At 46.8% G+C, this 72,089-nt stretch overlaps 1 protein-coding gene across 1 annotated transcript; it reads left to right on the top strand.

The window, feature by feature from the left end:
* The first annotated feature begins 16,046 nt into the window (after positions 1 to 16,046).
* On the top strand, positions 16,047 to 57,711 carry TOP1 (DNA topoisomerase I). Its single transcript, XM_063960254.1, has 21 exons — positions 16,047 to 16,308; positions 16,948 to 16,972; positions 31,559 to 31,646; positions 37,629 to 38,058; positions 42,538 to 42,587; positions 43,434 to 43,529; positions 43,782 to 43,857; positions 43,942 to 44,033; positions 50,668 to 50,783; positions 50,921 to 51,042; positions 51,124 to 51,246; positions 51,733 to 51,920; positions 52,260 to 52,404; positions 52,716 to 52,859; positions 53,676 to 53,861; positions 53,997 to 54,065; positions 54,731 to 54,845; positions 54,969 to 55,096; positions 55,279 to 55,373; positions 55,717 to 55,866; positions 56,227 to 57,711. The coding sequence occupies exons 1-21, from the start codon at positions 16,276 to 16,278 to the stop codon at positions 56,327 to 56,329; spliced, it is 2,574 nt and encodes an 857-aa protein (XP_063816324.1). The 5' UTR covers positions 16,047 to 16,275; the 3' UTR covers positions 56,330 to 57,711.
* The last annotated feature ends 14,378 nt before the right edge of the window (positions 57,712 to 72,089 follow it).

Genomic DNA, 72,089 nt, shown 5'->3' with positions numbered 1-72,089 from the left:
GCTTTTGTATGACAAAGCTGCCAACTCCGAAACTCTCCTGGCTGAAGCCAGGGCCAACAGCATGGTTACCTTCCATGTAAGGTATTTTAAATCTACCGATTTTAAAGGCTCAAACCAATGAGATTTGAGAAAATTTAGAACCACGTTCAAATCCCACGGTGCCACTGGAGGCACTATTGGGGGTTGTATATGTAGTACACCTTTGACAAAAGTTTGTACTTCAGGCACTGACGCCAATTCCTTCTGGAAGAAAATTGATAAGGCCGAAATTTGAACTTTAATGGACCCCAATTTGAGGCCCATAGACAATCCTGCTTGCAGGAAATGTAAGAATCGACCCAATTGAAATTCTTCCGTTGGAGCCTTCTTGGCCTCACACCACGCAACATATTTTCTCCAAATGCGGTGATAATGTTGTGCGGTCACTTCTTTCCTGGCTTTAATTAAAGTAGGAATAACTTCCTCAGGAATGCCCTTCTCTTTTAGAATCCGGCGTTCAACCGCCATGCCGTCAAACGCAGCCGCGGTAAGTCTTGGAACATACAAGGTCCCTGCTGAAGCAGATCCCTTCTTAGAGGTAGAGGCCACGGATCCTCCGTGAGCATCTCTTGAAGTTCCGGATACCAAGTTCTTCTTGGCCAGTCCGGAGCTACCAGTATTGTTCTTACTCCTCTTTTCCGTATAATTCTCAGTACCTTTGGTATGAGAGGCAGAGGAGGGAACACATACACTGACTGGTACACCCACGGTGTTACCAGAGCGTCCACAGCTATTGCCTGAGGGTCTCTTGACCTGGCGCAATACCTGTCCAATTTTTTGTTGAGGCGAGACGCCATCATGTCCACCTTTGGTTTTTCCCAACGGTTCACAATCATGTGGAAAACTTCTGGATGAAGTCCCCACTCTCCCGGGTGAAGGTCGTGTCTGCTGAGGAAATCTGCTTCCCAGTTGTCCACTCCCGGGATGAACACTGCTGACAGTGCTACGACATGATTCTCCGCCCAGCGCAGAATCCTTGCAGCTTCTGCCATTGCACTCCTGCTTCTCGTGCCGCCTTGTCGGTTTACGTGGGCGACTGTCGTGATGTTGTCGGACTGGATCAACACCGGCTGACCCTGAAGCAGCGATTTTGCCAGGCTTAGAGCATTGTAGATCGCTCTTAGCTCCAGTATATTTATGTGAAGAGACGTCTCCAGGTTTGACCACACGCCCTGGAAGTTTCTTCCCTTTGTGACTGCTCCCCAACCTCGTAGGCTGGCATCCGTAGTCACCAGGACCCAGTCCTGTATGCCGAATCTGCGGCCCACTAACAGATGGGCAGTCTGCAACCACCACAGGAGAGACAACCTTGTTCTCGGTGACAGTGTTATCCGCTGATGCATGTGCAGATGCGATCCGGACCATTTGTCCAGCAGATCCCACTGAAATGTTCGTGCATGGAATCTGCCGAATGGAATCGCTTCGTACGAAGCCACCATCTTTCCCAGGACTCTTGTGCATTGATGTACTGACACAGTTCCTGGTTTTAGGAGGTTCTTGACAAGTTCGGATAACTCCCTTGCTTTCTCTTCCGGGAGAAATACCTTTTTCTGAACCGTGTCCGGAATCATGCCCAGGAACAGCAGATGTGTTGTCGGGGTCAATTGAGATTTTGGAAGATTTAGAATCCACCCGTGTTGCTGAAGCACTACCTGTGTTAGCGCTACACCGACTTCCAGCTGTTCTCTGGACTTTGCCCTTATCAGGAGATCGTCCAAGTAAGGGATAATTAATACGCCTTTTCTTCGTAGAAGAACCATCATTTCGGTCATTACCTTGGTAAAGACCCGAGGGGCCGTGGACAACCCAAACGGCAGCGTTTGAAACTGATAATGACAGTCTTGTATCACGAACCTGAGATACCCTTGGTGTGAGGGGTAAATCGGGACATGTAGATAAGCATCTTTTATGTCCAAGGACACCATGAAGTCTCCTTCTTCCAGATTCGCTATCACTGCTCTGAGTGACTCCATCTTGAACTTGAATTTCTTTATGTACAGGTTCAAGGATTTCAGATTTAGAATAGGCCTTACCGAACCGTCCGGTTTCGGTACCACAAATAGTGTGGAATAATACCCCTTTCCCTGTTGCAGGAGGGGTACCTTGACTATCACCTGCTGAGAATACAGCTTGTGAATGGCTTCCAAAACCGACGTCCTTTCTGAGGGAGACGTTGGTAAAGCAGACTTTAGGAACCGGCGAGGGGGAGACCTTTCGAACTCCAGCATGTAACCCTGAGATACTATCTGCAGGACCCACGGGTCCACTTGTGAGTGAACCCATTGATTGCTGAAAATCTTGAGTCGACCCCCCACCGTTCCTGAGTCCGCTTGTAAAGCCCCAGCGTCATGCTGATGGCTTTGTAGAAGCCGGGGCGGGCTTCTGTTCCTGGGCAGGGGCTGCTTGCTGCCCTTTCTTACCCTTTCCTCTGCCTCGCGGCAGATAAGACTGTCCTTTTGGTCGCTTTTTATAGGAGCGAAAGGACTGCGGCTGAAAAGACGGAGTCTTTTTCTGTTGGGAGGGGGTCTGAGGTAAAAAAGTGGATTTGCCGGCAGTTGCCGTGGCCACCAGGTCCGAAAGACCGACCCCAAACAATTCCTCTCCTTTATATGGCAATACTTCCATATGCCTCTTGGAATCCGCATCACCTGACCACTGTCGCGTCCATAAACTTCTTCTGGCAGATATGGACATCGCGCTTACTCTTGATGCTAGAGTACAAACATCCCTCTGAGCATCTCGCATATAAAGGAAAGCATCCTTTAATTGCTCTAGAGTCAATAAAATACTGTCCCTATCCAGGGTATCAATATTTTCAGTCAGAGAATCCAACCACACTACCCCAGCACTGCACATCCAGGCTGAGGCTATTGCCGGTCGCAGTATAACACCAGTATGTGTGTATATACTCTTCAGTGTAGTTTCCAGCCTCCTATCCGCTGGATCCTTGAGGGCGGCCGTATCAGGAGACGGCAACGCCACTTGCTTTGATAAACGTGTGAGCGCCTTATCCACCCTAGGGGGTGTTTCCCAGCGCGCCCTAACCTCTGGTGGGAAAGGGTATAATGCCAATAACTTCTTGGAAATTAGCAGTTTTCTATCGGGGTTAACCCACGCTTCATCACACACGTCATTCAATTCCTCTGATTCTGGAAAAAATACAGGTAGTTTTTTCACCCCCCACATAATACCCCTTTTTGAGGTACCAGCAGTATCAGAGATCTGCAAAGCCTCCTTCATTGCCGTGATCATATAACGTGTGGCCCTATTGGAAAATACGTTTGTTTCTTCACCGTCGACACTAGATTCATCTGTGTCGGTACCCGTGTCGACTGACTGAGGTAAAGGACGTTTTACAGCCCCTGACGGTGTCTGAGACGCCTGAACCGGTACTAACTGGTTTGCCGGGCGTCTTATTTCGTCAACTGACTTTTGTAATGTGCTGACATTATCACGTAATTCCATAACTAAAGCCATCCATTCCGGTGTCGACTCCCTAGGGGGTGACATTACCATCATCGGCAATTGCTCTGCCTCCACACCAACATCGTCCTCATACATGTCGACACACACGTACCGACACACAGCAGCCACACAGGGAATGCTCTAATCGAAGACAGGACCCCCTAGCCCTTTGGGGAGACAGAGGGAGAGTTTGCCAGCACACACCAAAAGCGCTATAAATGTATATAAACAACCCTAGAAGGTGTTGTTTACTATATATGCGCTCTTAATATATAAATATCGCCAATTTATGCCCCCCTTCTCTTTGTTACCCTGTTTCTGTAGTGCAGTGCAGGGGAGAGACCTGGGAGCCTTCCTCACCAGCGGAGCTGAGCAGGAAAATGGCGCTGAGTGCTGAGGAGAATAAGCTCCGCCCCTTTTTCGGCGGGCTTTTCCCCGGTTTTTAAGGAACTGGCCTGGGTTAAAATACATACATATAGCCTTAATGGCTATATGTGATGTATTTATTTTGCCACTAAAGGTAATTATATTGCTGCCCAGGGCGCCCCCAGCAGCGCCCTGCACCCTCCGTGACTGAGTCAGTGAGCCGTGTGACAACAATGGCGCACAGCTGCCGTGCTGTGCGCTACCTTCAAGAAGACTGAGGAGTCTTCTGCCGCCTGCTTTCCGGACCTCCGTTCTGCCGTCTCTTCAGCGTCTGTAAGGGGGATCGGCGGCGCGGCTCCGGGACGAACCCCAGGCTGACCTGTGTTCCGACTCCCTCTGGAGCTAAGTGTCCAGTAGCCTAAGACTCCAATCCATCCTGCACGCAGGTGAGTTGGAAATCTCTCCCCTAAGTCCCTCGATGCAGTGATCCTGTTGCCAGCAGGAATCACTGAGATTGAAACCTAAAAAAAACTTTTCTAAACAGCTCTTTAGGAGAGCCACCTAGATTGCACCCTCTCGGACGGGCACAAAAACCTAACTGAGGCTTGGAGGAGGGTCATAGGGGGAGGAGCCAGTACGCACCATGTGACCTAAAAGCTTTTTTAGATGTGCCCTGTCTCCTGCGGAGCCCGCTATTCCCCATGGTCCTGACGGAGTCCCAGCATCCACTAGGACGTTAGAGAAATGCAATGTTCTAATAACACGCTACACGCTCACAAACTCCGCCGTAAATACCCATATCCTGCGCATGATCGCCGGAGCGATCCTACGCAAATTGCGGATATGTGCATGCACGGCGGACTGAGTGCACGAGCAGCGGGCATGTGCATGGGGTTAGTACAAGGCATATGCATTATGATATTTTTCGACTTTGACAGAGCGTACTCCACTATTTCGAAAGCCGACACCATAAGAACTAGCACTTGCATTGCCGAATGTATCGACACTTGCGGACGAGATAGGAAGCATCGAATCCAGTCCTGAAGCTTCAGGGGCTTCTCCTGAGACAAGAACAACCGCTGGTTGTGAGTGTCCAACAACGCCCCCAGGTGCACCATACTCTGAGCAGGGACCAGGGAAGATTTCTTCCAGTTGATGAGACATCCGTCGGCTCGCAGAAACTGGATAGTCAGAGAATTTCTGGGGAATTTGCCAGGATCAACAAGTCGCCCAGGTACGGCAGGATCCTGACCCCTTGACGGCGAAGTACAGCCGTCATTACCGCCATGACCTTGGTGAAGACTCGTGGAGCCGTGGTCAAACCAAAAGGTAACGCCGAAATTGGTAATGGAGGTTGCCAACCGCAAACCTCAGGTACTGCTGATGCGACACCGCAATGGGAATATGCAGGTAAGCATCCTGTATGTCCAGGGACACCATATAATCCCCAGGTTCCAATGCCAGAACAAAAGAGCGAAACGTTTCCATATGAAACTTGGAGACCCTCACAAATTTGTTCAAGGACTTGAGGTTGAGAATGGGCCGGGAGGACCCATTCGGTTTCGGGACTAGGAACAGCGGTGAATAGTACCCATTGCCTCTCTGAGCCAGAGGCACCTGTACTACCACTCCTGTGTCCAGGAGGGACTGTACCACCAAATGGACGTCTGTCAGGCAAAATCGATGAGGGGGACGATTCTTGAAGGATACGGCGTAACCTCGAGTGACGACTTCCCGTACCCAGGCATCGGAAGTGGTCTTCAACCATTCCTGGGTAAACCCTAGAAGTCGTCCCCCCACCCTGGAATTCCCCTGAGGGAGGCCCGCCCCGTCATGCGGCAGTCTTGTCAGTTTTGGGTTTGGGCTTATTGGGTTTGGAAGTGCGAACCTGTTTCGGGTACACCTGACCTTTTGCTTTCCCTGAAGGACGAAAGGAGTGAAAGGGAGTACTCTTAGCCTTCGGCACCGAAGGAGCAGTACTAAGTAGACATGCTGTTTTAGCAGAAGCTAAGTCAGCTACTATCTTGTTGAGGTCTTGTTGAGGGTTTTCTTAGAGTACAGATCCACAGACCAGGACCGTAACCAGAGAATCCGGCGAGCCAAAATGGACGTGGTAGAAACCTTGGCCACCAGAATACCGGCATCAGAAGCCACCTCCTTAATATAATGAGACGATGTGACAATATATGACAGACATTGTCTACCATGATCAGAAGCTTTGGAAGGCAACTCCGCCTCCAGCTCCTGAGCCCACGCTTCAACAGCCTCTGCAGCCCATGTCGCTGCAATGGTGGGCCTATGCGCAGCACCAGTTAGGGTATAAATTGCCTTTAAACAACCCTCCACACGCTTATCCATCGGTTCTTTCAGAGACGTGACGGTAGTTACAGGCAGAGCTGAGGATACCACCAGCCGCACCACCTGCGAATCCACTGGCAGGGGTGTTTCACAATTTTTACTTAGCTGCGCTGCGAGGGAATAGTGAGCCAGCATCTTCTTGTGAGGCGTGAATTTCTTTCCTGGATTTTCCCAGGACTCCTGACGTATGTCAACTAAATGGTCAGAATGAGGTAAAACTTGTTTAACCACTTTCTGACTTTAAACCTGTCCGGTTTCTTAGGGGCAGCATCAGGTTCCGGGTCATCAGTAATTTGAAGAATAAGCCTGATAGCTTCCAACAAGTCAGGAACATCCACCTGTGAAACAGCTTCCCCATCAGAAGCGTCAGGATCAGAATCTGTGGGGTCAGTATAAACGCCATCCTCATCAGACGAGGTGTCTGGGAAGTTAGACTTCTGAGTAGTCAGTGATTGGTTCAATTGCTGTAACTGAGCAGACAGTTGATCTGCCCATGGCGGATTAACCGAGGGGACTATAAGCGGTTGTACTGGCACAGGAGGTCCCATAGGGGACGTTAGTCTAATTACCAGCATATTCAAAAGCGTGGGGAAGGTAGCCCAAGGTGGGTCATTTTGAACCCCCGTTGCTACAGTCCCATTTGGGGGTAAGGATCCCCCAGAACCTGAACCCTCAGCTGCTATGTTTTCCTCAAATGTGTCTGCAGCGACACCACCACGCAATGTGGGATCAGCCCCAGCACCATTGCCCTTTGTAGCTGACATATCCAAAAGCTCAATGCAAGGCAACACAGTACAATATCAGCAGCACAATACCTGACAAGAACCCCCTGTGCAGTGTATCAGCACAAACAGGGAATTCAAGATGTATATGGTGACTAAAAATCACAGAGAAAAATACACACTGAGTATATCCTGTGAACTACCTACATTAAATAATAAACCTGACGCACTTAGGTGGTCATTCCGAGTTGTTTGCTCGCTAGCAGTTTTTAGCAACCGTGCAAACGCTATGCCGCCTCCCACTGGGAGTGTATTTTAGCTTAGCAGAAGTGCGAATGAAAGGATCGCAGAGCGGCAACAGTTTTTTTGTGCAGTTTTAGAGTAGCTCAAAACCTACTCAGCGCTTACGATCACTTCAGACTGTTTAGTTTCTGTTTTGACGTCACAAACACACCCTGCGTTCGCCCAGCCACACCTGCGTTTTTCCTGGCACGCCTGCGTTTTTTTCGAACACTCCCTGAAAACAGTCAGTTGACACCCACAAACGTCCACTTCATGTCAATCACTCTGCGGCCAGCAGTGCGACTGAAAAGCTTTGCTAGACCCTATGTGAAACTACATAATTCGTTGTAATAGTACGTTGCGCGTGCGCATTGTACCGCATACGCATGCGCGGAAGTGCCGTTTTTTAGGCTCAGCGCTGCACAGCGAACGAATGCAGCTAGCGAACAACTCGGAATGACCACCTTAGCCCCCTCAGGTTATAGAATATAGGGATAGCAATCTGAGTGAGATACACGAAATGGAAGTCACACAGCAGCTATATGCACACACACATAGTCACAATGTACAATGCAGAAATTATGACATGCAATAAAACTGCACTGGACTAGCAATACAGAGTAGTACTATGTATAGCTATACACTCAATCGATATAACAATGCATTGTAAAGACTGGATGAATATCACAGGGTACTTGTACTACATAACCCTGACTAAATGCACTCTTTCTTAACTAACACTGTCAGCAGACATGTAGAATACTTAAGTGTCCTGTAAAATGCACAGCGCTGACATGCAGGCGGCTTTACAGAGGAGGATTTGCCCAAACAGTCCCAGGATCAGCTCTGCTTGCTATAATGGCGCCCAAACGCTGACAGGGAGTGAAGGAGAGAGAGAGATGCAGCTCCAGGGTGGAACATTTACTCTAAATGGCGCCCTGGGGCTGGGGGAGGGGCTACAGGTCAAAGCCTTACCCCCCTGCTGGACTTCACCACTGGGTACTGTGGGCTTAAATAAACTTTATCATAGAAAACCAACCTGTGCCCTTACCCTGGTGGTCTAGTGGGGTTATTTTTACACTTCAAATTAGACTGCAGATTGAACACACCCCACCCAAATCTAACTCTCTCTGCACATGTTATATCTGCCTCCCCTGCAGTGCACATGGTTTTGCCCAATTGCTAACAAAAATCCTGCTGCGATCAACTTGGAATTACCCCCCAAGATCCTACTCTACACCCCAATGTCATTCCCTGTGGAGCCCAGTGTACCCCGCAGCAGAAATCCTATTTTCTCTTACATCCTAGAGCAGATTTTCAACCTTTTTTTTTTTACACGTGGCACACCGATCAATATTTTAAAATTACCAAGGCACACCACCAGTTCCCCACAGAAAACAAAACAAAACACACATTGGACGTTACATTAAAAAAAATCCACACATACATTGGCCTACACAGAAAAAACAATCACATTGCTCCCCACATAAATCATGTTGCTCCCCACATGAATTATTCACATTATTCCCCCCATAAATCCATAAATCCTTATTCTCCCCACATAAATCCTATTGTTCCCCACAGGAGAAATAAAATAACAAATATTAGCCCCTACCGGTCAGCTGTCCTCCTCCCTGTTCCTCAGTAGCGGGGGTTGTTCATAGTGGAGTGCTACGAATACTGAGCAGCGGGCGGTCGGGTAGCTGTGGTTGTGGGTGGGCAAGGAAAGCTGTGTATGCATACGGGAATTGGAAGATGTGTATGCAGGCGGGTGGGCTGGCTAGGTGATGAGATACGGCGGCCGTGACCTATGATATCACACCACCGTGTCTTCAAGGCATAGGTCACGGCCAGAGCACGACTGATCCTCTAAGAAGAGCCCGGGCCAACAGTTCACTCTGAAGGTGCAGGAAGCTGATCTGGCTCCGCGGCACACCTTGCAACTGGTCGCGGCACACTGGTTGAAAAAGCCTGTCCTAGAGGATGCTGGGGTCCATATTAGTACCATGGGGATGTACCAAAGCTCCCAGAACAGGAGGGAGAGCACGCAGACTCCTGCAGAACTGCTTGACTAAACTTGAGGTCATCAGAGGCCAAAGTATCGAACTTGTAAAACTTAGCAAAACGTGTTCGAACCAGACCAAGTAGCTGCTCGGGAAAGCTGTAAGGCCGAGATACCCGGGGCAGCCGCCCAGGAAGAACCCACTTTACGAGTAGAGTGGGCCTTAACCGATTTTGGATACGGCAATCCTGCCATAGAATAGGCATGCTGGAAGGTGAATCTGATCCAGGGAGAAATCGACTACTTAGAAGCAGGACACCCAATTTTCTTGGGATCATAGAGGACAAACAGAGAGTCAGATTTCCTGAGACGAGCAGTCCTCTTCACATAATTCTTCAAAGTCCTCACAACATCCAAGGCCTTTGAAGCAATTGAGGAGTCAGTAGCTACTGGCACCACAATAGGTTGGTTGATATGAAAAGCCGACACAACCTTAGGAAGGAACTGTGGACGAGTCCTGAGTTCCACCCTATCTTCATGGAAGACCAGATAGGGACTTTTACAGGACAAAGCCCCCAATTCCGACACACGTCGAGCAGAAGCAAAGGCCAACAAAGTTACCGCCTTCCATGTGAGAAACTTGATTTCAGCCTCCTGTAGAGACTCAAACCAATCCGATTGCAGGAACTGCAACACCACATCCAGATCCCATGGAAGGGGGCTGGATGTGCAGAACTCCCTTTAAAAAGGTCTGAACCTCAGGGAGGACAGCCAATTGTTTCTGGAAGAAAATGGATAAGGCCGAAAACTGGACCTTGATGGAGTCCAATCTCAGGCCCAAATCCACCCCTGATGGCAGGGAAAGGAGAAACCGTCCAAGTTGAAACTCCACCGCAGGAAACTTCTTGGATTCACACCAAGACACATACTTTTTTCAAATTCGATGGTAATTTTTAGACATTACTCCCTTCCTAGCTGTATCAGGGTAGGAATAACCTCGCTCTAAATACCCTTCCTAGCTAAGATCTGGTGCTCAACCGCCATGCCGTCAAACGTAGCCGTGGTAAGTCTTGATAAGCGAATGGCCCCTGTAGTAGAAGATCCTCCCGAAGAGGCAGAGGCCTTGGATCTTCCAGCAGGAGATCCAGTATATCCGCGTACCAAGCCCTCCTTGGCCAGTCCGGAGCAATGAGGATTGCCAGAACCTTTGTTCTTTTTACAAGCTGTAGAACTCTTGGAATGAGAGGAAGTGGAGCTGTAGAACTCTTGGAATGAGAGGAAGTGGAGAGGGAACACCCACGGTGTTATCAGTGTGTCCATTGCCACTGCTTGTGGGTCTCTCGACCTGGAACAGTACCTCCGCAGCTTCTTGTTGAGGCGGGAGGCCATCATGTCTATGTGAGGAACCCCCCACCAACCGGGTACCTCCTTGAACACCTCCGTGTGGAGGCCCCACTCTCCTGGATGGAAATCGTTTCTGCTGAGGAAGTCCGCTTCCCAGTTGTCTACTCCCGGAATGAAGATTGCTGACATCGCTACAGCGTGCCTTTCTGCCCAGAGGAGGATTCTTGTCACCTCTGACATTGCAGTCCTGCTCTTTGTTCTGCCTTGTCGGTTTATGTAGACCACTGTGGTCACGTTGTCCGACTGCACCTGAACAGCCCGATCCTGTAGAAGGTGTACCGCTTGAAGAAGGCCGTTGTATACGGCTCTTAGCTCCAGGATGTTTATCGGAAGAAGGGATTCCTGACTTGACCACCTTCCTTGGAAGGTTACCCCTTGAGCGACTGCTCCCCAACCTCTTAGACTTGCATCCGCGGTTAGAAGGATCCAGTCCTGAACTCTGAACCTTCGGCCCTCCAGAAGGTGAGGTAGTTGCAGCCACCAGAGAAGTAAAATCCTTGCTTTCGGCGACAGACGTATCCTCTGGTGCATATGTAGGTGAGATACCGGCCACTGGTCCAAGAGATCCAGTTGAAAGGACCGCGTATGAAACCTTCCGTACTGCAGAGCCTCGTAAGAGGCAACCATCTTCCCCAGCAGGCGGATGCACTGATGAACCGATACCCGGGTCGGCTTCAAGACATCCCGGACCATTGTTTGAATCACCAACGCTTTCTCCACCATTAGAAACACCCTTTGCACCTCCGTGTCGAGGATCATCCCCAGGAATAACAGCCTCCTTGTCGGCTCCAGATAAGACTTTGGAAGGTTCAGGATCCAACCGTGCTCCTTGAGCAGATGCGTTGTGAGAACAATGGATCTTAACAACTTCTCCCTGGATGATGCCTTGATCAGCAGGTCGTCCAGATACGGAATTATGTTCACCCCCTGCTTGCGGAGAACCATCAACTCTGCCATCACCTTGGTGAAAATCCTCGGTGCTGTGGAGAGACCGAATGGCAGTGCCTGAAACTGATAGTGATCTACTAACAGTGCAAACCTGAGGTAAGCCTGATGCGGCGACCAAATGAGAATATGGAGGTACGCATCCTTGATGTCCAGGGACACCAGGAACTCCCCCTCCGTCAGTCCTGAGATAACTGCTCACAGTTATTTGAATTTGAAGTCCCTGAGATAAGGGTTCAATGATTTCAAGTTCAGAATTGGCCTGACCGAACCATCTGGCTTCGGTACCACAAAAAGGTTCGAATAGTAACCTTTGTTCAACTGATGAGGTGGAACTGGAACAATGACCTCTGACAATACCAATTTTCGGATAGCGTCCAGTAAAATAGCTCTGTCTGCCGGCAAGCCTGATTTGAAGAATCGCTGAGGCGGGAGAGTTTGAAACTCCGGCCTGTACCCCCGGGACACGATATCCTGTATCCAGGGATCCAGGCCGGACGACACCCAGACGTGGCTGAAATGCCGGAGTCTCGCTCCCACCCGACCTACTTCCAGGCTGTGCGGTCCACCGTCATGCTGAGGACTTTGAGGCACCAGAAGCAGGCTTTTTGTCCTGGGAACCTGCGGGAGCAGGCTTTTTGGATTTAGCACAACCACCTCTAAAGAAGGTGTGAGAGGCCTTGTTCTTTCTAGTCCTAGTGGGCCGAAAGGACTCTGACATGTTGGGAGAAAAAGGCTTCTTCGTAGCCGGTGCAGCTGAGGGGAGAAAAGGAGACTTACGCGCTGTAGCTGTGGCAATCCACGCATCCAGCGCCTCCCCAAACAGAGCCTGACCTGTATAGGGCAGGCTCTCCACACTCTTCCTGGATTCCGCGTCCACAGACCATTGGCGCAGCCAGAGACCCCTGCGAGCCAAGACGGACATGGAGGAGATCCCCGCAGCCATGGGACCCAGATCCTTCATGGATTCCACCAGAAACCCTGCAGAATCCTGTATGTTACGTAAAAACAAATCAACGTCACCTTTATCCATCGTAGTCAAGTCCTCCTGCAGAGTGATTGACCACTTTGCTATTGCTTTTGAATTCCATACACAGGCAATTGTAGGCTGCAGTATCGCCCCTGAAGCCATGTATATGGATTTGAGCGTAGCATCCACCTTGCGATCCGCCGGGTCTTGCAACGCGGTAGATCCCGGGACAGGCAAAACCACCTGTTTTGACAGCCTGGAAACAGAGGCGTCAACTATAGGCAGGGACTCCCATTTTTTTCTATCGTCCTCCGGGAAGGGAAAAGCAACCATAACCCTTTTAGGGATCTGGATTTTTTTCTCTGGGTTTTCCCAGGCCTTTTCAAAAATGGCATTTAATTCCTTAGAAGCAGGGAAGGTGAGAGGGGCTTTCTTACTGTCTGTGAAAAAAGCCTCCTCAACCTGCTCAGGAGGTGTGTCAGAAATATTTAACACATCCCGCATGGCCTCAATCATCAACTGCACCCCCCTAGCAAGTGATGCCGTCCCCCTTGACACATCCCCATCACCGTCTGCTGTGTCAGAATCGGTATCTGTGTCATCCTGTGTAATTTGGGCAAAAGCACGTTTGTGAGAATGTACCGCAGGGAGCCCCGGGGGAGCAGTATCGGACCATACTGCCATAGAGGACTGCAATACCTGAGTTGCATGCTCAGTCCTTGCAACCCTTTCAGAAATCTGAGAAATAGCCCCCCTAAGAGAGGCTAACCACTCCGGTTCCCTAGCCGGGATCTACGCTACAACAGTGCAATCCTGATGACATGGGACGGGATCTTCCTGAGAAGATATATCCTCTGCAGCATATGAGACAGAGGGGGTCATTCCGAGTTGATCGTAGCTGTGTTAAATTTAGCAAAGCTACGATCATCTTCCCTGACATGCAGGGGGACGCCCTGCACAGGGCTAGTCCGCCCCGCATGTCAGTGTCGGCCCCCCGTAGAAGTGCAAAGGCATCACACAGAAGCGATGGCTTTTCACTTCAAGAGTAGCTCCCGACCAGCGCAGCTTTAGTGTGCTGGCCGGGAGCTACTCCTCGCTCCCCGGGCCGCAGCGGCTGTGTGTGACGTCACGCAGCCGCTGCAGCCCGCCCCCCGTTTGGTCTGGCCACGCCTGCGCTGGCCGGACCGCGCCTACGAAACGTAGGCCAAACGCCGCCGTTTCGCCCCCTCCTGCCCAGCGACCACCTCTGCCTGTCAATCAGGCAGAGGCGATCGCTGCCCTGCTACGGCCTTCTGGCATGCACCTGCGCACTACTGCGCGACGGCGCAGTAGAGACCCGTTCGCTCGGCTGCGATAAACAGCAGCGACCGAACAGGTCAGAATGACCACTTAAGTCTCTAGACATGGTTGCATGCACACCCCACATACACACAGGGTACAGGGCAGAGTTTCCTCTCAAGAATGGCAGAGAGACACAGAGATTGGAGCCAACCCACACACAGCGCTATACAGGTATAGGGAGACCCTTAACCAGCGCTGACTGTGTCCCTTAATAGGTGACAAAGTCTATACACAGCCTCCCCTCCCTTCTACAACCCCCTGGTACCATACAGATAGCTGGAGTTGCTCTGGACGGACTGCTCTTCACAGGCAGCGTCTGCATGCAGAAAAATGGCGCTGAACGCTGCTGGGTCCGCTCTGAGAAGCTCCGCCCCCTTAATAGTGCTGTCTTCCCGCTCTTCCAAGATTATACTGGCCTGAGGATTTTGTGCTGGCTGAGATCCGAGGACTCCGACAGGCTTTCTGGTCAGTGTAGGGTTAAGGCGCCGGCTCAGGGCGCCCCTCACCATGTACCGCTGAGCCCCCGTAGCGCAGTCAGTACTGCGCTCCCTACCCTGTTGCCGCCATCTTCACATCGGCTCCCCGCTTGCCACACTTCAGCTCTGTAAGGGGGTGGCGGCGGCATGCTGCCGGGGTGAGCGTTCCCCTGCGGCGGGGAGCGATCTATCCCCTCTGGAGCTCAGTGTCCAGTCAGCGGACACAGTGGCTCAGATCCCGCAGGGCAGACACTGCTCCACCCCCTCAGTCCCTCAATGCAGGGAGGCTGTTGCCAGCAGCCTCCCTGTAAAAAAACAAACTCTAAAAAAAACCTTTTACTAAAGAAGCTCTGTAGAGCTCCCCTAGCTGTGACCGGCTCCTCCGGGCACATTTTCTAAACTGAGTCTGGTAGGAGATGCATAGAGGGAAGAGCCAGCCCACACTGTTAAATTCTTAAAGTGCCAATGGCTCCTGGTGGACCCGTCTATACCCCATGGTACTAATATGGACCCCAGCATCCTCTAGGACGTAAGAGACATAAGGAAAACAATAATTTTCATTTTCAAAACCTAACATGTTCACGTTTGTGTCTGAATCCTACAACTTTGTCAGACATAATATAGAATCTCTGGAAAAGTTGCCAATTCTATTTTGATACAGATATTGGCCCTCATTCCGAGTTGTTCGCTCGCAAGCTGCTTTTAGCAGCATTGCACACGCTAAGCCGCCGCCTACTGGAAGTGAATCTTAGCTTAGCAAAATTGCGAACGAAAGATTCTCAAAATTGCGAATAGAAATTTCTTAGCAGTTTCTGAGTAGCTCGAGACTTACTCTGCCATTGCGATCAGTTCAGTCAGTTTCGTTCCTGGTTTGACGTCACAAACACACCCAGCGTTCGCCCAGACACTCCCCCGTTTCTCCAGCCACTCCCGCGTTTTTCCCAGAAACGGCAGCGTTTTTTCACACACACCCATAAAACGGCCAGTTTCCGCCCAGAAACACCCACTTCCTGTCAATCACATTACGATCACCAGAACGAAGAAAAAACCTTGTAATGCCGTGAGTAAATTACCAAACTTCTTAGCAAATTTACTTGGAGCAGTCGCAGTGCGAACATTGCGCATGCGCAGTTTGCGGAAAATCGCTGCGATGCGATGAAAAAGAACGAGCGAACAACTCGGAATGACCCCCATTATACGCTGCACAGAGTATTAAAGTGATCATCAGTAAAATCCCGGCAAAAGAATACTTCCACCTTTGTGGATTTTTTATTTATTTATTTATATTCCCATATTATAATTACACCGATAAAAGAAACTAAAATTCGATACGCTTTTTTTGAAAGTGTGTTACATGTATAAATTAGCCGAGTTCTCCGTCAGCTGCCGCCCCTGTAACAGGGCTGGGTGGTCGGCCCGTATAACGCTCTTTATAAAACATACGGGTTCGCTTTTCATTAGTTTTATTAGAAAGGCGCCACGCGCGGATAATGATGACGGCTGGTGACACGATGACTACAGCACACTGGCACAGCACGGGACCAGGACAAATCGTGACATCAGCAGCCGGTGCTTCCTCCATGCCGGGAGAGCAGCAGCTGAGACAAGGCGGAAGAGGCGCGGCGTGCGGCGCACACGCTCCTCCTCGTCCTTTTAAATCAGCTGCGCCTGCGCAGTGAGCCGAAATCGGGACTTAGTTGTTACACAATCCGCTGAGTGGCTCTGCCCACTCTCATTTTGCTGTTGGCTGTGCCCGGCTCCCCTTCCCAGCCTCACACTGTAGGAGATTCCCATACACCGCTCAGGAGTCCTCCTGCCGTATAGCAGCCTCAGTGCTCCCTGCCTAGCACAAGACCCTCACTCTCCCCGCCCGCCAGCCACTGACCCCTCCGGTACCGCGTGAGGATGAGTGGGGATCACGGTCAAAACGATTCACAGGTAAGCCGGTCACATCATTGCCCTCAACCGCATGGCTGAGCGGCCCTGCGCCGGCTGCTGGGGAGCCTTAGCTCGTAGTCCGGGGTCCCAGGAGCCTGCTTTCCCCTGTGCCGGGAGACCTACAGCTGGCCGGCGTGTAATGTCCCCACTGCCCCCCTTCCAGCCACACAATGGTGTGCAGTGCAGCCTGTGAGCTGTGCCATTGTGTAACACATTGGGCTGGATCAGCACCTAGAACGGGGCATTTTATTTCTAGCTGACCCCAAGTGTCTCTGTGTAGCCGCCGTACCCCTGCTCCCCTGGCCAGGGTGCCACATGCAGGGCTGCCGTCACACATTGTGGGGCCCGGCCCGGGACTGGCAGACCCCCCCCCCCCCCTCCCCAGTATACTTGGGGTACACTAGCAGCTGGCGGTCACCCGGCAGTGTCTACCCCGGGCTCCCTGCCTCCCACTGCCCGGCACCTCTGCTCGCCCAGGGGTTGCAGGCGACACCCCACTCCTGCCCACCCATCCAGCGTCCCTCATGTGGGTAGCTGTCCCCCCCCATGTATGTGGGGTACAGGTAGCCCCCCGGGCAGGTAGCAGCCCCCCTTCTGTGAGCTCTCTGCCTGACTTCTCTCTCTCCCCTTTTTCCGTAGATTGACGCGAATTTCCGGGCGAACGGTGAGTATTCCGGGCTGCTGTCGCTAATATCGGGGTGCAGGGCTGAATGTGGGGTGTTGAGTGTGTCCCGTGGGGTGTGGGCCCCCTGTTTTCCTGATCTAGCCTCTCCCTCCCCCTCCTCTCACTCTCCTTCCTCCTCTAGAAAGGGCAGACATGGCGTCCAGAGACTAAGTCCCGTCTGCTCGCTCACTGGCTCCTTTGTTCACCTACAGCCCCGTGCATCTGCCCCCCCTGGGCCCGGCCCCGCCACCAAACGTGAGATTCTGCTTCAGCCCGAGCCGATCTCCCCGGCCCCCGCCTCCCCGGCCCCGCCAGACCTCGTTTTCCCCTTGCTTTTCCCGTCTGAAAGTCGGCTTTCACTCGGTGGGGACTTAGTCTCTGCGCCATTTTCTTTTTCTCTCTCTCTCGCTGCTGCTGCTGCCTGTGTGTGTGTCTGAGGCCTGGGCTGCGGGGCTGACATGGCTGCTGCTCATCTGCAGCCTCACACACTGCTGCTGCTGACATGGACACCTTTATATTCTCATTACACACTTTTACTTCGTTCTTTCTGTATGTCATGTGTGCTGTCACATGTTTTCTACAATGTTCTGTGGTGAATGAGATATAAATGTTCTGTGGTAAATGAGATAAAGACTGGCATCACTAGCAATAGGTAAAACATGCATATCCTTCATAGTGATTGATTATTATATAAACAGCAGGATGCAGTGTCAAATGGGTCAGTTGGTAAAATTCATGAGTATGTTACAAACACATTTCATTATCTTACTGGAAATAAGTTTACTGTACTAAAATAAACCATTTTCAATTTTAAGTGACAATTTATACTGTTCTTTTACTAGGTATATTCCCTTTACATGTGTGGTTTATTTGGGGTTTGTTTTTTTTACATTAAAAATATAAATAAATTAGTGTTAATGTGGTTGCTGCAATAAGAGCTTTTTCACAAACTTCAACAGTTTGAAAAAGAAGAAAATTTGCCTTTTGCACGGTGTTGGGATTGGGGTTTAACTAGTTATTAAATATTCTGAACTTCTTTTTCCTGCCTCTCACCCCATGAGAAACTGCTGGATATAAAGTATTGCATTGAGAAGATTGTAAGTTCATGTTAATGGTGGTTTAAAAAGGAGCTTCAGAAAATTTTTAGTGTGAAGGAGCCCTTAGGGCTATTTTAGGATTTTTCTTTATTTTTCTTTCTCTGGTTAACAAAAGATATTTGTAGCTTTAGGAACTATATTGTCTGTTAAGTGAGGATCTGAGAAATACAAGTTAAAGGCTGCTTGTCTACAGACTTGAAAGTAAGTGTAAACTGGTTAGAAAAGAACTTCCAGTGCGAATATGAATCAAGCAGCTAAATAGTGCAAGTTAAGGTGGGTACACACTAGGCGATGTGCTCCATGAGCGTCCTCGCCTAGTGTGTCCCCATCCTGGGCCGTCCAATGTGTGGGCATACACTGTGTGATATCACACAGTGACATCATGCCACGGCCAGGCCCTGAATTCAGCTTTGGACGATGAGTCCAATTTGAACTGCCTGCCCAGGTGACAGCAAGGTTTGTTAGTGAGGCCGCACATTGTTTACTGCGTACCCACTGGGCAATTTAGTAAACAATATCGCTCAGGAAGGGTCAAAATGGACAATGTTGTTTACTATAGCGACTAGTGTGTACAGGCCTTTATTAAAGTCTTCATGGCAGAGCTCTGTCTAATGCATTAAGGCTTATATTTATAAATGTCTTCTCTGCATAACACATTCTCTATCACAACAATACAGAATGTTTGCGCCCCTGTTTATTACTGACACCCACCGGAAAGGTGCAAATTACCGTCAAGGCAATATAGTTCTGACTGCAAAATGTACAGACCATGGGGCCCATTTTTCTACAAGTTCTAGCAATTTAAACTTGTTGCGTGTGATAAATGGTGTTCCAGCTCCCAACTGTCGTGTGTCTGAAAAATGATAGTTGGGAGCTGAATGAATGGAGCGCCATTTATCATCCGCAGCTAAAACTTGTTGCTAAATAGGGCCCCCATGTTTTTATAATTTTTCATTTGTGCTACACATGCAATAGCTGAATCGGTCACATGAAATGGCAGATTCTCAGAGAAATCCACCGATGATCTTTTCCTACATACGCACATGTGCAAGCTGGTGCAGTAGAATTCCCAGTCCACACATCGGTGGGCTGGAAGTACTCTTTAACGTCATCCTTAGATGATATTTTGATTTTAACACAAGCTTTGAACATCAAAGCTTTTCATCGCTTGATTAATTGACTTCCTTTAACATCTCCATAGTGGCCTATAGGAATGGTGCTAAAATGGGATAAAGGAGGTACCAGCAGAGTAGCCGTGATAACCGCTTTTTCTGGCCTTTTGGATGCAAAAGGATTTGAGCGCTTGACAAATGCTGTATAAGTGTGATCTATGTAAAAACAGCTTGCCAGACTAAAAGAATAAACATGGACTGTAACAGGAACTGACAAAAAAAAGAAACCCCTCAAATGGCGCTGAAATGTTGAACCCACAGCTGTTAGGTGTGTAAAGACTCCAATGAGACCTAATGGTAACACAGCACTGGGAATATGACATACAATATAAATGGTGAACAGGCGGTTTAAATATTAGTTTTATTAATCCTTAATATAACCTGAATTTTGCTTTTAAAATAGTAAAACATTTACCATAGGTAGTAAAGAGCAGGGTATATCGCAAGTGGCATATCAGACTATAAGTCCAACAATAGTCAGGACATATGTGCTCACTTGAAACACCCCAGTAGTAAAAAGATGTTACTGGAGGGTTTCACGTCTAGCGAGTGGGAGTCCGAGTGGCGATGCAGTAATGATGGTCTCCTATAAAACTTGCAACTGGTGTTTGTATCCTGTGAGAGTAAGGGTCAACAAGTAGTGAGCTGTCAGTACCTGATGTTTCTCTGTGACACCACTGACCAAGCTGTGGGTGGAGCCACAGGGAAATGCGTCAGATGCTTCAGCAGGAGAGTTGCATCACTGAGCTTAATCTCTTCCACCGGCGACCACTCAGAGCCAAGCATCCCCACTGCTGACAGCTCACCACTTGCTCACTATTGCTGGGACACAGACACTATTTGCAAGTTGTGTAGGAGACCGTCGCATCCCTTGCGACTCTGGCTCCCACTTGCTATGGACTGAGGACATGCTGGTAATAGCTATTTACTAGTATGGTGTTTCAGTGAGCTTATAACTGCTTACTATTGTCATTTATATGTGGTGGACTAGTGCTGTTAAGCCACTTGTGATATACCTTTTTTTTTTTTTTTTACTACCTAAATGTTAAACTCTTTTAGATGCGATAATTTGATATTTTTAGGATTAATGAATATTTAACCTGCCTGTTAACCACTTATATTAAATGTTATATTCCCAGTGCTGTTATCATAGTTTTTACTATGAACATGTAATGTGTGGTTTCCCTTTTTCCTTATTTTTTTTTTTTTTTTTTTTTTCTTTATTGAAAAACATGAATCTGTGTCGTGTTTTGGAACTTTTTGTCATGTTAGTCTTAAACTGGGTACACACTAGACGACATGAAACACGAACGATATAGGCTGTCTATTTTCCTTGAACTTCCGGACAAACGATAGTGCGTACACACTGAGCGATTTACGACCAATGATCTACAAGAGTTGTCTGATATTACCAAATTGTTGGTTTTCAGCCTAATTTAACATGTTGTTCGTAGTGTACACACTGGAGCATATGCACATTGTCAACGACCTAGCCAAATTTGACCTGCAAGTACAAACGGCCTTGTTAACAACCCGCGGGAGCACGCATCGCTGACGATATAGTGTGTACACACTGGACGATTTGACAGAAATGTCATTATCTGCAGTATTGTTGAAAAAGTCGTGCAGTGTGTATCCTGCTTTATGCTCTTGTGTTCACGTAATCTTGTTTTTGGAGTATGGAGGCTTGGTTTTGTAAGTATCATTTTCTTTAGTTTATAAAAAACTTCTATATAGTATAAATTTATGGTTTCAAAGCGTCACTTGGGCCAAGTTGCAAAAGTTTTTTGCTCCTCCATTCATATTGTATACTTCTTATAGAAGTGCTGATCCACTGATTAGGTTTATTAAACGTAAAACTAAATTTTAGGTTTTATTGACATATTCAGAATTTTGGATAAGCCATGAAAATAAAGTCTTGTTTGTTAATTAAGTTTCAGGTTTACACATATACAAATGCTTCAGCTACTCAACTCTTGTGTTTTTAAGAAACATTTCATATTTAGCCTTTGTTCCCAGGACACAATTTCCAGGGAAACAATTGTGAGGGGTTTTCTTATCTTCTGTGGGTGCACATGTACACCAAGCTAATTCATGTTAGGTGGGTCGCTACTGAAAACTTCCATCCAGACTGTAAAGCTGGGTACACACTAGACAATCCGTCCTCCGATCTGACAGATCGGACCGACATATAGTTCACATCGGTCAGTGTGTGCGCACTCCCGTGCGTCAACCTTTGCGTCTTGTGATCAGCCTGTAATGCAGGCTGATCTGAAGATATCATCAGGGACACATTGTTCCTGTATGTGGCCACTGAACAATATAGTGCTCAATGGTGTGCTATATCGATCAGTGTGTACGTCCGACAATCATTATTCCATCGTGCATGATCTGGAATCGTCTAGTGCAGGGATGGGGAACCTTCGGCCCTCCAGCTGCTGTTGAACTCCACACCTCAGCATGCCCTACAACAGTTTTAACATGACCAAATTGCAAAACTGTTGCAGGGCATGCTGGTATGTGTAGTTCAGCAACAGCTGGAGGGCCGAAGGTTCCCCATCCCTGGTCTAGTGTGTACCCAGCTTAAATGTCCTGAACTTATGCAGACATCCATCACTAAAGAGGCTTTAGGGAAGAGTGGTTTGTTTGGTCTCTAGGAACGCAGGTGATTTGTGCATATACAGTAGGTTTCACACTACTGGAAACTAGTAGAAGATCAAGCAATCTTAACCTTCATACTGAAATAGGGGCCCCAATTTATAAAAGTATAATATATAAGTTCCGTAAAATAAATTTAATGTTGCGCTGTCCTGGTTCTTATTGTGCGCTCTAGGGTGTCTGTTTTTTTTTTTTGGAGGGGTGGGGGGTTTGTGTGTGGGTTGTATATTGCTGTACTAAAATCTTTATTATGTGCATTGTTTTTGATGTCTGTAAAGCACCTTGAGTCCTGTTGTAGAAAGAGCGCTATATAAATAAAATTATTATTAATACTAAAACTCTGGAAGGGCATTTATTATTTATTAACCGTTTCTTATATAGGGGGTCATTCAGAGTTGTTCGCTCGTTGCCGATTTTCGCAACAGAGCGATTGAGGCAAAAATGCGCATGGTACGCAGTGCGCATGCGTTAAGTATTTTAGCACAAAACTTAGTAGATTTACTCACGTTCAAACGAAGAATTTTCATCGTTGAAGTGATAGTGGGTGTTTCTTGGCAGAAACTGGACGTTTTCTGGGAGTGTGCGGAAAAACGCAGGCGGGCCAGGAAAAAACGCGGGAGTGTCTGGAGAAACAGGGGAGTGGCTGGCCGAACGCAGGGTGTGTTTGTGATGTCAAACCAGGAACGAAACGGGCTGAGCTGATCGCAGTGTAGGAGTAAGTCTCGAGCTACTCAGAAACTGCTAAGAATTTTCTATTCGCAATTCTGATAATCTTTCGTTCACAATTCTGCTGTGCTAAGATACACTCCCAGAGGGTGGCAGCCTAGCATGTGTAATGCTGCTAAAATCTGCTAGCGAGCGAACAACTCGGAATGAGGGCAATAGTGCAGCAAATTCCATTGCACTTTACAGCTGGACACCATGATAAGACAAAACTGGGTAATAACAGACAGAAGAAGGAAGGCCCTGCTCTCAGGTTTACTATCTATGGGATGCTGGGATGAGTAGTTTCACAACAGCTGGAGAGCTGCAGGGTGGCCAGGCATGTTCTGGAGTATCTAAGAGTCCCTGAGAAAGCTGCCCAGTGAAACGTGCATGTTAGACAAACACTGAGCACTGATGAAGCAGTTGTGAGCTAAAGTGATCCTTCCAGCATTACCTGAGACCCACCTATTAGAAAGTTACATAGCATCCAAACCGCACTGGGAGGTCCTGCTGAATGACCGTGAGTAAAGGACACCTGCAAACACCAGCATCGCATAGGACCCACTCATTTAATGCAGCTTAGTAAATCCAACCGCACTGGGGAGTCCCGTTGAATGACGGACATTCATGTGGGGGATCCCACACTTTGAAACACTTATCGGATCTAGCTACAATGCAAGGTCCTGTTTTGAAGTCGTGGTTTAATGCTGCCATAGGGCCCACTTAATTAACGACTTGATATAGCGACTCTAGCTACAGGAAGGGGTCCCACAGATTATGCATAATCATGATTATCAAAGGTGAATTTGTATGAATTGCAGTATTGTAGATTTAAGCTCCATATACAATCGGCTTATATAGCTTTACCAGCAAATCCAACTGCATATCCTAATTCAGTACTCAAAGATAGCAGATGCTGTGATTCTATAAGAATAGAAAACTGCTTTTATTAACCATGTTTTGTACTTTAATGAATGAAACTAACACAGTAATTACGTAACAGCGGAGCGGTGCCACACTATGGGGTCGATTCAATTCGCCAACTTATGAATAGCGTCGGGAGCTAATTCCCGGCGCTATTCAATTCAGCTAAAGTTAAGTCGGCGAAAGGCCGTTCTTGCCGACTTAACAGGTAGTTTTGTCGGGAGAACGGGCATTCTCCGACTTAACTACCCGCGTCGATGCTGCTTCCCGACAGAATCAGCCTCGCGCCGGCCGCGCGGCAGCACTTTTATCGGTTTTCTTCTCTCACCCCCCGGGGATGAGAGAAGAATTCCCGACAATTGCGGGTAACTAGCAGCTGAATTGAATATCGTCGGGAGCTAATTCCCGGCGCTATTCATAAGTTGCCGAATTGAATCGACCCCTATGTTGATTATAGTTGCTTATTTTGTATGCTTGTTGAATTTCACAAAGACACACTTGTGTGGCGATCAGATAGTGACCTATGATAATAGTGTAATCATGAATATTTGTAAATACAGGTGCCATTACTTCTATTCCCCTCTTTATCTCGCTAAATTTTCAGTTCTCTCTCATCAGCCCAAGTGCCAAAGACACGCTACGCTGTACAGGGGCTGACAGCAGAAGCACACTTTTTTTTTTTTTTTTCACAGAGACCCATGGGATTCTCTCATCAATTTGATGTCACAGATATGATTGACAGCAGAAATCCTTAGTTATTGTGTGTGGAAGTTTTTTTCTTAGAAATCCTGTCTCTGCATAACATTCATTATTGTCATAGCAGTAAATATATCGATTTATTACTTATATATTACAAGGAAAAATATATGTATGACTTGTACAATTTAAAATCCACAGCACAAAGACCTCTCCCCTGCACTCTCATTAACTGTTGCCGTTACCTCTGCATAATAAGGGTTAACAGCAGATGCAGGTACTGTGAGACATATCTTCTGTACCAACCAAGGCTCTCTCATTGAGGTTTCGATGTACTAATATGGCAGAATTTCAAAAGTAGAAACCTGGTACTGCTTATGGGGTATATGCAATTGCGGTCGAATTCGCGGCAATTTTCGCCGTTTTTTAATTCGACTCAATTCGACAGGTGAATCCCGGAAGGTGGCTTCCGGAATTCACCATATTCAATGAAAAACGGATTCGCCAGAGTCGCGGGCGAAAATCGGCCGATTTGGCGGATTTTGCCGCGATTTTAAAAAAACGGTAAAAAAACGTGAAAAACCCGGAAAAAAAATGGCGTGGGGTCCCCCCTCCAAAGCATAACCAGCCTCGGGCTCATCGAGCTGGTCCTGGTTCTAAAAATGCAGGGGAAAAATTGGCCAGGGATCCCCCGTATTTTTAAAACCAGCACCGGGCTCTGCGCCTGGTGCTGGTGCCAAAAATACGGGGGACAAAAAGAGTAGGGGTCCCCCGTATTTTTAACACCAGCATCGGGCTCCACTAGCTGGACAGATAATGCCACAGCCGGGAGTCACTTTTATGCCGTGCCCTGCGGCCGTGGCATTAAATATCCAACTAGTCACCCCTGGCCGGGGTACCCTGGGGGAGTGGGGACCCCTTCAATCAAGGGGTCCCCCCCCCCAGCCACCCAAGGGCCAGGGGTGAAGCCCGAGGCTGTCCCCCCCCCATCCAATGGGCTGCGGATGGGGGGGCTGATAGCCTTTTGTGATAATAAAAAGATATTGTTTTTTCCAGCAGTACTACAAGTCCCAGCAAGCCTCCCCCGCAAGCTGGTACTTGGAGAACCACAAGTACCAGCATGCGGGAGAAAAACGGGTCCGCTGGTACCTGTAGTACTACTGGGAAAAAAATACCCAAATAAAAACAGGACACACACACCTTGATAGTAAAACTTTATTACACATTACCGACACACACATACTTACCTATGTTAACACGCCGACTGCCACGGTCTCCGACGATCCGAGGGTACCTGTGAAAAAATTATACTCACCTTCCAGCGTCCAGAGATAAATCCACGTCCAGAGAGTAAAATCCACGTACTTGTTTAAAAAAAAAAACCCGCAAAAACCCGCTCCATACCGGACTAGAAAGGGGTCCAATGCTTTCACATCAGACCCCTTTCTCCCGAATGCCGGGACATCACGTGACTCCTGTCACTGACGTCCCTTCAGCCAATCAGGAAGCGCTACTTCCGTGGCGCTCACCTGATTGGCTGTGCGCTGTCTGTACTGTGACAGCACATCGCAAAGCCGCTCCATTACTTTCAATGGTGGGAACTTTGCGGGTAGCGGTGGGGTCACCCGCCGGTCAGCCGCTGACCGGCGGGTGACCTTACCGCTAGCCGCTAAGTTCCCACCATTGAAAGTAATGGAGCGGCTTTGCGATGTGCTGTCACAGTACAGACAGCGCACAGCCAATCAGGTGAGCGCAACGAAGTTGCGCTTCCTGATTGGCTTAGAGACCTTTCTGTGACAGCTGTCACTGACGGGTCTCATTCGTGGAAAGGTGTCCCATGTGTCAGCATGGGACCCCTTTCAGTCCGGCATGGAGCGGGTGTTCGGTTTGTTTTTTTGCCAAGTACGTGGATTTATCTCTGGACCATGGCTGAGGTGAGTATATTGATCTTTTCTTTTCAGGTATCCGTGGATTCTACATGGAGAAGAGGACCGATGTCGGCGTGTGAACATAGGTAAGTATGTGTGTGTCGACGTATGAAATAAAGTTTTACTGTCGACGGTGTGTGTGTCCTGTTTTTATTTGGGTATTTTTTCCCCAGTAGTACTACAGGTACCAGCGGGCCCGTTTTTCTCCCGCATGCTGGTACTTGTAGTTCTCCAAGTACCAGCTTGCGGGGGAGGCTTGCTGGGACTTGTAGTACTACTGGAAAAAACAATATCTTTTTATTATCACAAAAGGCTATCAGCCCCCCCATCCGCAGCCCATTGGATGGGGGGGGGACAGCCTCGGGCTTCACCCCTGGCCCTTGGGTGGCTGGGGGGGGGGGGACCCCTTGATTGAAGGGGTCCCCACTCCCCCAGGGTACCCCGGCCAGGGGTGACTAGTTGGATATTTAATGCCACGGCCGCAGGGCACGGCATAAAAGTGACCCCCGGCTGTGGCATTATCTGTCCAGCTAGTGGAGCCCGATGCTGGTGTTAAAAATACGGGGGACCCCTACTCTTTTTGTCCCCCGTATTTTTGGCACCAGCACCAGGCGCAGAGCCCGGTGCTGGTTTTAAAAATACGGGGGATCCCCTGTCAATTTTTTTCCCCGCATTTTTAGAACCAGGACCAGCTCGAAGAGCCCGAGGCTGGTTATGCTTTGGAGGGGGGACCCCACGCCATTTTTTTTTTTTATGATTTCACCGTTCCAGCATAAAAAAAAATAAAATAAAAAAAAATAATATTTTAAAAAATATATAAATAATATTTGTGCCTCCAAAAAAAAAAAAAAAAGTACCTAATCCCTTCTAATATAAATAGATCTGCTATTCCCCCCCAAAAAAACACAAAAAAAACATGTTTAAAATTTTTTTATTTGTTTTCACCCTCCAAAGTGTGGCGGATTGAAAATGACGAATTTGCTGTCTAAAAGCACTGCTGTCGAATTTCCAAACTTGAATTGAATATGCTTTGGTCGAATTGCAGCACTTGTATCATTGCAGAAAAGTCGAATTTGCAAAAAGTCGAATTTCAAAAAGTCGAATTTTGAAAGTCTGTTTTTTGGTCGGAAAGCACTGAATTGCATAGGCGATTTTTTTTTTTGGTCGAAAATGACCCGAAATTCGACAATTTCGGGAATTCGACCGCAATTGCATATACCCCTATGTCTCTCTTCCTTCCAACTTTGTTCTAGTGCTCTATTTGCCACTAAGCAACCAGTAATCCATATGTTCCATGTGTGCAAATTGCCTACCTAGACATTAAAGCCATGAGCTCTTCAAGTGATTCATACTGAGTGTTCAGAGGAATATTTAACTGTACCTATTTTTGCTACAATTGTTGCAAACTTGAAAATGCTACAGTGGAGCACTGCATTGATACAATATTAAGTTTCAAAAATAACTGCAAGCAAAGTAGATATCCTCATTCATAAATGAAGAGGTCTTCCAAATACAGCCACTACAGAATTTAATGGACAATAATTGAGATCTCAATATTACTTCCATAATCCAAGCTGTATTAAGCTGTGATTTTCCTACGTGTTTAATGTATGTTTTGTGTGAATCTCTTATTTTAGAAAAAAAAGTTATGTTTTAGAGTGCAATCTAAGAATGCCTCCCCAAAATAAGTTTCTTTACCCTTGCGCTAGTATCTAAGAGTAGTTTGTAGTACCATTAAATAGGGACATGAATGACATTCAACATACTTTGTAAGCGCTTATATTGTGTATAGTATCATCACCTCCTCTCCCTTTTTTATATACACTGCTCAAAAAAATAAAGGGAACACTAAAATAACACATCCTAGATCTGAATGAATGAAATATTATTATTAAATACTTTGTTCTTTACAAAGTTGAATGTGCTAACAACAAAATCACACACAAATTATCAATGGAAATCAAATTTATTAACCCATGTAGGTCTGGATTTGGAGTCGCCCTCAAAATTAAAGTGGAAAAACACACTACAGGCTGATCCAACTTTGATGTAATGTCCTTAAAACAAGTCAAAATGTCCTTAAAATAAGTCAAAAGAAGCCTACCAGTACTGATACAAGACTTAGGGGGACATTTACTAAGCAGTGATAAGAGCGGAGAAGTGAGCCAGTGGAGAAGTTGCCCCATCAACCAATCAGCAGCTTTGTATAATTTTATAGTATGCAAATTATAGATGTTACTTCAGTGCTGATTGGTTGCCATGGGCACTTCTCCACTGGCTCACTTCTCCGCTCTTATCACTGCTTAGTAAATGTCCCTCTTACTGTGGCAAGTCTTCAGATGCCTTCTGTTATTCATTTTTGAGGTTATTTCACTCCTGCTTCTGGAACCAGTTATACCCCTTTCACACTGCCAACCCGGGAATTGGAAACGGGTCCTTACCGGGTGGGATCCGGCATTGGCAGCTGCTGCAGGCTTCCCCGACCCGGCAATATGCCGGGCGGGTTGCCATAGCAGCGGGAGGTGGAGGCGGCACTGGGAAATGAGATAATCTCCGTGCCGCCTCTCCCTGCTGTAGTAAACGGGAGCCCGTTTACGCAGCCACTGACCCGGGTATAACACTGCTTTATTCCCGGGTTGAATTGTCAGGTCAGGCGACCCGTGATTTCGGCTATGCCCCTTTCACACCGCACGACGACCCGGTAATATCGATACCGGGTTATTTGTGCGGTGTGAAAGGGGTATTATATGGATTAAAAGTTATAACAAAAAAATTATATTATTCTTGTTCCCAAAAACAAGGCACACCTGTGAAATTACCTTTCGTACTGGGCCATCTCATTACACCATGCTTTACAGAGACTGTTTAATGCTTTACATCGGATACTGCTCCAGTGGAATATACTGCCTACATTTCTCTATTGCACAAATACATACTAGAGTAAACTTGGTTAGGAACAAAAGAACATGCATGTATGGAGCACCCAGAGAGATCATACATACACAGATGTTCTGGTCTGAACTGAAGCCCCAGTGCGTAATACAGCAATGCTTACCACTGTCAGCCTTTCTGCTCTGTTTACATTAGCAGCCAGTCGGGCAGTAGGTGTACATCTTGTAGTGCATTCTGAAACTAAAACCTAACACTTTGTTGCACCACCACCAACTTCCTGTGCACTACTTGTTTATAAATATTATAAATTAATATACACTGCCAATGCATGACTTTTATACAGTATGTGAACCGTGCATAACCTGCTGCTTTTTAGGGACTTAGATTGTCCTGTGATGAAACACCCCCCTCTGAATGCAAAGAGCTACTGAAAGTTACAATCTGTGTGTTATGCAGATAATCTATACCCATCTCTCTCACACAAAAGTTCTTGTTATAGCCAGCTTTCCACAGTTGTGTAATTAAACATTTAAACACCCACACTTTCTCACCTCAATCTATACCGTGTCATGGATTACTGCTGCAGACACATGGCACATGATGTAGTGAGACCCCCTGAGCTCTGTTTTAATTTCCCTCCTGCCTCTGCCAATGCACCACATGCTGAGCACATTTGAGCCTATGTCTATGTAAAAGGTTTGACTGGCTGCCATATTTGTTGCAGATCTTGAACATGATATAATTTGTGGAGGACCAACTATGAAAAATTACGCATGTCTGAAAGTTGCTAAACAAAGCAAACACATCTTGGTGGGATTGTTCTATTTAGGAAACTGCTGTTTTCATATCTGTACTTGGAAATACACCATCAGCAGACTGAGCAAGAAGTAGAATTATACACTTAATGGGTACAATTGTACACCCCCCTTCACGGCCAGTTAAAAGGGGAGCACAGTCTACAATGTTTGGAGACTGCATTTATTCATATTATCCAAAATTAATATACAAGTAGTTTCTAACCTTTAAATGACCATCTTTTATCAACAGAAGCAGACTGGTCTAGTCTGATTTCGGAATGGAATATATTTCAACAATAAAGCTGGCTTTTTGCTTTAAGCATTTTTAACTATATGCTTAATGGTAATTAAGCCTACCTAGTGCCTATTGTATCTGGTAGTCTTAAGGTTTGGTCTCCAGAGACCCAACACTTTAATCCAGTAAGGATGTAATGGGACTCAAAGGTAACTTGCAGCAGTTATTTACACTCTCCTGTACCCTATTTCACACCGTGTTATTCCCTGATTCACTGGGTGAGGAAATAACGTCATAAATTGTTCATTTCTTAGAAGTGCTAAACAAATTTGTCACAATACTATGTAAAGTAACATCCTTAGTTGCCAAATATATAAACATATTTGCTACCCTGTAATAGTGTAGTTAATGACCACTATACTATAAAAACTGACCATATAACTCTGCAATGAGAACTTTGGCAACTGTGTATATCAGTGATTTTCAACCTTTTTAAACTCGTGGCACACTAAACAAGATTTTAAAATTGCCAAGGCACACCATCAGTTTTTTTAATCAAATATAATACAAATAATAATAAATATTGACATATATTTAATATATGTTGATATTTTGTTGTTATTTCTCTTAAACTTAGTAGAAATAGGTTTTACTTACATAAGAATATCAGTGGAAAACCTGTGCTTGGTGATGTCTCTTGTCCGAGGACGGATGGTTGACAAGCATACCCTCAACACACCAGCTGCCCCCTTAGTAATTCCTCACACCAGCTCCCACCTTACCAGCTCCCCCCTTAGTAATTCCTCACACATGCCCCCCCTTAGTTATTCCACACACCCACCCCTCATATTTCCATACACCTTCCTCCCCCGTGCTTTATATAAAAAATTGCGGTGAGCAGTGACTGGACCTCACTACGGAGCAGCAAGCAGAGCAGGATGTGAGTGGGCTGTCGCTGCGGAATGGGTATGAGAAGGGCTGGATGCTGCAGGTCTGTCAGGCGTGCGGTGATCTGCTTGGCACCAGTAACAAATCTTGCTGGCAGCAGCGAGCGGGTCTATGCGGCGGGTGGTGTGCGGCGCGCGGCGATCTGCTTGGCAGTGACAGGTCTTGCTGGCGGCAGCGAGCAGGTCTGTGCAGCGGGGGCGGGCGGCGGCACACCTAGCAACTCGTCGCGGCACACCAGTTGAAAAAGGCTGGTGTATATGGTTGTCTATACACAATCTTGTGCGGTTTGTATATTCTCCCCATGCTTGCATGGGTTTTTAGCCCACAATCCATACAAAATACTGGTAGGTTAATTTGCTGCCGTTAAAAATTAACCCTGGTGTGTAAGTGTGTGTACTGTACATGTGTTTAGGGCAGACTAAATGGGCCAAGTTCTTATCTGCTGTCTAATTCTTTGCTTCTATGTTTCTGCTGAATTTAGCTACTGTATATTATGTTGCCATTTTTTAATCTGCCTCTCTTTGTGCCTGTCAGACTCCCATAAACACAAGAAAGACAAGGAACATCGTCACAAAGAACACAAGAAGGACAAAGATCGTGAAAAATCAAAGCACAACAACAGGTCAGTAGATGATTTGCTGCAATGTTTCTTACTTCCAGCATTCACCCTGTAACTTTCATAAGAGTGCAAGCTTTCACCTATGTTAGCATTCTACAAACTGTTTTTTCCTCTATGTTCTGAACATATTTGATTTGGTTGTTACCTGAATTACTTTTCTCTAACGTCCTAGTGGATGCTGGGGACTCCGAAAGGACCATGGGGGATAGCGGCTCCGCAGGAGACTGGGCACAAAGTAAAAGCTTTAGGACTAGCTGGTGTGCACTGGCTCCTCCCCCTATGACCCTCCTCCAAGCCTCAGTTAAGATTTTGTGCCCGAACGAGAAGGGTGCAATCTAGGTGGCTCTCCTGAGCTGCTTAGAGTAAAAGTTTAAATAGGTTTTTTATTTTCAGTGAGACCTGCTGGCAACAGGCTCACTGCATCGAGGGACTAAGGGGAGAAGAAGCGAACTCACCTGCGTGCAGAGTGGATTGGGCTTCTTAGGCTACTGGACATTAGCTCCAGAGGGACGATCACAGGCCCAGCCATGGATGGGTCCCGGAGCCGCGCCGCCGGCCCCCTTACAGATGCTGAAGCAAGAAGAGGTCCATAAATCGGCGGCAGAAGACTTTCCTGTCTTCATAAGGTAGCGCACAGCACTGCAGCTGTGCGCCATTGCTCTCAGCACACTTCACACTTCGGTCACTGAGGGTGCAGGGCGCTGGGGGGGGGCGCCCTGGGAAGCAATGAATTTACCTTATTTGGCAAAAAATACATCACATATAGCTCCTGGGCTATATGGATGTATTTAACCCCTGCCAGTTTTCCAGAAAAAAGCGGGAGAAGAGCCCGCCGTGAAGGGGGCGGGGCCTATCTCCTCAGCACACAGCGCCATTTTTCCCACACAGCTCCGCTGGTAGGAAGGCTCCCAGAATCTCCCCTGCATCCTGCAACTACAGAAACAGGGTAAAAAAGAGAGGGGGGCACTTATTTGGCAAAATAACAGATATAAGCAGCTATAAGGGATAGACACTTATTGTAAGGTTGTCCCTATACATATATAGCGCTCTGGTGTGTGCTGGCAAACTCTCCCTCTGTCTCCCCAAGGGGCTAAGTGGGTCCTGTCCTCTATCAGAGCATTCCCTGTGTGTGTGCTGGGTGTCGGTACGTGTGTGTCGACATGTATGAGGAGGAAAATGATGTGGAGGCGGAGCAATTGCCTATAATGGTGATGTCACCCCCTAGGGAGTCGACACCTGAATGGATGGCCGTAATTAAGGAATTACGTGACAGTGTCGGCACGTTACAGAAAACTGTTGACGACATGAGACAGCCGGCAGCTCAGTTAGTGCCTGTCCAGGCGTCTCAAACACCGTCAGGGGCTATTAAACGCCCGTTACCTCAGTGGGTCGACACGGACCCAGACACAGACACTGACTCCAGTGTCGACGGTGAAGAAACAAACGTATTTTCCAGTAGGGCCACACGTTACATGATCACGGCAATGAAGGAGGTTTTGCACATCTCTGATACTGCAAATACCACAAAAAGGGGTATTATGTGGGGTGTGAAAAAACTACCCGTAGTTTTTCCAGAATCAGATGAATTGAATGAAGTGTGTGATGAAGCGTGGGTTACCCCCGACAAAAAACTGCTAATTTCTAAAAAAAATTTGGCACTATATCCCTTCCCACCAGAGGTTAGGGCTCGTTGGGAAACACCCCCTAGGGTGGATAAGGCGCTCACATGCTTATCAAAACAAGTGGCGTTACCGTCTCCAGAAACGGCCGCCCTTAAGGAGCCAGCAGATAGGAGGCTGGAAAATATCCTTAAAAGTATATACACTCATACTGGTGTTATACTGCGACCAGCAATCGCCTCAGCCTGGATGTGCAGTGCTGGGGTGGCTTGGTCGGATTCCCTGACTGAAAATATTGATACCCTGGACAGGGACAATATATTATTGACTATAGAGCATTTAAAGGATGCATTCCTATATATGCGAGATGCACAGAGAGACATTTGCACTCTGGCATCAAGAGTAAGTGCGATGTCCATTTCTGCCAGAAGAGGATTATGGACGCGACAGTGGTCAGGGGATGCGGATTCCAAACGGCATATGGAAGTATTGCCGTATAAAGGGGAGGAGTTATTTGGGGGCGGTCTATCTGACCTGGTGGCCACGGCAACGGCTGGGAAATCCACCTTTTTACCCCAAGTCACCTCGCAGCAGAAAAAGATACCGTCTTTTCAGGCTCAGTCCTTTCGTCCCCATAAGGGCAAGCGGGCAAAAGGCCACTCATATCTGCCCCGGGGCAGAGGAAGGGGGAAAAAGACTGCAACAGACAGCTTCTTCCCACGAACAGAAGCCCTCCCCCGCTTCTGCCAAGTCCTCAGCATGACGCTGGGGCCTTACAAGCGGACTCAGGCACGGTGGGGGCCCGTCTCAAGAATTTCAGCGCGCAGTGGGCTCACTCGCAAGTGGACCCCTGGATCCTGCAGGTAGTATCTCAGGGGTACAAATTGGAATTCGAGACGTCTCCCCCTCGCCGGTTCCTGAAGTCTGCTTTACCAACGTCTACCCCCGACAGGGAGGCGGTATTGGAAGCCATTCACAAGCTGTATTCCCAGCAAGTGATAATCAAGGTACCCGTCCTACAACAGGGAAAGGGGTATTACTCCACGCTGTTTGTGGTACCGAAGCCGGACGGCTCGGTGAGACCCATTTTAAATCTGAAAGCCTTGAACACTTACATAAAAAGGTTCAAGTTCAAGATGGAGTCACTCAGAGCAGTGATAGCGAACCTGGAAGAAGGGGACTACATGGTGTCTCTGGACATCAAGGATGCTTACCTCCCATGTCCCAATTTGCCCTTCTCACCAAGGGTACCTCAGGTTTGTGGTACAGAACTGTCACTATCAGTTTCAGACGCTGCCGTTTGGATTGTCCACGGCACCCCGGGTCTTTACCAAGGTAATGGCCGAAATGATGATTCTTCTTCGAAGAAAAGGCGTCTTAATTATCCCTTACTTGGACGATCTCCTGATAAGGGCAAGGTCCAGAGAACAGTTAGAGGTCGGAGTAGCACTATCTCAAATAGTACTACGACAGCACGGATGGATTCTAAATATTCCAAAATCGCAGCGGATTCCGACGACACGTCTGCTGTTCCTAGGGATGATTCTGGACACAGTACAGAAAAAGGTGTTTCTCCTGGAAGAGAAAGCCAGGGAGTTATCCGACCTAGTCAGGAAACTCCTAAGACCAGGCCAGGTGTCAGTGCATCAGTGCACAAGGGTCCTGGGAAAGATGGTGGCTTCTTACGAAGCGATTCCATTCGGCAGATTCCACGCAAGAACATTTCAGTTGGATCTGCTAGACAAATGGTCCGGATCGCATCTTCAAATGCATCAGCGGATAACCCTGTCTCCAAGGACAAGGGTGTCTCTCCTGTGGTGGTTACAGAGTGCTCATCTCCTAGAGGGCCGCAGATTCGGCATTCAGGATTGGGTCCTGGTGACCACGGATGCCAGCCTGAGAGGCTGGGGAGCAGTCACACAGGGAAAAAATTTCCAGGGCTTGTGGTCAAGCATGGAAACGTCACTTCACATAAATATCCTGGAACTAAGGGCCATTTACAATGCCCTAAGTCAGGCAAGGCCTCTGCTTCAGGGTCAGCCAGTATTGATCCAGTCGGACAACATCACGGCAGTCGCCCACGTAAACAGACAGGGCGGCACAAGAAGCAGGAGGGCAATGACGGAAGTGGCAAGGATTCTTCGCTGGGCGGAAAATCATGTGATAGCACTGTCAGCAGTGTTCATTCCGGGAGTGGACAACTGGGAAGCAGACTTCCTCAGCAGACACGATCTTCACCCGGGGGAGTGGGGACTTCACCCAGAAGTCTTCCGCATGATTGTAAACCGTTGGGAAAAACCAAAGGTGGACATGATGGCGTCTCGCCTCAACAAAAAACTGGACAGATATTGCTCCAGGTCAAGGGACCCTCAGGCAATAGCTGTGGACGCTCTGGTAACACCGTGGGTGTACCGGTCAGTGTATGTGTTCCCTCCTCTTCCTCTCATACCAAAAGTACTGAGAATCATAAGAAGGAGAGGAGTAAAGACTATACTCGTGGCTCCGGATTGGCCAAGAAGGACTTGGTACCCGGAAATTCAAGAGATGCTCACGGAAGACCCGTGGCCTCTACCTCTAAGACAGGACCTGCTCCAGCAGGGACCATGTCTGTTCCAAGACTTACCGCGGCTGCGTTTGACGGCATGGCGGTTGAACGCCGGATCCTGAAGGAAAAAGGCATTCCGGATGAAGTCATCCCTACCCTGATCAAAGCCAGGAAGGATGTAACCGTACAACATTATCACCGTATTTGGCGTAAATATGTTGCGTGGTGCGAGGCCAGGAAGGCCCCTACGGAGGAATTTCAACTGGGTCGATTTCTGCATTTCCTGCAAACAGGACTGTCTATGGGCCTCAAATTAGGGTCCATTAAGGTTCAAATTTCGGCCCGGTCGATATTCTTCCAAAAAGAACTAGCTTCTGTTCCTGAAGTTCAGACGTTTGTCAAGGGAGTACTGCATATACAGCCTCCTTTTGTGCCTCCAGTGGCACCTTGGGATCTCAATGTAGTGTTGGGATTCCTAAAATCACATTGGTTTGAACCACTCACCACTGTGGACTTGAAATATCTCACATGGAAAGTGGTAATGCTGTTAGCCCTGGCTTCAGCCAGGCGTGTATCAAAATTGGCGGCTTTATCCTATAAAAGCCCTTACCTAATTTTTCATACGGACAGGGCAGAATTGAGGACTCGTCCTCAATTTCTCCCTAAGGTGGTTTCAGCATTTCACTTAAACCAACCTATTGTGGTGCCTGCGGCTACTAGGGACTTGGAGGATTCCAAGTTGCTGGACGTAGTCAGGGACCTGAAAATATATGTTTCCAGGACGGCTGGAGTCAGAAAATCTGACTCGCTGTTTATCCTGTATGCACCCAACAAGCTGGGTGCTCCTGCTTCTAAGCAGACGATTGCTCGTTGGATTTGTAGTACAATTCAGCTTGCACATTCTGTGGCAGGCCTGCCACAGCCAAAATCTGTAAAAGCCCATTCCACACGGAAAGTGGGCTCATCTTGGGCGGCTGCCCGAGGGGTCTCGGCTTTACAACTTTGCCGAGCAGCTACTTGGTCAGGGGCAAACACGTTTGCTAAATTCTACAAATTTGATACCCTGGCTGAGGAGGACCTGGAGTTCTCTCATTCGGTGCTGCAGAGTCATCCGCACTCTCCTGCCCGTTTGGGAGCTTTGGTATAATCCCCATGGTCCTTTCGGAGTCCCCAGCATCCACTAGGACGTTGGAGAAAATAAGAATTTACTTACCGATAATTCTATTTCTCATAGTCCGTAGTGGATGCTGGGCGCCCATCCCAAGTGCGGATTGTCTGCATTACTTGTACATAGTTTTTGTTACAAAAATCGGGTTATTGTTGTTGTGAGCCATCTTTTCAGAGGCTCCTTCTGTTATCATGCTGTTAACTGGGTTCAGATCACAAGTTGTACGGTGTGATTGGTGTGGCTGGTATGAGTCTTACCCGGGATTCAAAATCCTTCCTTATTGTGTACGCTCGTCCGGGCACAGTATCCTAACTGAGGCTAGGAGGAGGGTCATAGGGGGAGGAGCCAGTGCACACCAGCTAGTCCTAAAGCTTTTACTTTGTGCCCAGTCTCCTGCGGAGCCGCTATCCCCCATGGTCCTTTCGGAGTCCCCAGCATCCACTACGGACTATGAGAAATAGAATTATCGGTAAGTAAATTCTTATTTTTGTAATGGGCAGTTGATTATTTTTGTTTTTTAAGCCTACTCTAAGCTTAATGGTAGCATTGTGATGCCAATCCTCTCAGTATGTTTTGGGCATTTTATTATTGGCATGCGCAAATGCTATGTAACTTTATTCATATATGGCAAATGTATTTATTTTGTCTATCAGTGAACACAAAGATCCTACTGAAAAAAAACATAAAGAGAAAGACAAACACAAGGATGAGAAGCATCGGGAGAAGGATGGAGAGAAACACAAAGAGAAGGATGGAGAGAAGCACAGAGATGGGGAGAAACACAAAGAGAAGGATGGGGAGAAGCATCGGGAGAAGGATGGAGAGAAGCACAGAGATGGGGAGAAACACAAAGAGAAGGATGGGGAGAAACACAAAGAGAAGGATGGGGAGAAGCACAGAGATGGAGAGAAACACAAAGAGAAGGATGGGGAGAAGCATCGGGAGAAGGATGTGGAGAAACACAAAGATGGAGAAAAGCATCGGGATAAAGATGGTGAGAAGCGTAAAGACCGTGAAAAACATAAAGATGGAGAAAAACATAAAGAAAAACACCGGGATAAAGAGAAGCGGAAGGAGGAAAAGGTATTCTATTCTATGAACTTCCTACCTTCCAGGGAGCTTTTTATTTCATTATCCCTCCTTTTTAAACGGAGTCTTGATTTAACATTCCCAAGTCTTCCTTCTTTTTTACGGAACAAAAAGTTAAGGGTAAATAAATGTCAGACCCTTGTTTGCCATGATTATTGTTCCTTTCAAGGAGCATATTGGGGAACTGATGGTCATACTAGTGTTTGCTATTCGTTTTCTCCTGACTTGATAGTAAGTTCATTGAGTGCCCTTTTGCTCCCCACATCTAAAGTAAAAATGTATGTATGTATGTATGTATGTATGTATGTATGTGTGTTTACATTTTTTTTTTCCCCCTCTTACGTCCTAGAGGATGCTGGGGACACTGTAAGGACCATGGGGAATAGACGGGCTCCGCCGGAGACATGGGCACTAAAAAGAACTTTAGATATGGGTGTGCACTAGCTCCTCCCTCTATGCCCCTCCTCCAGACCTCAGTTTGACACTGTGCCCAGAGGAGACTGGGTGCATTACAGGGAGCTCTCCTGAGTTTCCTGAAATAAATAATTTTTGTTAGGTTTTTTATTTTCAGGGAGCCTGCTGGCAACAGGCTCCCTGCATCGAGGGACTGAGGAGAGAGAAGCAGACCTTCTTAAATGCTAGGCTCTGCTTCTTAGGCTTCTGGACACCATTAGCTCCAGAGGGAGTCGGAATGCAGGTCTCTCCTAGCTGTTCGTCCCGGAGCCGCGCCGCCATCCTCCTCACAGAGCCGGAAGATAGAAGCCGGGTGAGTATGAGAAGATAAGACTTCAGAGGCGGCAGAAGACTTCAGATCTTCACTGAGGTAACGCTGCGCGCCATTGCTCCCACACAAAACACACACGGCAGGCACTGTAAGGGCGCAGGGGGGGGGGGGCACCCTGGGCAGCAATTTAAACCTCCGGGACTGGCAAAAAAAAGTGTGTGTGTGTATATATCCTATCTATCTATCTATCTATCTATCTATCTATCTATCTATCTATCTATCTATCTATCTATCTATCTATCTATCTATCTATCTATCTATCTATCTATCTATCTATCTATCTATCTATCTATCTATCTATCTATCTATCTATCTATCTTCTGCACTGTATATTCGAGATCCCCTGCCAGTTTTTAAAAGGAATCGAGCGGGACCGAAGCCCACCGCTGAGGGGGCGGAGATTGATCCCTCAGCACTCACCAGCGCCATTTTCTCCACAGCACACCGCTGAGAAGCTGGCTCCACGGGCTCTCCCCTGCTCAACACGGTGACAGAGGGTTTTATAGAAGGGGGGGGGGGCACATAATTTGGCGCAGTGAATATAATATAATAAAAGCGCTATCTGGGTATTTTTTCCAGGGTCATTGGCGCTGGGTGTGTGCTGGCATACTCTCTCTGTCTCTCCTAAGGGCCTTGTGGGGGAACTGTCTCCAGATAGAGAATTCCCAGAGTGTGTGGGGTGTCGGTACGCGTGTGTCGGCATGTCTGAAGCGGAAGGCTCTTCTAGGTGGAGCAAATGAGTGTGGTGTCTCCGTCGGCAACGCCGACACCTGACTGGTTGGATATGTGGAATGTTTTAAATGTGAATTTATTACACAAAAGGTTGGACAAAGCAGAGTCCAGGGAATGTACAGGGAGTCAAACCCTGCCTTTCACTATGTCGCAGGGACCTTCTGGGTCTCAAAAGCGCCCACTATCCCAAATAGTAGACACTGATACCGACACGGATTCTGACTCCAGTGTCGACTACGATGATGCAAAGTTGCAGCCACAATTGGCTAAAAGTATTCATTATATGATTATTGCATATCACAGATGACCCCTCTGTCCCTGACACGAGGGTGCGCATGTATAAGGAAAGAAACCTGAGGTAACCTTTCCCCCATCTCATGAGCTGAACGAGTTATTTGAAAAGGCGTGGGAATCTCCAGACAAAAAACTGCAGATTCCCAAAAGGATTCTTATGGCGTATCCTTTCCTGGCTAAGGACAGGATACGGTGGGAATCCTCCCCAAGGGTGGACAAATCGTTGACACGCTTATCCAAAAAAAAGGGCCAGGGTATCTCTCCTGTGGTGGTTGCAGAGTGCTCACCTTCTAGAGGGTCGCAGGTTCGGCATTCAGGACTGGGTTCTGGTAACCACGGACGTGAGCCGCCGAGGTTGGGGAGCAGTCACACAGGGAAGAAACTTCCAAGGTCTCTGGTCAAGCCAGGAGGCTTGTCTTCACATCAACGTCCTGGAGTTGAGGGACATATACAACGCCCTTCGTCAAGCGGAGAAGTTGCTTCGCGACCTACCGGTTCTGATTCAGTCAGACAACATCACCGCAGTGGCTCATGTAAACCGCCAAGGCGGAACAAAGAGCAGAGTGGCAATGGCAGAAGCCACCAGGATTCTTCGCTGGGCGGAAAATCATGTAAGCGCTCTGACAGCAGCCTTCATTCCGGGAGTGGACAACTGGGAAGCAGACTTCCTCAGCAGACACGATCTACATCCAGGAGAGTGGGGACTTCATCAGGAAGTCCTCGCAGAGATTGCAAGTCAGTGGGGATTACCACAGATAGACATGATGGCGTCACGCCTCAACAAGAAACTACCGAGGTATTGCGCCAGGTCAAGGGACCCTCAGGCGGTGGCGGTAGACGCCCTGGCGACACCGTGGGTGTTCCGGTCGGTCTATGTGTTTCCTCCTCCTCTTCTCATCTCCAAGATATTGAGAATCCTAAGACGAAGAGGAGTACAGACAATTCTCATTGTTCCAGATTGGCCGCGAAGGGCCTGGTATCCGGATCTGCAGGAAATGCTCACAGAAGATCCGTGGCCTCTTCCTCTCAGAGAGGACTTGTTACAACAGGGGCCCTGTCTGTTCCAAGACTTACCGCGGCTGCGTTTGATGGCATGGCGGTTGAACACCAGATCCTAGCGGAAAAGGGCATTCCGGATGAGGTCATTCCTACTCTGATAAAGGCTAGAAAGGACGTGACCGCAAAACATCATCACCGTATATGGCGGAAGTATGTATCTTGGTGTGAGTCCAGGAATGCTCCTCCGGAAGAATTCCATCTGGGCCGTTTCCTTCACTTCCTACAGACTGGAGTGAATTTGGGCCTAAAATTAGGCTCTATTAAGGTTCAGATTTCGGCCCTATCCATTTTCTTTCAGAAGGAATTGGCTTCTCTCCCAGAAGTACAGACTTTTGTGAAGGGAGTGCTGTATATCCAGCCTCCTTTTGTACCTCCAGTGGCACCCTGGGACCTTAATGTGGTGTTGCGGTTCCTTAAGTCTCACTGGTTTGAACCACTTAAAACGGTGGAATTAAAGTATCTCACTTGGAAAGTGGTCATGTTGTTGGCCTTGGCATCGGCTAGGCGAGTGTCTGAGTTGGCGGCTTTATCTCACAAAAGCCCCTATCTGATTTTCCATGTGGATAGAGCGGAATTGCGGACTCGTCCTCAATTTTTGCCCAAGGTGGTTTCATCTTTTCATATGAACCAGCCTATTGTGGTGCCTGTGGCTACGCAGAACTGGGAGGATTCAGAGTCCCTTGATGTGGTCAGGGCATTGAAAATTTATGTGGCCAGAACGGCTCGGGTTAGGAAAACAGAGGCACTGTTTGTCCTGTATGCAGCCGACAAGGTTGGCGCTCCTGCTTCGAAGCAGACTATTGCTCGCTGGATCTGTAACACGATTCAGCAGGCTCATTCTACGGCTGGATTGCCGTTACCAAATTCTGTAAAGGCCCATTCCACTAGGAAGGTGGACTCTTCTTGGGCGGTTGCCCGAGGTGTCTCGGCATTACAGCTGTGCCGAGCTGCTACTTGGTCGGGTTCAAATACCTTTGCAAAGTTCTACAAGTTTGATACCCTGGCTGACGAGGACCTCATGTTTGCTCAATCGGTGCTGCAGAGTCATCCGCACTCTCCCGCCCGTTTTGGAGCTTTGGTATAATCCCCATGGTCCTTACGGAGTCCCCAGCATCCTCTAGGACGTAAGAGAAAATAAGATTTTAAACCTACCGGTAAATCTTTTTCTCCTAGTCCGTAGAGGATGCTGGGCGCCCATCCCAGTGCGCACTATCTTCTGCAAGGCTTGTATATTGTTTTTGCTTACATAAGGGTTATGTTACAGTTAGGATCAGTCGTTGGCTGATGCTGTTTTGTTTCATACTGTTAACTGGTTCGTATATTCCATGTTATGCGGTGTGGATGGTGTGGGCTGGTATGAATCTTGCCCTTAGGTTAACAAAAATCCTTTCCTCGTACTGTCCGTCTCCTCTGGGCACAGTTTCTCTAACAGGTCTGGAGGAGGGGCATAGAGGGAGGAGCCAGTGCACACCATATCTAAAGTTCTTTTTAGTGCCCATGTCTCCTGCAGAGCCCGTCTATTAACAAAAAAAGGGTCTTAAACTGGGTTGTTGTGTAGAGAGAGAAAAACTTTTTTTTTTTTTTTTCTTGTGTGTGTTTTGCAGATAAAATCCTCTGACGGTGTCAAAGTGAAGAAAGAAAATGGTTTCTCTAGGTAAGTTAGAGAATTTGGGTGTACACTGTATTAAGAAAATTGCATTGACCTGTATCCAGTCTGTTTTGAAGATGGATTTTGCAATAATTTTTTTTTTAATCACTTGGCATGCTCTGTATCTGGACGCATGCGTCTATTGGCAATTGAGTGGCAGCTCCATTGGTGGGTGAATGGGCATAACTTGGTGGCATTGGGGTTTTACCACTATTTATAAGTACATCTATTTTAGATGCTTCTGTTTTATCATATGCTGGTGCAAGTGTTTCTTGATGATGGCTATTTACACAACCAAATGTATAGGGCGGTTGCATAGATTCCTGCAACTCGTTATGTGGGCAACTATCCGTAATTTGTTTCTTTTATGCAATGCAAGTACAATTGTGACTGACTTGCGTGCAACTCTGAATCATAAATAATTAGATGGCTTGTCCCACTGTAGCTTTGAAATTGTCAAGACAAATGGGTAGCCTAATGTTAATGTATTTTCTGTCAGCCACTATGGGACACTGGCACAACTTCAAGACTGTGGGGGGCGATGGTGGCTTACAGGGAGTTGGCACTTTAAATAATCTAAGAAGTGAAACAGGCTTCTCCCCCTCTATTCCCCATCATCCCTCAGTTTTGAATTTGTGCCGAGGGAGCCGGTCACTGCTGACTGAGCTCCTGCTCAGTCATATTACTCTACTTTATTTCAATTTTTTCCCCCCCCTATTTTATTAAACCTATTTATTAATTTCTGAAGTAATCTGTGACTTTTGTCTAATACCTAGTTGCACAAAGCTTGTTCAAGTGTCTGAGTTGTTTGTATGTACATTGCTGTATTATAGTGAACTGTTCTCTCCTTAGTCCTCCTCACGTTAAAGATGAGCCAGAAGATGAAGGCTACACCATCTCTCCTAAGCAGCATAACAAAGCACTGAAGAGATCCAGAGATGATGAAGAGTATGTGTGGGTTTGGGTACCATAACTGTTTTTTAAATGTTTACATTTTGTTTTAAGTGTTATAAGAAGAAAACTGGCATCCTGTTTCGGTAATTCATGACCATTGTAGATAATGGTGAGCAAGAAACTATTCAGAGTTGATTTTGTGATCTTATATTTAACTAAACATTATAGGCTATGTTTAAAATATATTTCTACAGTATGGTTATCTATTATTTTCCACGAACCCTGTGTTTATTTTTTCCCCCTCAGCGCTGACTATAAACCCAAGAAAATTAAAACCGAAGATGTTAAAAAAGGCAAGAAACGCAAACAAGTGGAAGTGGAGGTAAGAGATACCTGGATCTCTTAGATAAAGATGTCCTGGTACAGAGAAGCCATTCCCTGGGGTAACCTTACACATCTCTTCTAGGATGTGAAACCCAAGAAAAATAAAATCAAAGGCGAAGCGGGAGAGGTTAAGAAGAAAAAGGGAAAAAAAGAGGAGGAAGAAAAGTGGAAATGGTAATGGCTAATGTATACTAATTATTTTTGCTAGACATTCAACACTTTGGTCGTTAGAAGGCTGCTGCTCAGCCCCCCCCTCCCCCATTTATGAAGCACAATTTAATGTAAACCAATACGATTTGTATGGGGTTCAAAACTATAAGTAATGGCTAGTGTAGAAGTGTTTTTTTATTTATTTTTTTCCCCTTGTCACTTTACTGGTCTGAATCTTACCTGCTGTTTCTCCAACAGGGTCCACAGGTTATCCACAGGATAACATTGGGATATGATGATGCGACAACGGATTTGCCCCAAACGGTCAAAGCTTTCGGCCTCCCAGCATGCAACAGGCAGTCTATATATCCCTGGCTCAGGCAAATCGGTTTTCTTGCAAATCAGTCAATAGCCCATTTGGTTTTTAACAGCCATAAGCTTTTTTTTTATTTAATTTTTATAGTCTTACTATTTTATTTTATTTTTATCGATCTTTCTTAAAAGCGTACCTTAGAATGAGTAGCTCCAACAACTCCCCACCAGGTCGCGACAACACTTATCCACGTGTACAGTGCTGTTTCGGCGGGCGTCTGTGTATGATGTACTAGCAAGTCCAGCAGACGTTGCCAGGCTGTGGCCGGAGCACGGAGAGTAGGTAAGTCATTGGTTCTTCTTCGTAGGGGAACACTGACACAGCCGCACTGTTTCGGGAGGAGACTACCGAGCAGTTACTGACGCGGCTGCCACCTCAGGTGCACCAGCGCTAGGCCTTAGCGATCATAGGCTCCAGGGGTAGTATGAGTCCGCGATCCCTAGAGTTGATGTCAGCAGTGGGGAGTTAGACGCTCCCTTGGTCATCCTCCCCCCCCCCCCCCCCGATACATGACCAGTTTCCTCCAAGTTTACTACCATGAACTGAGTTCCGCCTCTGTCTGAGACACTGTGTATCTAATAGGACCCAGTTGCAGTATAGCTGTGTGACTGGTGTGTCAGTGTTCACTGTAGCTTCGCTGGGCGAGTGTGTACACTATTAGCATCTGAATCCACTCTGCGTTCGCTAACGTATTGATCGATTCTGGAAGCGGGGTTAAGTCTCCCTGTATACCACTTTCCTTAGCCGGGCGATACAGCACTAAGGGGCTAATTCAGACCTGATCGCTGCTGTGCGTTTTCGCACAGCAGGCGATCAGGTCTGAACTGCGCCAGCACATGCCAGAGATGCGATCGGCATCTCAGCCCAGCGATCGCCTCTGCCTGATTGACAGGCAGAGGCGTTCGCGGGGTGGCGGCGGTGCACCGCTGTATTGGGGGGAATGCAGGCGTGCCCTGACCGTGCGGGGGGGCAGGCCACGGCTGCGTGACGTCACACGCAGCTGCTGCGCTGGTAGGGAGCTACTCTTCAGGTACAAAAGCATCGCCCCGTGCAATGCTTTTGTACCTGTGCGGCGGGGGGGAGGGCCAGACATGCAGGGCAGACTAGCCCTGTGCTGTGCGTACCCCCGCATATCAGGGTGGCTGATCGTAGCCACGCAAAATTTTGCACGGCTACGATCGGGTCTGAATTAGGCCCAAAGTCTCTATCTACCCTTGAGTACGAACGAGACTTTGGGCCTAAAGTTGGGTAAGTGCCTGATGCATATGGGTCTGAACACTATTGCTGCTGTTTTCTATTGCTGTGCGACTGAATACGGTTTAAAACTTTGAATAAGGTAATGCAGTAATATGTTTTCCTACATACTTGAAATGTATTTGTAGTTGATTATGTGCTCATATTGCTCATTATACTAATGTATAACCTGTGACTGATTGCTAGTGTGATTGCTGACTTTACTATAATTCTGTCAGTTTCCTGTGTAATCCGATCCTCAATGCTGGTGCAAAGCAGGGTAGGGTCGGATTGTATGTCATTTTAATAAATTTTAAAGTGATTACAGTCACAAAATACACTTTCCACAGCAACACCAACACTCATTTCGTGTTTGTCTTGCAAAGCTGGATTACCTTTCAGGATCTGTATTAGAATGGATTATGTGCAAATTGTTTTAGCTATCACTGAAGCCTCTTAAATAATCCAAGGCAAGCACAGGTTCAAGTTGAACGCCCATGGGCAGCTTTTGCACAGACATTATCCAGTATAGCTGAGCGGATAATGCCAGCTCCTATACCAGGGATAGGTTACCCTTTTAATCCTTACATGCAACATTCCACCTGGGGTTTATCACATCCAGCACAGGAATTGGCAGCCTCTCTACAAAAGCAGGCTGAAAAGGCCGGTGGTAAGTAAATCACATAGACAAGAAACAATATGTTCAGTCTACACATGTTTCAGATGAGGACTTGTCGGAGGATGAGGACTCATCAAACTCCGGGTCTGCATACAGAGACGAGGAGGAAGGCCTCAGCTGAGTGGACACACCTGAGCTAATTAGTGCTATGAAAGCCATTCTAGCCTTAGAAGAGGCAGCAGAGCCTTTGTTAAAAGCTAAGGCACCTGTGTTTAAACGTCCCAAAACAGTTAAGACTGAGTTTCCTGGGTCAGATCAGCTGACGAAAATGATGCAAGAAGCCTGGGTTACGCCCAGTAAAAAGTTTGCGATTCCAAAGAAATGGAATTCCCAATTATCCTCTTCCAGCTGGGGACTGTTTAAAAAGGGAGGTGGCTCCCAAAGTAGATACTCTTGTCATTCGGTTGGTGTGAAAATCTACGTTACATCATTAAATGATGTCACGGATAGTAAGATAGCTTTCTAAAAACAAGTTTCTCTTTGTCTGGGGCAATCATAAGACCAGCCATGGCTTCAGCCTGGATGGCAAAAGCAATGGCAGCCTGGCCTGATGCATTAGAGGATGATTTTTCAATGGCATCTAGAGAGCAAAAATCCCATATTGCACATATCAAATAGGCAGCTATTTGTATGGAAGAAGCGGCTTTGGATATGGGTACGATTGGTTCTCAGGCATCAGCCTCAGCAGTAGCAGCTCGCAGAGCGGTCTGGCTACGTATATGGAAAGCTGACTCAGAATCCAAGAAGGTTCTGGAGTCTTTGCCTTTTACTGGAGATATTCTTTTTGTTAAAGAATTAGACAGTATTTTGGAGAAAGTGAAGTTTCCCTCCACACACACACACATCCAAGCCTAGATTTGCGGCTTTTCGGACTCAAGGGAAAGCAAAAGGAAAGGGTTATGGCAAACAGTCTCAATCTGACAAGTCTAGTAAGACTAAAAAGCATTGAGCTACCAGAGGACTGGCTTCCAAATCAGATAAGCCATCAGCCTGATGGTGCGGGCCTCCACCTGGCAGACCCCATGGAGGGAGGCCGACTTCAGTTTGCACCGGTCTGGCCGCAATCTACCACAGATGCCTGGGTACAAGAAGCAGTATCTCATGGTTATGCAGTTGTGGCCATGGAACTGGAGGATATTATGGTATCCTTGGATATACAGGATGCTTACCTACATGTTCCTATAGCACTGTTCCATCAGCGCTATCTCAGGTTTGCTATCCTCCATCATTTTCAGTTTCAGGCCTAACATATCTCAGGTTTGCTATCCTCCAGCATCATTTTCAGTTTCGGACCCTACCATTTGGACTGGCCACAGCTCTGAGTATTCACCAAAATGATGGTGGTGATGGCATCTTATCTCTGTCAGCAGGGGATAAGGATTCTTCCATAACTCGAAGACTTATTAATCCTGACAGAGTCTCAGGAATTGCTTCAGTGTCATCTGCAACAGACAATAGCTTGTTTGCAGAGACGCGGTTGGCTTATAAATTGGGCAAAGTCATCCCTGGTTTCGTCCCAATGGATGACTCATTTGGGGGCTGTGCTGGATTCAGGTCTTAAGAGAGTATTTCTACCTCTGAACAAAATATCCAAGGTTCAGTCAAGGATTCAGGAGCTGCTACACAGTCAAAGGGTATCCATTCACGCCGCAATGTGTGTGTGATGGGGTTGATGGTGTCGACATTCAACATGGTGGAATATGCTCCGTTCCATTCGAGGCCTCTGCAACGTCTGATCCTTTCCAAATGGAATGGTTTTCATCCGACAATAAAATCAGACTAGGGTCTTTCCTCTGGAAGTAAGGAGGTCATTAGCCACAGACATCCCTTCTGGACAAAGGGAGACCCTTTTGGATATCAGATTGGGGAATTCTGACAACAGATACCAGTCTTCAGGGCTGGGGAGCGGTGTCTGGAAGGAGTTGCTTCCAGGGGCAGTGGATCGAGGAACAAAGTTGCCTGCCAATAAATATATTGGAACTTCGGGCCATATATATGCCCCTTATTTAGGCAAAGGACATCCTTCAGGGGAAACCAGTCCAAATCAGCTCTGACAATGCAACGGCAGTAGTGTACCTCAACCATCAGGGAGGAACTCGCAGCCAGTATGTATAGACGGGGGTAAGTCACACAATAAAGTGGGCAGAACTTCATCTTCCAACCTTGTCTGCAGTGTTCGTTCCTGGAGTCCTAAACTGGAAAGCGGGTTTTCTCAGTCGACACGCCATTCATGCAAACGAATGGGCTTCACACCCCAAGGTCTTCCAGACTCTAGTAGAAAAGTGGTGGTTACCAGAGATGGATCTCATGGCGTCTCGTCTGAACATTTAAGTTCCTGCATATGGGTTAAGAACAAAGGATCCCAAAGTGATCTTTGTGGATGCCCTGTCAGTGAGATGGGATTTTCTTCTGGCCTATGTATTTCCACCAAACACCCTATTACCCAGGGTGATGCCAAAGGCAAAACAAGGACGGGGCGCCGTGATACGATTAGCTCCGCCATGGCCCAGAAGACATTGGTACACAGATCTGCAGGGGATAGTGATGGATGCTCCATTGCTATTCCCTCAATGTCCAGATCTACTGTCTCCGTGTCCTTGCTATCACAAGCACCTGGATCGACTCATTTGACGGCATGGCTCTTGAGACTTCCATCCTGAAAGCAAGAGGATTCTCACAACAGGTAATAAATATAACTATGCTCAGAGCAAGGAAACCTTCCTCAGCTCGCATTTGTCACCGAATATGGCAAGCCTATATTCAGTGGTGTAGTAACTGGAAATTTGACCTTAGTTTCCAGAGTCTTAGCATTCCTTCAGGCACGAATGGACAAAGGTTTATGGGTGCTTCCTTGAGAGTACAAGTGTCTGCATTGACTGTATGGTTCCAAAAGAAAATTGCTAACCTACAGGATGTGCGCACTTTTTTCCAGGGAATGCTGCACCTTCAACCTCCTTTTGTTCCTCCTACAGTGCCTAGGGACTTAAGTTTAGTCCTAAAGGCCCTTCAAGTTGCCCCATTTGAACCACTTAAATGAGTGGATCCTAAATGGGTGACAGCTAAAGTTCTCTTTCTACTGGCTGTTGCTTCAGCCAGAAGAGTTTCAGATTGAGGGACATTGTTAGGTTGCCCTCCTTTTGTGATAAAATATATATATATATATCACTAAAAAGAAATGAGGGTGCACTCCGTGAGATATAAATGTCAGAACGTTTTACTACACATAACATATGCTCGCATACATCATAGTTTAAAAGCACCAGTGTGAAGAGGAATTGCTGCCGTCTCCGGATCACAGCCTGCGGCTCATCCTACACAGTTCTCGCTACAGTCTCCAATGGGTCAGCGTCTCAGCTTACGGACTCAATGCTCACAATCGGCAGATCAAACACGTCCTAAATTGGCTGCATATTTATTTATTTTATTTTTAATCCGTATAGAGCGGTTCTCAGAACCAAATTTGGGTATCTTCCTAAGGTGGTGTCTAAATACTAAGAAATTGTAGTCCCGGTCTTCCAGGGGCCGGACCTTTCTGCGGGAGATGCATCGTTGGACGTAGTCCATGCTTTCAGGATCTACGTGGATTGTACCGGTGCCATCCGAAAGACCGACACACTCTTCGTTCTCTACGGATTTCACAAGAGAGGATTGCATGCTGATAAGCAGACACTGGCGAGGTGGCTTCGGATGACTATTTCAGAAGCATACACTCGAGCTGTTCTCCCTGTTCCTTGTAATGTCTCTGCTCACTCTACTCGTTAGGTAGGTCCTTCATTGGCAGCAGAACAGCTATGTAAGGCAGCCACATGGTCTTCCATTAACACATTTATTAGACATTATGCCTTTGATACCATTGCCTCTCAGGATGCTGAATTCGGGCGAAGGATTTTCCTGTCCAATCGGGAGCTTCCCCACCACTAAATTGCTTTGGGACATCCCAATGTTATTCTGTAGATAACCTGTGGACCCTGCCGGAGAAATAAGTTATGGTAAAACGTACCGTTTGTAGCGCTATTTCACACCCTGACGCACCTGATTTGAGGATCCTTTTCACTGACTAACCTCTTCCTTCTTGTACGGAAGGGTGTGCAGGTGTGTTCTCACCTAATTAGGGCTCTTTATGATGCTCCTGCATTGAGCTTTGGAAAAACTGATTTGCCTGAGCCAGGAGGCGGGGATATATGGCTGATGATATATGCAACGGGTCGTTGCATGCTGGGAGGCCGAAAGCTTTGACCGTTTGGTGCAAATCCACTGTTGCGTCATCATATCCCAATGTTATCCTGTGGACTTAGGAGAAATAGCGTTATCAACGGTAAGTTTTACCATAAAGATTTATACTTTTCTGTTCATTGGCTGCATTTTCCCCTCAGGTGGGAAGAAGAACGTCATGCCGATGGCATAAAGTGGAAATTCCTGGAACACAAAGGCCCTGTCTTTGCTCCGCCATATGAGCCTCTCCCAGACAATGTGAAATTTTTCTATGATGGTATGACTGGGTTTCTGATCCCCTTTGCTCATTACCTATTTGAGCACTTAATGCTAGCATTTTGGGGGTTACATGTACTTCATAACCGATGCTTAGTGACTGTGAAGGATGCTAAAAGTTCTGCGGTTTGACCATAGGTAAAGTTGTCAAGCTCAGCCCCAAAGCAGAGGAGGTAGCCACTTTCTTTGCCAAAATGTTGGATCATGAATACACTACAAAGGACATCTTCAGGAAGAACTTCTTTAAAGACTGGAAGAAGGTGCCTAGAGTTGCTCTAGATTTCTCTCTGTAAATGGTTTCTTCAGGGTTCAGCTGTAACCAGTGTTCTGCCCTATTTTAGGAAATGACCACTGATGAACGAAATCTCCTCACCAACCTGAACAAGTGTGACTTCAATGAGCTAAGCCAGTACTTCAAGGCCCAGTCTGAGGCCAGAAAGCAAATGACAAAGGAGGAGAAACTGGTACTTTTTATATTATATCTTTTGATTAAAAATAAAAAAACTAAATGAAACCGTGACCACCTATCATTTTCAAAGGAAGCCTGATCACATAAGTTTTACTAGAATTGTGCATTTTGCAGAAGTAAAACCTACACGGAACATGTTTTATCCTTGATGGAATTTAACATTTAAAAAGTGGTGATTTGCACCTTCCTAGTGCATGCAAACCTTTGTGCAGAAATCCATAATGCCACAGCGACACTCCATGGTGCCAATCACTGGGCTTCTAGGATAAAACTGAGAAATCTGTGTAAATTACCTCTTTATTTATCGATCCTAAATCACTAGGTAAATAATATTCTAGCCACTATTGTATATTTCATGCTAGGTGTTGCTACAAACTGTAAAGTGGGATATATTTCACTGTATTCATATTAGATTTTTATTATTGATATTGAAATAAAAGGTCATTCACACCAATTCTCATTTCCCCCAATTTTCCTGTAGAAAATAAAATTGGAGAATGAGCGATTGGTACAGGAATATGGTTACTGTATTATGGACAACCACAAAGAACGCATCGCCAATTTCCGGATAGAACCCCCAGGCTTGTTTAGAGGCCGAGGCAATCATCCAAAGATGGGCAAGCTGAAGAGGAGGATCATGCCTGAGAATATTATCATTAACTGCAGCAAGTATGTGGTGAACTATATAGATTGGTACTTGGTGCTGAGTTTGTGTTGGCTATTAAATAACAAGGAAGAAAACTGATTTGAGGTGTTTAAGAAATTGTTTAGAATTCTCTAGCGAGCCTGGGGGATTGATTGTTGTAAGAATTCTTGAGGCTTCAGTAAAGAGCTGATTAAAAGAGGATAACTGGGTGGCTTATATATTTCCTTTTGGTCCACTCCCTTCTAGTAGATGCCCTAGTCAAATTCTGCTATTAGGGGTGTAATGAAGGTGGCCATAATATTGGTGGATGTGGTGAGTGTTTACCAAACTTTTTATTTTCCTTTTTGTGTGCCCTTCCCTAGAGATTCAAAGATTCCCACTCCTCCTGCTGGTCACAAGTGGAAGGAGGTGCGATATGATAATAAGGTCACCTGGTTAGTGTCCTGGACTGAGAATATTCAGGGGTCCATAAAATACATAATGCTGAACCCCAGCTCCCGTATTAAGGTAAGAGACTATTAATGGCACTCTGACAGTTATGAGTTTGGTTTCTATTTCTATATCCTGACGTCACTAATGGCTTTTTATGTATTTTATTCCGTTCTGTCAAAACAAATCAATTTCGGTGAAGAAGTCATAGCCCATTGAGCTAATAATGTTCAGACCATCTGTTTACTTGAACAGTATTGTCAGTCGCTGGAAATAAAAAATTTTTGCAAAGCCCTATATTTGCCCTTTATAAAGGGTTAGACCTCTAGTTTGAGTTTTTTATTTTTTTCGACACATGGGAGTGTTTTTGATTTTTATTGTTTTATTAGGGAGAGAAAGACTGGCAGAAGTATGAGACTGCCCGCAGGCTGAAGCTTTGTGTTGAGAAGATCCGTAACACTTACCGGGAAGACTGGAAATCCAAGGAAATGAAGGCCAGGCAGAGATCTGTTGCATTGTACTTTATCGATAAGGTGAGGGCAGTGGTTATAAGATATCTAATAATGCAAAACATGTTACGCCAACATTACAGTGGCAAAATGTCTCGCGCGGGGCTATCCTATTGGCCCCGATAAGCTGTCACGAGCCGCAGCTTATCAGTGCTTTTGTTTCACCTGCTTTGGGCATGCGAATCCAAATCCCCAGAAACGGGGCTCTTTATCACAAAAACGTTAGTTTGTCCGATGTTTCACCAATTTTTTTATTTTTTTTTCAGGCCATTCTATTAGATCGCCCGTAAACAAATGCCTTTTCTCACGAAAATGCACAGGTTCAGTGAAACCTGTGTTTTTCGCACCCGATGTTTTATCACAGCTAATAGGATACTGCCCCGAGTAGCTTTACAGACTGGTTAGTCTACAGTGAGTTCTGATTATGTAAAATGTGTTCTGCCTATTAAAGTACTCACTGTGTTCTCTTGTGATTCCTGAAGGGTCAATCATGAACATGCTTTGTACATTGGTAGTATGTTTTTGTAATACTGCGTCCCGCAAGCTGCTTCCAAAATGTCTCCTATTCACATTGTAGTTCTGTAAAGTAGTTTTTCTACCCTATTCAAAGTCTCGCGTTTCCTGCCTAGTTTGAATGTACAGCCTTTCCTTTAAGAGTTGAAGTGTTGGCAATAGGATTTCAAGGGTGGTTATGGAGTTGGTATCTTTACATTACCAATGCTGGCACGATATTCAATTTACTTGCAAAGTTTCCATGAGTTGTATGTTTTTTTTTTTTAACTTTTGTTGGAACAATAAAGCATCCTGGTATAGTAGCGAACAATTGTCTGTCTTTTCCAGCTTGCACTGAGAGCTGGTAATGAGAAGGAAGAGGGAGAGACCGCAGACACTGTAGGCTGTTGCTCCTTGAGAGTAGAACACATAAAGCTTTACCCAGAGATTGATGGACAGGAGTATGTGGTGGAGTTTGATTTCCTGGGTAAAGATTCCATCCGCTACTACAACAAGGTGCCTGTGGAAAAGAGGGTAGGTACCCGCCAACATGTTCTGATCGTAATCGCTGTTTGCATTGTCCAATCTGCATTTCATTGTAAATGTGGCCCTGTTACTGTCCAAATTGTGTCTTGCTGTCATTTCATGCACTTGTTTTTCCTGTTTAAGGTTTTCAAGAATTTGCAGCTCTTCATGGAAAACAAACAACCTGAGGATGACTTGTTTGACAGACTCAATGTAAGTTGTGCATTTTTCTATTTTTTTGGATTGTGTGGGTTTTTGGGAGTTTTTTTTTTTTTTTAATTGTTTTGCAATGATAAGACTATACATTCATATGGGGTGTAGTACTGGTGACCGGCGGTCTCCTGACCTCCGGTCACCTTACCGACGCCGGGATCCCGGCAGCATAGAGACGCCGGGATCCCGGCGGAGGGGCGAGTGCAGCAAGCCCCTTGCGCGCTCGCCACGCTGCGGGCTTGGTGGCGACCTGCGGTCGCCACGGGTTCTATTCCCACTCTATGGGTGTCGTGGACACCCACGAGTGGAAATAGTCCCTGTTGGTCGGCATGCCGACCATCGGGATAGTGAGCCGTCGGGCTCACGGAGGAGGTTATGTGACTGTCGGTCAGCTGACCGGCGGTCACATTGAATACCACCCATTCATATGTAGCCCTATGAGCATTCCGCTTGCCAAATAAAGTAATCTTTACCTGTAGCGGAAGTACAGGTGGTCCTGCAAGATTTTGTCTTTTGTTAAGCAGGGAAGGTGCGAGGTGGGGCATGGGCAGATTCTGGCTGGTGGAATTGTAGTAGTTTCAGAAAGCGGACGTGCTAATGGTTTTGTTGATGACTTTATAATCAAAGCAAACTGTCAAGGAGTGTAATATTTTCTTCTACTGTAGACAAGCATTCTAAATAAGCACCTTCAAGATCTGATGGATGGATTGACGGCCAAAGTATTCAGAACATACAATGCCTCCATCACCTTACAGCAACAGCTGAAGGAGCTCACAAACGGTAAAGCCATTCTTTATGTGCAGGCCATGTATGGTAAACAATAGTCTCTGAAATTACATTTTTTGTTTTGGTTTCTTTTCTTTTTTTTACTTGTACTTAAATGAAACTCCTTTTATTTTGCAGGTGATGATAACGTTCCTGCCAAAATTTTATCTTATAACCGTGCCAACAGAGCTGTGGCTATATTGTGCAACCATCAACGCGCTCCTCCTAAAACATTTGAAAAATCTATGATGAACTTGCAGACCAAGGTACGATCTCTAGATCATGTTGATTGTGAGACTGAGTTTTTATATATATATATATATATATATATATATATATATATATAATTAATAATATTATTAAATTTTTTTTTAATTTTTTTTTTTTTTTTTTTTTTTACCAAATCTAACACATTTACTGGAAATTCCCTTCATTTTTGGCTTTTTAGATTGATGCCAAGAAAGATCAATTGGCAGATGCAAGACGTGAGCTAAAGAGCGCCAAAGCAGATGCCAAGGTCAAGCGTGATGAGAGAACTAAAAAGTGCGTATTCTATGCAGATTTTCTTTCCTGTCTGCACGTGTGTGTGTGTGTGTGTGTGTGGCAAGTTGAGGATCAAGGTATCCCCACCATATCCATCTCCTTGTGGTTATAATATAGCATGGAAGCTGTCCAGTCTGCATCATAGACTGATGTTGGAGATTTGGAATTTAAAATTCTCTTGTCTGCTATGATAGAAGTAACCAGTAAAGTGCCAGTGGGGTGTCAATCTGATAAGAACCAGGTCCTAGACTTGACTTGATTTGTTCCCCATTGTAAAGCACAATATTCTGCCGCTAGTTAAATAACCATTACTAATGCTAAATTGTCCTATTTGTTTCTGCAGGTTAGTGGAAAGCAAGAAGAAAGCCGTGCAGAGGGTAGAGGAGCAGCTGATGAAATTGGAGGTTCAAGCCACAGACAGAGAAGAGAACAAACAAATTGCACTTGGAACCTCAAAACTAAATTATTTGGACCCAAGAATCTCTGTAGCCTGGTGAGGCTTGTTTTCTTGCTTCAGGACCTCCACTGATTTTGTATTTACAACTTAATTAAACTGGTTTTGATTTTTGACACTGGGTCGGATGAGATGGCGGCCGATGTCGGACGTTTTTGTAACGCAGCAATCACTTATAAGGCGTGGTTTTGCTTTGTAAGTGATTGCCCCTTTAAAAAAAAAAAGTCTGAGATCAGCCGGCATCTCGCACCTCAGGTGATCTTGGGCGTCATTACATCCCGCCCTTGGTGACCTTGTTATGTTGGATCTTGCCTTATAATGCAGTATTTAACGTAAGAGCCAGGTAGATCTCTATTCTAACCTCCTTTTTCTTTCTTTTGTTTTTCTTCTTGCTCTTAGGTGTAAAAAATTTGGTATTCCTATTGAGAAGATATACAACAAAACACAACGCGAGAAGTTTGCATGGGCTATCGATATGGCAGAAGACGATTATGAGTTTTAATGAGTGCGAGAGACAATGTTTTTTTAATTTGTTTTTAATTATTTTATTTTAAGCCTGGATGTCACCTCAGAAAGAGATTTTATAAAGAGCTGTGAGCCTTACCTTTTATCAACTTTTATTTTGAGATGGGAAGGGGATATGCAGCAGATTAAGGGGAAAACAAAATGTGTAGAGAGAAAAAAAAGTTAACGCCCGATAGAGAAATTTGGGTAATATTAATATCCCCATGCTGCCTTCAGTATTGTCCCATGGACAAGGAGTTATATACATATGTACAAAGTGGGAAAATCTGAAATTGTGACTGCATAGGTTTTATGTATTCTTAGATGGGAGGTTTGCACCAGGCATAAAAAAAAATCTGCTTTTCAAAAAAGTCTGTATAATAGAATTAAAAAAGAGAAATCCTGTGTGTTTTTACAGTTAAGATTTTTTTGCAATAACGTCTATTTTAATAGAAAATTATAAATTGTACCCTTCCCTTTCATCTGAACATATCCCCTTACCCTGATAACACTGTTCTGCTGATGAGAGGGGCCTGTTGTCTGGCAGCTGAGGGGGTCAGTTTGACTCCTGTTTTCCCAGTTAACGTGAAACTATATTCAAGCCAAACATTGTTTGGTTTGGACACTTACATAAAATGTGACTTCTTCTGTCAGATTTCTGAAAGGGGAAATAATCTTAATCTTGCTTGAGAAATGTGATTTTATCTTCTATTTTTCTTTGCCCATAGCTAATGTACTATTAATTTGAAGTATTTAATCCTTTGGTAGCAAACAAAAGAAAAAAAAATTAAGCTATGTACAATTGTAGGAACATTAAACTTTTATGTCAGGAAATGCTTTTAACACAGAACTTTATTTAATGTGAAGAGTACATTTCTAGGAGTGCAATGGAGACCAAACCTGTAATCCTTTTTTTATAAAAAGCATTATTTATCAAACTGAACTGCTGCACCATAAGTCAGTAGCAGTCCTGCCTTGTTCCCGGGGTTACTCAAAACATGTTGCATTTAGGAGCCTGTTTGAAATGGGGTGGGGGGGAGATACTTTGATTAACTATTTGAAACCTTTGGTTGTATTTGAAAGATTTACTTGAAACAGATTACACTATGGACTTTCTAATATTTCAGTAATGGCAATTGCAAAACCGTTGGGTCAGAAAGAAATGGAGTCTTGTGCAGGTTTTTTTGTTTTAAAAATCGGAGCCTGTAAAGAGATTTATTGTGAATGTTTTGCTTAGAATGCTTATTTTTTAATATAAATGAGTGTTCAGAACAGTCCTTCCTTTTATTTTTGTTTTTCCTTTTATTTTCCCTCATCTATTTTTATCATGACTTGCCATTAACTTGTGTAGGTTATTTAAATAAAGCCCTACAACTTGCACTTGTCTGTGTGTTTTATTATTTCCTTCACACCTCCGTGTTTCCTACGGGGAGACTGAAAAAGGTGGAAGTTGTCTAGTCATGCTTGCAGAGCTATGGAATTGTACACATTTTATACATTTTCGCCCCATAGACTGTAGCATAAACCTTCTAAAGAGGACAGGAGAAGTTGTCCGTAGAACCCAATCAGATTTTAGATATATTCTTTTATAGCATGCACTTAATAAAGGATCTCTGGTTGCTATGGGCAACTTCTCTGCCTGTCCTAGGTATCACAATTATATTTTTGACTCCTTGCTTATATGGAGTACATTATAATTCTTTGCAGGTGTATAGTGTAACCTGTAATTCCCAACCGTGTAAAAGTCAACCATGGGACTAACTGCATGTGCCAAAGGGGATGTGGCTGTGTGCCTGCTAGGCCACACCTCCCAGACGTGTGCGGTTTTGGTCTAACCACATGTCACTCCCCCGTTTCTCATCACATTTGGGGGACTAGCCCAGTGTTCTAGCTGCTGCTGGGCTGCCCCAGCCACCTCCCATCACTAAATGTATGCGCATGACATCCATTCACTGCACACCTAGAGCAATGGCGGAACTGTGTTCCCCAGCCTCTCAACTGCAAGCGGGACAGTGCTGGAAAAGCGGGGCTATCCTGGTGCAAACTGGATGGTCGGGAGGTGTGGTGTAACCTATAATAGAAAAATGAATGGATGGTCTGTCCCTTTCACCCTATTGTCAGGGTACGTGTCTATGGTTTGTTGTTGTTGTTGGAAGATGTGCACCTGAATCTTACTTTCCCTTCAAACTACTTCTCTTTATACAGTCATTTAAAGATCTGCCTCTTGACTAGTGCAAACTGCAATAGAGAGTAATTTTAACCAAGTCCTTTTTACAGCCTGAAACCAACCTGGTGGCCTGATTGGGCTACTAATACCCTTTTCAAACAAAAACGTCTGAAATTACTGTCTTTTACCCGGCATTTCAGTGCTGGGTCGCTGTGCTGGACACAGCCTCACACATAGAAGCTAATAACTGGGTGAAGACCCAGATTGACCCTTTCTGTGTGAAAGGGTAAATCCGGGTCTCCAACCCTAGTAAATTCCTGGGTCATAGTCCTGGGAATTTCAACCCGGGTTGACCCTTTCACACAGAAAACGACCTGGGTTGACAATGTAAATTACCAGGTAAAAACCTCAGCGCGAAAGCGGTATGTACAGGGAGTTGAAAGCTAATAATGCCATCCCCTTCCCCTTGTGCATCAATGTAATATTTCCAATGACACCGGGAGTAATCGTTGTTACCAAATGGCACATTAATTGTAACACAGTTTCTGTGGTTGAAAAAAGACAATTTGTCCATCAAGTTCAACCTATTTGTAGTTTCCTATGCTGTATTATTTTTAGGACTAATTATGTCTGTCGGCTGTTGTTTATTCCGAGTCCGCCATTACTACTCTCTCTCAGGCAGGGAATTCCAGACACATATTGTCCTTACTGTGAAGAAACCTTTATGTCTCTGTTTGCAAACTCTCCTCTAACCTAAGCGGGTGTCCACGTGTCCTTTGTGTTGATCTTGCCAAAAACGGACCCCCCCCCCACTAGCTCTATGTATTGTCCCCTTATATATGTGTAATTGTTGATCATATCCTCTTTTCCAGTGTAAACATGCCTAGCCTTGCAAGCCTTTCCTTGTTTTCTAGCATCTCCATCCCCTTAATTAGTTTGGTCGCCTACCTCTGAGCCTTTTCTAGTTACAGGATATCCTTTTTGTAGTATGGTGCCCAAAATTGTGCACAGTATTCAAGATGTGGCCTCACTAGGGATTTATATAATGGGAGTATAACACTCTCATACCTTGCATCAATTCCCTGCTTTATACATGCTAATACCTTTTCTCTAACGTCCTAAGTGGATGCTGGGGACTCCGTAAGGACCATGGGGAATAGCGGCTCCGCAGGAGACTGGGCACATCTAAAGAAAGCTTTAGGACTATCTGGTGTGCACTGGCTCCTCCCCCTATGACCCTCCTCCAAGCCTCAGTTAGATCTCTGTGCCCGAACGAGAAGGGTGCACACTAGGGGCTCTCCTGAGCTTCTTAGTGAAAGTTTTAGTTTAGGTTTTTTATTTTCAGTGAGACCTGCTGGCAACAGGCTCACTGCATCGAGGGACTAAGGGGAGAAGAAGCGAACTCACCTGCGTGCAGAGTGGATTGGGCTTCTTAGGCTACTGGACATTAGCTCCAGAGGGACGATCACAGGCCCAGCTTGGATGGGTCCCAGAGCCGCGCCGCCGGCCCCCTTACAGAGCCAGAAGGCAGAAGAGGTCCGGAAAATCGGCGGCAGAAGACGTCCTGTCTTCAACAAGGTAGCGCACAGCACTGCAGCTGTGCGCCATTGCTCTCAGCACACTTCACACTCCGGTCACTGAGGGTGCAGGGCGCTGGGGGGGGGGGGCGCCCTGAGACGCAATAAAAACACCTTGGATGGCAAAAAATACATCACATATAGCTCCTGGGCTATATGGATGCATTTAACCCCTGCCAGAATACATAGAAAAACGGGAGATAAGGCCGCCGATAAGGGGGCGGAGCCTATCTCCTCAGCACACTGGCGCCATTTTCCCTCACAGCTCCGTTGGAGGGAAGCTCCCTGGCTCTCCCCTGCAGTCACTACACTACAGAAAGGGTTAAAAAAAGAGAGGGGGGGCACTAAATTTAGGCGCAGTATACATTTATATAGAAAAAGCAGCTATAGGGGACATAACTCAGTTAGTCCCTGCATTATATAGCGCTCTGGTGTGTGCTGGCATACTCTCACTCTGTCCCCCCAAAGGGCTTTTGTGGGTCCTGTCCTCGTTTAGAGCATTCCCTGTGTGTCTGCGGTGTGTCGGTACGGCTGTGTCGACATGTTGAATGAGGAGGCTTATATGGTGACGGAACAGAGGCCGATATATGTGATGTCGCCCCCTGTGGGGCCGACACCAGAGTGGATAGATAGGTAAAAGGTATTAACCGACAGTGTCAACTCCTTACATAAAAGGGTGGATGACGTAACAGCTGTGGGACAGCCGGCTTCGCAGCCCGCGCCTGCCCAGGCGTCTCAAAGGCCATCAGGGGCTCAAAAACGCCCGCTCTCTCAGATGGCAGACACAGATGTCGACACGGAGTCTGACTCCAGTGTCGACAAGGTGGAGACATATACACAATCCACTAGGAACATCCGTGACTTGATCCCGGCAATAAAAAATGTGTTATACATTTCTGACTTTAACCCAAGCACCTCTATAAATGGGTTTTAGGTTTGGGGAGAAAAAACAGGCAGTGTTTTGTTCCCCCATCAGATGAATAAATGAAGTGTGTGAAAAGCGTGGGTTCCCCCGTTAAGAAACTGGTAATTTATAAAAAGTTACTGATGGCGTACCCTTTCCCGCCAGGAGGATAAGTTACGCCGGGAGATATCCCCTAGGGTGGATAAGGCGCTCACACGTTTGTCAAAAAAGGTGGCACTGCCGTCTTAGGATACGGCCACTTTAATAGGTACCTGTTGATAAAAAACAGGAGGCTATCCTGAAGTCTGTATTTACACACTCGGGTACTAGACTGAGACCTGCAGATAGTGCTGCTGCAGCGTGGTCGGTGACCCTGTCAAACAGGGATACTAGTTGGCAAACATAAAAACATATTAAAGACGTTGTCTTATATATGGGGGATGCACAGAGGGATATTTTGCCGGCTGGCATCCAAAATAAATGTAATGTCCATTCTGTCAGGAGGGTATTAGAGACCTGTCACTGGACAGGTGATGCTGACTTAAAAAGCGCATAGAGAGCCTTATAAGGGTGAGGAATTATTTGGGGATGGTCTCTGGGACCTCGTATCCACAGCAACTGCTGGGAAGAAATAATTTTACCTCAGGTTTCCTCACAGACAAAGGTACAGTCCTTTCGGCTTCAGAAAAGCAAGCGGGTCAAATGGCGCTTCCTTTCTGTACAGAGACAAGGGTAGAGGGAAAAAGCTGCACCAGTCAGCCTGTTCCCAGAATCAAGATTCTTCCCCCGCCTCCTGTGAGTACACACCATGACGCGGGTGCTCCACAGGTGTAGCCAGGTACGGTGGGGGGGCCGTCTCAAAAATTTCAGCAATTAGTGGGCTCGCTCACAGGTGGATCCCTGTTTCTTTCAAGTAGTATTTCAGGGGTACAAGCTGGAATTCGAGATGTCTCCCCCCAGCCGTTTCCTAAAATATGCCTTGCTGACAACTCCCTCAGGCAGGGAGGCTGTGCTAGAGGCAATTAATAAGCGGTATTCCCAGCAGGTAATACTCAAGGTGCCCCTACTTCAACAAGGACGGGGTTACTATTCCACACGGGTTGGGGTACCGAAACCGCATGGTTCGGTGTGACCCTTTTTTATATTTAAAATCCTTGAACATAAAAAAAAAAAAAAAATTCAAGTTCAAGATGGAATCGCTCAGGGCGGTTATTGCAAGCCTGGACGAGGGGGATTACATGGTATCCCGGGACATCAAGGATGCTTACCTGCATGTCCCCATTTACCATCCTCGCCAGGAGTACCTCAGATTTGTGGTACAGGATTACCATTACCAAGTCCAGACTCTGCCGTTTGGACTGTACATGGCACCGAGGGTGTTTTATCAAGGTAATGGCCGAAATGATGATACTCCTTCGAAAAAAGGGAGTTGTAATTATCCCGTACTTGGACAATCTCGTTATAAGGGCGAGGTCCAAGGAGCAGTTGGTAGTCGGGGTAGCACTATTTTGGAAAGTGCTACAACCGCATAGTTGGATTCTAAACAGTCCAAAGTCACAGCTGGTTCCTATGACACGTCTACTGTTCCTGGGGATGGTTCTGGACATAAACCAGAAATAGTGTTTCTCCCGGAGGAGAAAGCCAAGGAGTTGTCATCTCTAGTCAGAGACCTCCTGAAACCAAAATAGGTAGCGGTGCATCATTGCACGCGAGTCCTGGGAAAAATGGTAGCTTCCTACGAAGCAATCCCATTAGGCAGGTTCCATACAAGAACTTTTCAGAGGGACCTGTTGGACATGTGGTCCGGATCGCATCTTCCGATGCATAGGCTGATAACCCTGTCTCCAAGGACCAGGGTATCTCTACTGTGGTGGCTGCAGAGTGCCCATCTTCAAGAGGGCCGCAGGTTCGGCATACAGGACTAGGTCCTAGTGACCATGGATTCCAGCCTTTGAGGCTGGGGGGCAGTCACACAGGGAAGAAACTTCCAGGGACTTTGGTCAAGTCAGGTTATTTCCCTACACATAAATATTCTGGATCTGAGGGCCATTTACAATGCCCTGAGGCCAGCAAGGCCTCTGCTTCAAAACCAGCCGGTACTGATCCAATCAGACAACATCACGGCAGTCGCCCATGTAAACCAACAGGGCGGCACAAGAAGCAGGATGGCGATGGCAGAAGCCACAAGGATTCTCCGATAGGCGGAAAATCATGTGTTAGCACTGTCAGCAGTGTTCATTCCCGGAGTGGACAACTGGGAAGCAGATCTTCTCAACAGACACGACCTCCACCCGGGAGAATGGGGACTTCCTCCAGAAGTCTTCCAATAGGATTGTACACCATTGGGAAAGGCCACAGGTGGACATGATGGCGTCCCGCCTCAACAAAAAGCTATAAAAGATATTGCACCAGGTCAAGGGACCCTCAGGCGATAGCTATGGACGCTCTGGTAACACCGTGGGTGTACCAGTCGGTTTATGTGTTCTCCCCTCTGCCTCTCATACCAAAGGTACTGAGAATAATAAGAAGGCGAGGAGTAAGAACGATACTCGTGGATGGCCAAGAAGAGCTTGGTACCCAGAACTTCAAGAATTTATATCAGAGGACCCATGGCCTCTGCCACTCAGACAGGACCTGCGGCAGCAGGGGCCCTGTCTGTTCCAAGACTTACCGCGGCTGCGTTTGACGGCATGGCGGTTGAACGCCGGATCCTGAAGGAAAAGGGCATTCCGGAGGAAGTCATTCCTACGCTTACTAAAGCCAGGAAAGAGGTTACAGCAACTCATTATCACCGCATATGGCGAAAATATGTTGCATGGTGTGAGGCCGAAAGGGCCCCAACAGAGGAATTTCAACTAGGTCGATTTCTGCATTTCCTGCAAGCAGGAGTTAATATGGGCTTAAAACTAGGCTCCATTAAAGTACAGATCTCGGCTCTGTCGATTTTCTTTCAAAAAGAACTAGCTTCAGTACCTGAAGTTCAGATATTTATAAAAGGAGTGCTGCATAGTCAGCCCCCGTTTGTGCCTCCTGTGGCACCTTGGGATCTCAACGTGGTGTTGAGTTTCTTAAAATCACATTGGTTTGAACCACTAAAAACCGTGGATCTGAAATATCTCACGTGGAAGGTGGTTATGTTATTGGCCTTGGCTTCTGCCAGGCGAGTATCAGAATTGGTGGCTTTGTCTTGTAAAAGCCCTTATTTGATTTTCCATATGGATAGGGCAGAATTGAGGACTCGTCCCCAGTTTCTCCCAAAGGTGGTGTCAGCGTTTCACCTGAACCAGCCTATTGTGGTGCCTGCGGCTACTAGGGACTTGGAGGACTCCAAGTTGCTAGACGTTGTCAGGGCACTGAAAATATGTTTCCAGAACGGCTAGAGTCAGAAAATCTGACTCGCTGTTTATCCTATATGCACCTAACAAGCTGGGTGCTCCTGCTTCTAAGCAGACTATTGCTCGTTGGATTTGTAGTACAATTCAGCTTGCACATACTGTGGCAGGCCTGCCACAGCCAAAATCTGTCAATGCCCATTCCACAAGGGAGGTGGGCTCATCTTGGGCGGCTGCCCGAGGGGTCTCGGCTTTACAACTTTGCCGAGCAGCTACTTGGTCAGGGGCAAACACGTTTGCAAAATTCTACAAATTTGATACCCTGGCTGAGGAAGACCTGGAGTTCTCTCATTCGGTGCTGCAGAGTCATCCGCACTCTCCCGCCCGTTTGGGAGCTTTGGTATAATCCCCATGGTCCTTACGGAGTTCCCAGCATCCACTAGGACGTTAGAGAAAATAAGAATTTACTCACCGGTAATTCTATTTCTCGTAGTCCGTAGTGGATGCTGGGCGCCCATCCCAAGTGCGGTTTATCTGCATTACTTGTACATAGTTATTGTTAACTAAATCGGGTTATTGTTGAGCCATCTGTTGAGAGGCTCTATTGTTTCATACTGTTAACTGTGTTTCATATCACGAGTTGTACGGTGTGATTGGTGTGGCTGGTATGAGTCTTACCCGGGATTCAAAATCCTTCCTTATTGTGTACGCTCGTCCGGGCACAGTACCTAACTGAGGCTTGGAGGAGGGTCATAGGGGGAGGAGCCAGTGCACACTAGATAGTCCTAAAGCTTTCTTTAGATGTGCCCAGTCTCCTGCGGAGCCGCTATTCCCCATGGTCCTTACGGAGTCCCCAGCATCCACTACGGACTATGAGAAATAGAATTATCGGTAAGTAAATTCTTATTTTCTCTGACGTCCTAGTGGATGCTTAGGACTCCGTAAGGACCATGGGGAATAGATGGCTCCGCAGGAGACTGGGCACATCTAAAGAAAGATTTAGGTCTATCTGGTGTGCACTGGCTCCTCCCCCTATGACCCTCCTCCAAGCCTCAGTTAGATTGCTGTGCCCGGCCGAGCTGGATGCACACTAGGGGCTCTCCTGATCTCCTAGAAAGAAAGTATAGTTTAGGTTTTTTATTTTACAGTGAGACCTGCTGGCAACAGGCTCACTGCAGCGAGGGACTAAGGGGAGAAGAAGCGAACCTACCTAAGTGGTGGTAGCTTGGGCTTCTTAGGCTACTGGACACCATTAGCTCCAGAGGGATCGCACACAGGACCCGACCTCGTCATCCGTTCCCGGAGCCGCGCCGCCGTCCCCCTTACAGAGCCAGAAGCAAGAAGGTCCGGAAAATCGGCGGCTGAAGACTTCTGTCTTCTCCAAGGTAGCGCACAGCACTGCAGCTGTGCGCCATTGCTCCTCATGCACACCACACACTTCGGTCACTGATGGGTGCAGGGCGCTGGGGAGGCGCCCTGAGCAGCAATATTAACACCTTGGCTGGCAAAACTGACACCATATATAGCCCCAGAGGCTATATAGGTGTAAATTACCCCTGCCAGAATAACACAAAAAGCGGGAGAAAGCCTGACGAAAAAGGGGCGGTGCCATCTCCCTCAGCACACTGGCGCCATTTTCCCTCACAGCTCCGCTGGAAGGATCGCTCCCTGGCTCTCCCCTGCAGTCCTGCACTACAGAAAGGGTAAAAAAGAGAGGGGGGGCACAAATTTAGGCGCAGTATAATATATATATATGCAGCTATAAGGGAAAACACTCTTTATAGGTGATATCCCTGTGGTATATAGCGCTCTGGTGTGTGCTGGCATACTCTCCCTCTGTCTCCCCAAAGGGCTTTGTGGGGTCCTGTCCTCTGTCAGAGCATTCCCTGTGTGTGTGCTGTGTGTTGGTACCGCTGTGTCGACATGTATGATGAGGAAAATGATGTGGAGGCAGAGCAAATGCCTGTAATTGTGTTGTCACCCCCTGAGGGGTCGACACCTGTGTGGATGGACTTATGGAAGGAATTACGTGACAGTGTCAGCTCCTTACATAAAAGGTTTGACGACATAGGACAGCCGGCTACTCAGCTTGTGACTGTTCCAGCGTCTCAAATGTCATCAGGGGCTTTAAAACGCCCGCTACTTCAGATGGCAGACACAGATGTCGACACGGATACCGACTCCAGTGTCGACGACGATGAGACTAGTGTACCCTCCAATAGGTCCACCCATTACATGATTGAGGCAATGAAAAATGTATTACACATTTCTGATAGTACCCCAGGTACCACAAAAAAGGGTATTATGTTCGGTGAGAAAAAACTACCAGTAGTTTTTCCTGCATCTGAGGAATTAAATGAGGTGTGTGAGGAAGCCTGGACTTCCCCCGATAAGAAATTGATAATTTCTAAACGGTTATTGGCAGCGTACCCTTTCCCGCCAGAGGATAGGTCACGTTGGGAAACATCCCCTAGGGTAGATAAAGCGCTTACACGTTTATCAAAACAGGTGGCACTACCGGATACGGCCGCCCTAAAGGATCCTGCTGATAGAAAGCAGGAGGCTACCCTAAAAGCTATATATACACACACGGGCATTATATTGCGACCAGCGATTGCATCAGCATGGATGTGCAGTGCTGCTGCTGCGTGGTCAGATTCCCTGTCGGATAATATTGATACCCTGGATAGGGACACTATTTTGCTGACAGTAGAGCATATAAAAGGCACTGTATTATCAAGTACAGTCCTTTCGGCCCCATAAACACAAGAGGGCTCAAGGCGCATCCTTTCCGCCGAGAGGCAAAGGTAGAGGGAAAAAGCTGCAGCATACAGCCAGTTCCCAAGAGCAAAAGTCCTCCCCCGCGCCCGGTAAGTCCACAGCATGACGCTGGGGCTTCACAGGCGGATCCGGGTACGGTGGGGGCGCGTCTCAGAAATTTCAGCACACAGTGGGCTCTCTCACAGGTGGATCCCTGGGCCCTTCAAGTAGTATCTCAGGGGTACAGGCTGGAATTCGAGACGTCTCCCCCCCCCCCCCCCGCCGTTTTCTAAAATCTGCCTTACCAGCAACTCCCTCTGCCAGGGAGGCACTGTTGGTGGCTATCCAAAAACTGTATTCACAGCAAGTGATTGTCAAGGTACCCCTCCTTCAGCAAGGGAAGGGTTACTATTCCACAATGTTTGTGGTACCGAAACCGGACGGTTCGGTGAGACCCATCTTAAATTTAAAATCCTTGAACACTTATATCAAAAGGTTCAGGTTCAAGATGGAATAGCTCAGGGCGGTTATTGCGAGCCTGGACGAGGGGGATTTCATGGTCTCCCTGGACATCAAGGATGCGTACCTGCATGTCCCCATTTACCCTCCTCACCAGGAGTACCTCAGATTTGTGGTACAGGACTGTCACTATCCGTTCCAGACGCTGCCGTTTGGGTTATCCACGGCACCGAGGGTCTTTACCAAGGTAATGGCCGAAATGATGATACTCCTTCGCAAGAAGGGAGTTTTAATTATCCCGTACTTGGACGATCTCCTGATAAAGACGAGGTCCAAGGAACAGTTTGTAGTGGGGGTAGCACTTTCTCGGGAAGTGCTGCAACAGCACGGCTGGATTCTCAATATTCCAAAGTCACAGCTGGTCCCGACGACACGTCTTCTGTTCCTGGGAATGATTCTGGACACAGACCAGAAAAAAGTGTTTCTTCCAGTGGAAAAAGCCGAGGAGTTGTCATCTCTAGTCAGAGACCTCCTAAAACCGGGACAGGTGTCGGTACATCAATGCACACAAGTCCTGGGAAAAATGGTAGCTTCGTACGAAGCAATTCCATTCGGAAGGTTCCACGCAAGGACTTTCCAGTGGGACCTGTTGGACAAATGGTCCGGGTCCCATCTCCAGATGCAACACCGGATAACCCTGTCGGCAAGGACCAGGGTGTCGCTGCTGTGGTGGCTGCAGAGGGCTCATCTACTAGAGGGCCGCAGATTCGGAATACAGGACTGGGTCCTGGTGACCACGGATGCCAGCCTTCGGGGCTGGGGTGCAGTCACACAGGGAAGAAATTTCCAAGGACTGTGGTCAAATCAGGAGATTTCGCTTCACATAAATATTCTAGAGCTAAGGGCCATTTACAATGCCCTAAGCCAAGCAAGGCCCCTGCTTCAGAACCAGCCGGTACTGATCCAATCAGACAACATCACGGCGGTCGCCTATGTAAACAGACAGGGCGGCACAGGAAGCAGGAGGGCAATGGCAGAAGCCACAAGGATTCTCCGATGGGCGGAAAATCATGTGTTAGCACTGACAGCAGTGTTCATTCCGGGAGTGGACAACTGGGAAGCAGACTTCCTCAGCAGGCACGACCTCCACCCGGGAGAATGGGGACTTCATCCAGAAGTCTTCCAAATGCTGGTAAACCGGTGGGAAAGACCACAGGTGGACATGATGGCGTCCCGCCTCAACAAAAAGCTAAAAAGATATTGCGCCAGGTCAAGGGACCCTCAGGCGATCGCTGTGGACGCTCTAGTAACACCGTGGGTGTACCAGTCGGTTTATGTGTTTCCTCCTCTGCCTCTCATTCCCAAGGTACTGAGAATAATACGAAGGCGAGGAGTGAAAACTATACTCGTGGATCCGGATTGGCCAAGAAGAGCTTGGTACCCGGAACTTCAAGAGATGCTTTCAGAGGACCCTTGGCCTCTGCCGCTCAGACAGGACCTGCTGCAGCAGGGGCCCTGTCTGTTCCAAGACTTACCGCGGCTACGTTTGACGGCATGGCGGTTGAACACCGGATCCTGAAGGAAAAGGGCATTCCGGAGGAAGTCATCCCTACCCTGATCAAAGCCAGGAAGGATGTCACCGCAAAACATTATCACCGCATTTGGCGGAAATATGTTGCTTGGTGTGAGGCCAGGAAGGCCCCAACAGAGGAATTTCAACTGGGTCGATTCCTGCATTTCCTGCAAGCAGGGGTGACGTTGGGCCTCAAATTGGGGTCCATTAAGGTCCAGATTTCGGCCCTGTCGATTTTCTTCCAGAAAGAACTGGCTTCACTGCCTGAAGTTCAGACTTTTGTCAAAGGAGTTCTGCGTATTCAGCCTCCTTTTGTGCCCCCAGTGGCACCTTGGGATCTCAATGTGGTTTTGGAGTTCCTGAAATCACATTGGTTTGAACCACTTAAGACTGGATTTTAAATATCTCACGTGGAAAGTGGTCATGCTGTTGGCTCTGGCTTCGGCCAGGCGTGTGTCAGAATTGGCGGCTTTGTCCTATAAAAGCCCTTATCTGATTTTCCATATGGATAGGGCAGAGTTGAGGACTCGTCCTCAGTTTCTCCCGAAGGTGGTATCAGCGTTTCACTTGAACCAGCCTATTATGGTGCCTGCGGCTACTAGGAACTTTGGAGGATTCCAAGTTACTGGACGTAGTCAGGGCCCTGAAAATTTATGTTTCCAGGACGGCTGGAGTCAGGAAAACTGACTCGCTGTTTATCCTGTATGCACCCAACAAACTGGGTGCTCCTGCTTCTAAGCAGACTATCGCGCGCTGGATTTGTAGCACTATTCAGCTGGCGCATTCTGCGGTGGGACTACCGCAGCCTAAATCTGTACAATTATACAATAAACAAACAAGGAGCGCTGAAACCAGATATAAAAAATATATTTTGTACAGCTTTATTTAAAATATAATCCACATATATGACCACATTTAAAATAAATATAAGAATTACTTAAATCCTGTGCCTCTGACTCAATATAAATGTCCGTTTAAGATTTTTATATAAATCCATCCATATATGTACTGCGGTAAGTCTATATCAACTTCTCATGAGGATATATTTGGCATCCAAATTATATAGTCTCTGTGACCCAGTTTCTTATAACCACATATGCATGTGTATCCACGGGGGAGAGCGCTGTGATGTTTAGATGTCTCCAGCGGTATGCTACGACCCCGAATTAGCAGTGTGAGCTGATGGATACTCACGGCAGCCGCAGCTGTGATAGTTAGATGTCTCCAGCGGTATACTGCGACCCCGGAATGATATAGCCGCAATGTGAGCTGATGGATACTCACGGCTGCCGCAGCTTGTGATGAGCGGGGAGCGTGCCTCTTTAGCCAGGTCACGCTTCAGCAATAACCCCGATGAGCGGCTCGCCGGCCAATGGTGCAGCCACAGAGGGAAGTAAGGAGTCGTCAGACAACAGGATTCAGGTGATGAGTGCCCTCCAGGTGTCCCCTCTTCGAAGCGGGGTCTTCAGCAGCGTCGACACTTCGGATCTCTGGGTCTCCAGAGATCCGAAGTGTCGACGCTGCTGAAGACCCCGCTTCGAAGAGGGGACACCTGGAGGGCACTCATCACCTGAATCCTGTTGTCTGACGACTCCTTACTTCCCTCTGTGGCTGCACCATTGGCCGGCGAGCCGCTCATCGGGGTTATTGCTGAAGCGTGACCTGGCTAAAGAGGCACGCTCCCCGCTCATCACAAGCTGCGGCAGCCGTGAGTATCCATCAGCTCACATTGCGGCTATATCATTCCGGGGTCGCAGTATACCGCTGGAGACATCTAACTATCACAGCTGCGGCTGCCGTGAGTATCCATCAGCTCACACTGCTAATTCGGGGTCGTAGCATACCGCTGGAGACATCTAAACATCACAGCGCTCTCCCCCGTGGATACACATGCATATGTGGTTATAAGAAACTGGGTCACAGAGACTATATAATTTGGATGCCAAATATATCCTCATGAGAAGTTGATATAGACTTACCGCAGTACATATATGGATGGATTTATATAAAAATCTTAAACGGACATTTATATTGAGTCAGAGGCACAGGATTTAAGTAATTCTTATATTTATTTTAAATGTGGTCATATATGTGGATTATATTTTAAATAAAGCTGTACAAAATATATTTTTTATATCTGGTTTCAGCGCTCCTTGTTTGTTTATTGTATAATTGTCTGTTTCATTTGGTGGAACAGTACCACCATTAGGAGCTGCAAAAACCGAATATTAACTAATAGTGGTCATTAATTGATAATTTTATGGTTTGCTTGGTGGTTTAGTAAGCGCTGTGTTTTATAAGAATTAAATCTGTACAAGCCCATTCCACAAGGAAGGTGGGCTCATCTTGGGCGGCTGCCCGAGGGGTCTCGGCTTTACAACTTTGCCGAGCTGCTACTTGGTCAGGGGCAAACACGTTTGCAAAATTCTACAAATTTGATACCCTGGCTGAGGAGGACCTGGAGTTCTCTCATTCGGTGTTGCAGAGTCATCCGCACTCTCCCGCCCGTTTGGGAGCTTTGGTATAATCCCCATGGTCCTTACGGAGTCCCCAGCATCCACTAGGACGTCAGAGAAAATAAGAATTTACTCACCGGTAATTCTATTTCTCGTAGTCCGTAGTGGATGCTGGGCGCCCATCCCAAGTGCGGATTGTCTGCAATACTTGTAAATAGTTATTGTTACACAAATCGGGTTGTTATTGCGAGCCATCTGTTCAGAGGCTCCGTTGTTATCATGCTGTTAACCGGGGTTCCTATCACGAGTTATACGGTGTGATTGGTGTGGCTGGTATGAGTCTTACCCGGGATTAAAAATCCTTCCTTATTGTGTCAGCTCTTCCGGGCACAGTGTCCTAACTGAGGCTTGGAGGAGGGTCATAGGGGGAGGAGCCAGTGCACACCAGATAGACCTAAATCTTTCTTTAGATGTGCCCAGTCTCCTGCGGAGCCGTCTATTCCCCATGGTCCTTATGGAGTCCCCAGCAT

This window comes from Pseudophryne corroboree, chromosome 3 (assembly GCF_028390025.1).
Source record: "Pseudophryne corroboree isolate aPseCor3 chromosome 3, aPseCor3.hap2, whole genome shotgun sequence".
Classification (NCBI taxonomy): domain Eukaryota; kingdom Metazoa; phylum Chordata; class Amphibia; order Anura; family Myobatrachidae; genus Pseudophryne; species Pseudophryne corroboree.
The sequence above is the reverse complement of the archived record's forward strand: the minus strand, read 5'-3'. Positions and strand labels throughout refer to the sequence as shown.

Excerpts from the sequence above, each read along its gene's own strand:
- TOP1 (XM_063960254.1), top strand. The coding sequence starts at position 16,276 with ATGAGTGGGGATCACGGTCAAAACGATTCACAG. Across the intron at positions 50,784-50,920 it reads TGTGAAATTTTTCTATGATG|GTAAAGTTGTCAAGCTCAGC; the intron begins GTATGACTGGGT and ends GTTTGACCATAG. Across the intron at positions 51,043-51,123 it reads TCTTTAAAGACTGGAAGAAG|GAAATGACCACTGATGAACG; the intron begins GTGCCTAGAGTT and ends GCCCTATTTTAG.